Consider the following 67457-nt stretch of genomic DNA (forward strand, 5'->3'; position numbering starts at 1 on the left):
TGGATGGAGGGCAGCCACCTGTGGGAGAAGATGCAGTAACTATCTGGGCCCTTTCTAGGAAGTGATTGGCCAGTCAGGAGATGCTTAGATTTCCTCCCAGGTACTATTCCTTCATTGCATTTTCAAAGGAGCACAAAGTGGTCTTGGAGCCCCCTTGTGGCCGAGGTCTGGGTCTAACCGGTTTTGCTTCCCCCGCATCTCTGTAATAATGCAGAAGGCCCATCATAAATGTTGAATTCACTTGAATGACCCAGATATCTAAATTTCCCATAGATGGAGTTAACTGAATTAAAGACTTTTGTGTTCCCTTCTGCTCACTTTTTTTTTTTAAGTTAAAGAAGTTTTTATATATAGATGGTATTGTCCTTCCTTCTTGAATGGACATCAGGGATGCAAGTGAATTGGATTTAAGTGAAGGAGGGCTGTGCAAGGTCACCTGCTTCATTTTTCCCTCCAGGCCATTTAGGTCCAGTGGCCAGATATAGATCAGGACAATTGGAGATGGCCCTGGATTCAGAGTCAGACCTTGGCCTTTAAAATCTAGCATATATTGATGCTAATTAAATATATTTAACATAAATGTATTCTAATTAAATGTTAAAATAGGATTTGCCAATTTCTATTTTGAAAATTTCACAATGCGAACAAAGTAATACAAACATCTAGGTATCATTCTCCCCAATCTTAATTATTCTCAATCATTATTCAGTTCAATTCTGGCTTTCCTCCAATTTAAACTGAATATAAAACAATTTTAAACTTGAGTTCAAAGTCATTCCTAGGCACACATATAACTGGTTTTGCTTCCTTGGGGATTAAGGCATCAAAATGTATATTTGTATATAATACTTTGATATCAAACATCAAAACCAAAACATTGAATCAATACCTTGATATCCAAGTTAAGCATATGATCTTATTAGAATAAACTTTTCAAACCGACTCCTTCCTGTTTATTGAGAAAGTAGCTCTATTTGCCTTTTCTGTACCTATCTGGTTGTTGATGTTTTTATTGTTCAATCTGTAGTTTCTCTCTTCCTCCTGGTAGATTAGAGGAGAGAAAAAAATAATATAAAAAAAAAAAAACAACAACAACCAAGTGGTGTTTTTAAATGTCAGCTTCTTACATTGGGAAGGAGGTAAGACTTAGATGATGTCACCTCTCTGGTTCCTTCCAAATGCATAAGATTCTATTTCTAATTTTCTTATCAGTTTTTTTTCCAAAGTCACTCCAAGTTATCTATTTCCCATCAAATTTCTATTGCCACACCCCTTAATAATGACTATAGCTCTCCAGTAGTTCTCATGATCTTCCCCCTGATTAAGGTCACATTTCAAGTTGCTACAAAATTAAATTCAACAAACATTTGTTTGGCAGCCTCTATGTTAGACACCGGATAAGCTGTAAGATTTAGCTGAAGTGTGGCTTCTGCCTTCATGGAGCTTACCTTTTTACGGGGAGGGGGGGGGATTTGACATATAAATAACTATAATTTAAAATAGTGTGTAATCAAGTTCCTAACAATGGTATAAAAAACCCAGGTGTTATGTAAGATTTAAGGCCTTTACCAAATGAAAGAGAGAAGACTGAAGAGAGGCTCATTGGAAGAGGGGGCTTTTGGTTGAGATTTAAATGATGCCTAGGCAAAGAGATCTCAGAGGAGGGAAAGGGACCCACATGTGCAAAAATGTTTGTAGCAGTCCTTTTTATAGTGGCAAGAAACTGGAACAGTTCCTGAGTGAATGCTTGTCAGTTGGAGAATGGCTGATTAAGTTATGGCATATGAATATTATGAAATGTTATTGTTCTATAGGAAATGATCAGGAGGATGATTTCAGAGAGGCCTGGGTGAACTGATGCTGAGTGAAGTGAGCAGAACTAGGAGATCATTGTACATGGCAACATCAATATACAACAATCAATTCTGACAAACATGACTCTTTCCAACAATGAGATGACTGATGCCAGTTCCAATGATCTTGTGATGAAGAGAGCCATCTATACCCAAAGAGAGACTGTAGGAACTGAATGTGGATCACAACATAACATTCTCACTCTTTTTGATGCTGTTTACTTACATTTTGTTTTCTTATCTGAATAATTTCCTTATTTTCTTTCCTTTTTGATCTGATTTTTTTTTGCAACAAGAGAATTGTATAAATATGTTTACACATATTGGATTTAACATATATTTTAATATATATAACATATATTGGGGTCCTTGTCATCTAGGGAGGGAGTGGGGGGAGGGAAGGGAAAATCTGAAACACATGGCTATGCAAGGGTCAGTTGAAAAGTTATTCATGAATATGTTTTGAAAATAAAAAGAAAAAAATTTAAAAAAAGAAAATAAAAAAGCTTTTTTAAAAATGAAGGGTAAGAAACTCAAGAGAGAGAGAAGTTCAGGTCAGAGGACACTTCAAGAAGAGGGAAACAGGATGAGCAAAGAAGCAATGATGAATGATGGAAACAATATCTGTGCATCGGACATAAGCAACACAGTTTGGCTACAACAGAATTCATGGAGAAGAGTTGCATGAAATGTCAGCCTCAATGAGTGGGATGGCAGGAGATTGGAGAGGACTCTGCATGAAAAGGATTTTAAAATTTGCTCATTTGGGAATACTGAGTCATGGAAAAGTTTTGAGAAAGGGAGGATTATGATCAAGTCTTAATCTAAGGATGATTGATCTAGTAACTGTGAAAAATGAATCAAAAGGAGAGAGAATGGAGGCTAGAAGACTTCTAGGAGATGATTGCAATAATAGAATAATGAGGGTAGAAATGGGAAGCAGAGTAATGGGCTGAAGAAATGAATGTTATGAACAAGAGTTGGTCACTGACCAACTGATATTTGATATGGAACTTGAGTGCATCCCTCAGTTCTTCTTGGAGAAAGAGTGAGCTTTGACAAGTCCTACCAAGCTGGAACAATTTCAGGTATGTATGAGGCTCGTGACAGAAGAACAAGCCAAAGGTGAGGAACCTATTGTTAGAAGGCTGGCCGACAAACTTGCAATGATGACATCTTAAGGCATGTCTCTGAAGTAGTGAAGGTGAATACATGCCTAATGAATCAATAATAATGATAATTAGCTATATAAATTTTAATTATCATCATTATTATTGGTTCATTAATGTATAATGTTTAAAAGCACTTTAAAATATCTCATTTGTATCCTCACCCCAATCCTGGAATGTGGTTGCTATTATTATCCCCATTTTACAAATGAGCAATCTGAAGGTTTTTTATTATTATCGCTTTTTATATATAAAACATATGGATGGATAATTTTCTAACATTGACCCTTGCAAAAGCTTCTGTTTCAACTTTTCCCCTCCTTCCCCCCACCCCCTCCCCTAGATGTTAGGTAGTCCCATACATGTTGAATATGTTAAAGTATATGTTAAATACAATATATATATTTAACATATTTATACAGTTATTCTGTTGCACAGGAAAGATCAGATTTAGAAAGAAGGTAAAAATAACTTGAGAAGGAAAAAACAAAAATTGAGCAATCTAAAGTTGAGAGAAATTGAGGTTGCCTAAGGTCACATAGTAAGATTTGAACTCGTTTTTCCCATCTCTGTGAAATATTAAATAAGTTGTTAATGCTAATGGAGTCTCCTTGCAGCTGTAAAAAGTGAGATTCAGAAAAATTAAGTGGCTTGCCCAAGATCTCAGACTCAGAATGGGACAGTCCAGGCTCAAACTAAGTTCTTTTTACTCCAAGCCCAAAGCTTTTTCCATTACAGCCCTGTAATTCCATTGCTTGCACAAGAAGCTCTTTGTTAAGTCAACAGGACTGTTGCCAAGGTCTATCATGAACTGTGTAGGGGGTTGAGAAATTAGTACTTAGAGGGTGGAGAGCTTAAAATTGGTAGATTTTATTGCTTCAGCCTCAGGGTCTAGAACTTGGGAAAAGGAGGGGATATTATATATATATATACATATTTTAGCTCAATAGAAAGAAAAACCTTCATTATCATACTCATCCTGAAATGGAGGACTTTCTCCTTTCTATCATTGTAGGTCTTTGAGGAGAAGTTAGGTAATCACTCCTGGAGATGTTGTAAAAGTCTTGCCCAGATCTGGCATAGATTATTTGATTTCTGAGGTTCCTTCTAAATGATATTCAGAGACAATAGCTACTGTATAAGTCAAAGAATTGCTCAAATTGTTCATGATTATTCATATATTATTATTGCTGATGTAGGCACAATGTCTGGGTTCATTCTCTCAACACTATTCACATTAGCAGATCAGGTAAACCTGAGAAGTTGGGGCTTCTCTCTACATACCCTTTTGGTCCCTTATGAGAATGGACTCCAATTTAAAAGTGGTTCTGGGTGTAGTGTAGCTGGTGGATCAGGTCCTGCTCATTAGTTCTGCTTTCTTTCTGCCAGAGCCAAGCAGGTAGCTTGAGGGCTTGCAGCCTGCTTATTGGATTCCTTACGAGAGGTAGCTGCTATGGCTATGATCAGATTCTGTGATCAGACAATCTCCAGTTGCTAAACTTTTAATGGACATTACTTCAGGACAGAGGAAACAGAGGTGGCCCCATCCAGAGATCCACAGCACTTCTTGCCTGCTCCTGGAGGTGGGGATGAGAAAGAATGGGATAAACATTTATATAGCACCTACTATATTAAAAGGGAAGTGACCTGAGAACCAGCTGAGGCAGGGGAAGGGAATAAATGCTTATTGGCCTTCTATGTGTTAAGTATTTTATAGATATTATCTCATGTTATTCTTTCAATAATCCTTGGACACAAGCACTATTATCCCCATTTTAAAGTTGAGGAAACTAAGATAAACAGAAGTTAAATGATTTGCCCAGGGTCATACAGTAAGTGACTGAGGCCATAATTGAGCCCAGATCTTCCTGACTTCAGGGCAGAGCTCTTCTCATCAACTGTCTGCCTTAAGAAGAGAGATTGAGATCCTTTGCTTGAAACTTTTGGATGCATACTTGGTTCAGGCTCAGCAAGTTAAAAGAGGTTTTTTGTCACCTCCGTAGTAAGTCCAGGAAACAAGATATCTGTGCATGTGCTGAATTGGGGAGCATCCCCACTTCTCCATGCCAGCTATTTCCAGAAGCAGATTCGTCAAACCTAGTGAATTGGCAGCAGTCCAGTTATTAACTATATGCATTATTTTAAAGCTATGTTTACTTTACTATGCATCAATTCATGTAGATTTTTCCATACTTCCATACTTTCATAATGTATTCATCATACATTTCTTGCAGCATAGTAGTATTCCATTCTTTTTATATACCACAATTTGTTTAGTCATTCCCTAATTGGTGGGCATCAACTTTGTTTCCAATTCTTAGCTATCACAAAAAATGCTAATATAAATATTTTAGAATTTATGGGGACTTTTTTTCTTATCAATCTTTTCTTTGGGTTTCAAGCTTAATAATGAAACCTGTGGTACATAGACACTTATGGTACATAGAGTTCCAAGACATTCTAGTCACTTTACACAATTCCAAATTGCTTTCCAAAATGGTTATACCATATTACAGCTCTACCAGCAATGTAGAAATATACACATATATTTTATATACATATATTACACACACACACAAAATAAGTGGAGGATAAGAAAATCAGAAAGGTAGGTGGATAGAAGGGTTTTAAATACTAGATTACTTCATATTTGATCCTTACATGAGCCAGTGGAATGTATTGAGTGGGTGAATAGGTGTGTGTATGTGAGAGGCAGAAACAGAGAGAGAGAGAGAGAGAGAGAAAGAGAGAGAGAGAGAGAGAGGGAGAGGGAGAGGGAGAGGGAGAGGGAGAGGGAGAGGGAGAGGGAGAGGGAGAGGGAGAGAGAGAGAGAGGGAGAAGGAGAGGGAGAGGGAAAGGGAGAGGGAGAGGGAGAGGGAGAGGGAGAGGGAGAAATTGGTGATCAAGAGCACATGTAGAAGGGCTGACCTTGGCAAGGAGAAGGGTCCCCTTAGACAAAGAATCTCTCTAGAGGAGCTTTCAGATGTGATGTATGGAGGAAGAGGGAACTCATGGTAGAAGACCTCTATTTTCTCAATAAAATAAGATAGTTAAATCATCAGAGGGAAGCAAAGAAATTTAAAGAGATTTGAGTAAAGAAGATGAGGAATGACATAGAGATCCTAAAGAATAAAAGCTATGTTGTACACTTGGCAGAAAGTAGGTAATACATTTACATGGCTTTTCCCAGCTGGATTCAGCATCATGCAAGTGTGAGCAGAGGTAGTGAATGATGGCAGTAAATCAGGGGTGGTATTTGGAAAGGACTGAGCATAAGAAAGAAAGAAGGAAGCCAACGTTTAGTTAACTCATCTTGCTAGAGAGGTGGCTTCAAGTCAGGAAGAGTTATGTTCAGCTTTTGCCTATGATACATACTGATTTGATGGCACTGAGTGAAATAGTCTCTCAATGCTCTTGGTAACTCTATAGAACTTAAATTGCTAAACTGCCATGGTAGAGGGAGTTTCCTCATTGGCAATTATAACAATGAAATCATAGGGATAATAAAAGAAAGAAAGAAGGGAAAATGGGGAAAAATGAATTATAAGGATTAGGGGAGAAAGAGGTAAAAGCCTGCTAGCCCTAGGATAGGGAGGCACAGTTGACTTCGGTGTTCTCTGATATTGGAGGATGGCATCAATTTGTTCAGTCTTGAGATGCCAGTACAGAAAGGGTTGTGTTGGTGTTTGAGAATGAATCAGTAGACATATGGGATTGGAGTCTCCAGGGCTAGACTAGATTTATGTCAGTTCCTTATTGCAATCAGTCAATAATTTAATTAATCAACAAGCATTTATTAATTGCTTTCTATTTGCTTGATTTCCCTATTCTATAAAGGGAAAGAGCACATATACTTATAAATATACACATATATTTTACATACATATATTTTACACACACACAAAATAGCTAAAAGATAAATATAAGGTCATTTGAGAGTTGGAGGAAATAGGAGTAGGAGTTGGGGGAGGAAAGGTTTTATATAGGAAGTGATGTTTGAGCTGACCTTTGATGAAAAATAATTATTTTAAGAGATTGAGGTAAGAAGAGGTGAAAATGCATTCCAAGATAGAAAACAATCAGCTTTTGCAAAAACAATGGAAGCATGAAATAGGATATCATGCAGGCCAATTTGGCTGGACCATAGAGTCTATAAAGGGGAAATATGTATTTGGATTACAAAAGGCTTTAAATGTTGAATAGAGGAGTTTGTATGTGATTGTTGAGCTGATAGGAAACTATGCAAGTTGATTGATTAAGAAAGTGACATGATCAGGTCTATGTTTTAGAAAAATCACTCTGGCAGATGTGTAGAGTATAAGTTAGTTGGGGAGAGACTTGAGATGGAAAGAACAAGCTGAGGCTCTTTTAGTAGGCCAGGTAAGAGACTGATAAAGTTTGAACTAAGATGGCTATCATGAGAATATAGAGAAAAGTGAGAGGTCTTGTGGAGGTACAATTAGTTGAATGACTAGATCCAAAAGAGAATAATTCTGTGATGTCATCCTATAGTAGTAGTTCTTAATCTGGGATCTGTGAACTTAGTTTGATTTCAGTATAGTTGGTTTTCTTTGAAATTTTTTGATGTGTCTGCCAGAAAAGATGCATGTAATAGAAATAGACATAAGTCATCAAGAACTTTGTTAATATTGTAACAATATAATTTATGTATCACAAAGCACTTTGCATGTTATCTTAATGAATATTTTTATTGAACAAATACATTTGTATTTTATTTTATTCATTTAAATACATTATTCTGAGGAGTCCATAGACTTCGCCATACTGCAAAAGGGGTCCACAACAAAAGGTTAACAACTCCTGCCCTTGAAAGATGTTTGGAGTATCTCAGGGATCTTTCCTTGGGTCTGTGCTGTTTAAACTCTTTGTCAGTAATTTACATAAGAACTCACATGTCATATGTTCATTACCTTTTCAAATGACACATAAATGGGAGGGATCACTATAACATGTTGGTGACAGCATATTTCAAAAGTTCTCCCAGGCCATAATGATGGACCAACTCTAATAAGATGAAATTTAATAGGGATCACTGGGTTAAAGGAAACTTCAAATATGCAAGATGGGGAAAATATATCTGGAACAACAGTTACAGCCAAAAAGCTTTTGGGTTTTAGTGGGCTTCAAGGTCAGTTAACCCAAAGTATGATATGGCTGACCATCCCAAGGAGAGCAACCAGAATGGTTAAAGAACTGAAGACTGGCTCAAAAAAGGATTGTTTGTAAACACACAAAGGGATTCCAAAAGACTTGAGGGTGGGGTGGGGGACAGAGATGGATATGATAGTTGTCTCCATACATTTGAAGGGAGTTTAGACTTGTTCTTCTTAAGCTGGAAACAATGGGAGAAAATTGATGTAAGAAACAAGTTCCTAATAATTAGAGCTGTCCAAAATAGAATAAGTGGCTTCAGGAGACCATGAGCTCTCCGATATTGGAATTCTTTCAAGTAGATATCTAAGACATCATAGAGGGATTTTTGTTGAAGATTAAAAAAAAAAAAAATCAACCTAGAGCTGCCAGTCATTGACATATGGAATTCCCAGTGAAGAAATTCCCTCTATCAATACAGATCAACAATAACTCTGCAACTTTGTGGCTCAGCTAGTTTTTGTTGTTAAATATAAGGCAATATTACATAGTGGATTGAGTAAAATGCTTGGAGTTAGGAAAATCTGAATGAAAATCCTTCCTCTGACACTTATTAATTATATATTGATGTACAAATCACTTAATCTTTACAAATCACTTGTTTATTGAGGCATAGATAGATTTCACTTCCTAATCTTGAGCTGCCCCAGGCTAATGAGATTACAGATGTTTCTTGTACTTACAGATAAGTAGGACAGAACTTTGAAGTTGCATTATTCTTTCTTAGAAGCGCTCCAACTTGTCAGTGTCATTCTTGTGATTCTTAAGGCATAGCTAAATGGAATAATAACAAACCTTGGGTTGTAGCAACAAAAGCAACCAATATTGAAAACAGAAAGCTTCCTGCCTTGGGTTCCCCAGGTACTTGTCTCATTCCCTCTTCCCCTTTCACCCCATTCCTATGGCTCCCTTACTGGGAGAGTGATGTTTTACTGATCAGTTTCCTTAAAGCACTCTTCATGTCCCTATTTCTCAGGCTGTAGATGAAGGGATTCAGCATGGGTATGACCACTGCACACATCACAGCAGCTGCCTTGTCTTTCTCTGGAGAGGTGGGTCCTGAGGGCTGTAGGTACACAGCAAAAATGGTCCCATAAAAGAGTAAGACCACAGTGAGGTGAGAACCACAAGTGGAGAAAGCTTTCCGTTTCCCTTCAGCAGAGGGAACCCTCAGAACAGCACAGAAAATGCAGATATAGGAGAGAAGGATGCACACCAGGGGACTTATGCCCATGAAGATGCCAAAGACTAATACCATAAGCTCATTGATATGGGTGTCTGAACAGGAAAGCTTCAGCAGGGGCATGAGGTCACAGAAGAAGTGGGGGATTTTGTTATCTGCACAAAAGGTTAACTTTGCCATCAGAGAAGTGTGTACCACTGACTGGAGGTTGGTAATACCCCAGGGTCCTCCTACAAGCAGGACACAGAGCCGAGGGCTCATGATGGTCGCATAGCGCAGTGGGTGACAGATGGCCACAAAACGGTCATAGGCCATCACTGCAAGGAGAAAACTGTCCATGGTTCCAAACAAATGAAAAGAATACATTTGGATGAGACAGCCAGCATAGGGGATTGTCTTGCTGTGTGTCAGGATATTTATCAACATCTTAGGCATTGTGGTGGATACCTGACAGAGATCCACAAAGGACAGGTTGGAGAGGAAGAAGTACATGGGTGTGTGGAGGTGGGAGTCAGAATAAATAGCCAGAATGATGAGCAGGTTCCCAACTATGGTGACGATGTACATGCTCAGAAAGAGCCCAAAAAGGAGTAGTTGTTGGTCTGGTCTCTCTGAAAGTCCCAGAAGGAGGAATTCTGATACACTTGTGTGGTTGTCTTGTCCCATGTAGCTGATGTATCTACCAAAGATATATACAATGGAAATACATTCAGCAGCATTGCTAATAATAAAATAGTAGTGACTGCTCATTTCTGTTTTGCAAAACACTTTATATCACTGAATGCAACCATTTCAACACATTTATTAAGCACCTACTATTTATTCCATTGTATAATCCTTCCACAAAGATAAATATGACAATAGATGATACCATCAATGCGTGATCTAATCTAATAGATAAGAAATAAATACATACTATGCAAAGTAGTGTGAAAGTCCAGCAAGAAGAGCTTTCTGTTTCCTCAGTATGAAATAGCTTTCACACATTATAATGAGAACAAAATTGAGTTTCTGTTGAATTCCTGTCCAGAGAATTGGAAAAAGTTTTAATGATTTCATGCTTAGTTTTACAGATTCTTGTATGTTGTTGTAGATTTGGAAAAGGAAACTGGAATCTTGGAACACTCTCAGAATTAAGTAATTTAAGCCAGATTGACATTGAGCATGATAGATTAATTAAGCATGATTATTATCCATGACACAACTGACTTGACTTTTGCAGAGAAATTGATGAACAATGGTGACATTAAAACTGATCACTACTCTGTGTTGATTTTGAATGCAAAACAGCAAAAGATGCCAAAATTGGGAGATATACGTGTAAAATTTTTTCCATGTAGATAATTTGGAGGTGTATTCAACTGGACTAATATTGAACTAATATCACTATGTTTTATTTGTTTGTAAAATTATTTTATTAATACTATGTTTGTAAATTTCTAGCATTATAATTTTGAAAAGGATTATAAAACTGTGTGTGTGGTTAATGTTTTGGATTGATGCCTATTATATGATGCATATATAGCCTTAAGGTATTGAAGTCTTTGATGTGAGTACTGTGATTGCTTTATAAGAACTATAACATAATAGAAATATTAGTCTGGGGGATATGGTGTTCTTTCTGGCTAATGGGTATAAATAAATTTATGTGTATACTTTATCAAGAGTTAATTTGGTTTTGGTAAATAATACAAGTGACCTTGAGATATAGAAAAAAAGTAAAAGTAATTTTGAGTGTGAAATAAGAATTGCTTAATCATGATCCAAAACTAGTGGCTTCAATTTTTAATTCTCTAACAGCAGGGAGAGCAAATGTCACTTTATAGAAGATAAGGTATAGAAAAGACAATTGAAGTGACTAAAAATGTTGCTGAGTTTTAAGCCTAAAAAATGAAATAAAAATGAATGGACATTTGGAGGGCCTCTGAACATGATAATTAGAAAATTGTATTTGGCCTTAAAACTTAAAGGTCACATGTATCTATTTATTTATTTATTTATTTATTTTTTTACAAATTTATACATCTGGAGATTAACTTGTTTTTACAGATTACCCAAACTTATTTTAATCCTATTTCTTCCTTCCCACCAGAAGGGAATATAATGCTTTGGCAAATTTGTATGCAATTTATTAAAATTAAAATTAATTAAAGATTTTGTTTGATAGTATGAGAAGGCGATGCCAGTTGAAGAACTCAGTGAAATAGTGAAGTTCACAAGGCCCAAGAATATTTGTTAATATGGTAAATTAGCTTCCTACACTGTATTTAAATAATGAATTTGGGGATTTTCCTCATGGAGATGTGAATTTTATTGAGTAAGTCTTAATGCTTGTCATATGTTAGGCAAGAGTTATAAACAAATCCTAACATCTGTTGATATTAATGTTGATTTCAAGACAATTGTATCTTGCTTTAATTGTAAGCACTGGAACTTTTTGGGTGAGGTAGAATTTCTTGGGGCTGTCCATTGATTTATATATTGCCCATGATCTCACTTTAATAATGATAAAAGTATTTGTTGCCAAATCAAACCAGTTACCATGCAAAGAGAAAATGTCAGTGGTTACCAATCCAATGAATGCTAAATAAAATACCCATAAACCAGGACTAGGTGGATGAAGATTATGAAGAAGGTCAAGGTGACCTTCTTGCAAACACAATGACAGAGCCACCCAGATTCTTTTCCTATGTTAGGAATGGGAGGTTTCCTACCTGTCAGTCAATAAGATTGGCCATTGTAGCCCTTAAGCAGGATGAAATTAGGAGATGGAGAGGAATGGGGCCTGTGAATCCACTGGCATGCTGAACACTTTCTATAATGCAGGTTGTCGCCTTCTCTGTAACTTAGAGAATTGCGAAGAGATTAAGAGCCACACAGCCAGGAAGTATCAGAAGTAGACTTAAATTGAGGCTTTGGTAGAGAGATAGAAGGAAATAAGCATTTATATAGTATCTAATATGTGCTAGACACATTGTAACTAAGTTTGATAAACACTCTGTCATTTGATAATTATTTTCTGAGTCCCCTCTGCATAAATCAGTTGCTCTGAAAGGATGTCTTACTTTTACCTGGGATCAGAGTTAAGGGACTCTTGTTTCTATATAACTAAATGATGTTCATCTGTGGTTTTTAGACCAAGATATAATGGAACATTTTAATATACAACACTTATATTTTGCCTCTCTTAAAGATGATTGAGTTCAATGACATCATACATCCCTGATACTGTAAATGATAATATCACTGGGATAGAACTGCTTTCCTGTAAACATCTCAGATGTGGTCCTTGTCATCCCATTGTCACTTATCACTTGAAATGAGCACATTAAGGTGTGGAATAGCTGTCTCCACCTCCACCTCCACTTTTGTTTCTTCCCCTCCCTAAGGACAAACTGCCTCCTTTAAGTGACTTTTGATGTTGTAGCTCTTCTTTAAGGTCAGGCCTCAGAAACTGGGATGGAGACAATGGGCAAACCTTGGATCATGCAGAGTATCTTTCATACCTTGAGTCTGTATGGTATTGGGTTGTTTCCATATGCCTTGCTCTGTACAGACAGTATGGCTAATGGCACTCATATACAAAAAGCCCAAAGTTGGAGGATGACACAATGGTCCAAAGAGATGGGTCTGTTCCTTCTTTTTCCTCCTTTGTACAGAAAAGTATAGCAGTACTACCCAACCTGCTTGTCTCACAACACTGACCAGCAGGTAAGGACTTCCACAGCTTCACACCTCTTACCTTTGTAAGTTTGCAGATTAGTTTCTTTGGGTTGTCTAAGTGTTATTCCTGTAAGGGGGGGGGTCCTCATTATTCACATGTACCTTGAATAGGTGGGAACTACCCTTGTATTCACAAAGACTTCATTTCTGTTGCTTAAAAACCTGCTTAATTTTTCCAGATTTGGATTGCCATTTACACTAGATGATGATAGATACATATTTTACATTAGTGATACTAACTAGCATTTAAGTAGCACTTCAGAGTTTGCAAAATATTTGACAAACAATAACCCTGGAAAATACATGGTATAATTATTTCCAGTTTTCAGATGAAGAAATTGAGGCAGACAGAGATAGATTTCTTAGGATCAAACAAATAGTAAGTGGCTGAAGCAAGTTTTGAACTCGGGTCTTCCTGATTACAAGGCTAGTCTACCAGCTGATGGGGTGAATGGATCCCAGCAAAATACTATAATCTTGTATCTGACTGGGCCCCAGTGAGGGGCAAACTGACCCTGGAGCATTATCTTATATTGACATTATCATGAACAGATAGAGCTATCCTATTCATGATCCTGATGCTCATTGTTACCTTATACAATCTGGAGATTTAGCTATAGACATGAACGCCCAAGGCTATCTTATATAAACAGTATGACCAGGACCACCAGTTGATTAACTGATGCACACAATTAACACACATAGCATATTTTACTTTGTTTTCTTTCTCAATAAAAGGACCTATCTTGTCATATGTTAATTGTGAGTTCATTAGGAGCTTTGCCCACCTTATGATGAAAACTTTGTCTCTTAACCTGGAAATGGCCTGAGTCTGTGAATTTATTCTGGAGGATTCCCCACCTTCATCACTTTTACTTTTGTGGCCTGTTGGACCTTATTATAAGTACTACAACACCTAGACATATGGATGACATTTAATATACAACAGCTACCACCCAGAATTAACATAGAACACAAAAAAATTGTCATAAAAAACATGTGTAGCCAAAGTTGGAAGGAAACTGGTCCTAAGTGGTTTAATGTTCTTCTTATAGCTTTCAAACATAGTTGAATAAAAAGCATAGCTTAATAATGTATGTGACACACTCTATGAAGGTCAGCTAGGCTTCCAGTCTCTCCATATCAAATGGATCTTCAATAATAGATGAGATTTTTCTGTAATAAATGCTAATTAAATCTGGTAGGTGTCTTTACCAACAGTTATCAGAAGTCCTGCCCTGATTGCCTGATTCCCTCTGGCCTCAACCTCTGGCCAGGACAATGAGGAGCATCAGATATGGATCTATCACACTTTGGATCTGGACACTTCTACCTCCTTCCCTGCTGTGCAGGGAAGTTAAAGTTGTTAGTTAAAAGTTAAAGTTAAAGTTAAAAGAACTTCACAACAAAAGCATCAACTTGCTTGTCATCCCTTACACCCTGATTAAATTATATGTGTGTACAGGGAGGGAGAAGAGGAAACTTCCATGATCACTGACTGCACTATTGCTACTCTCCATAGTGTTCTTGGTGATCTCCAGACTAGACCCAGATGGATTTATGATCCTCCCTGGCTTTTAGGAACTCTATATTTTATTGTACAACATCAGACTCAGTCCCAGTTAATTTGTTTTCTTTTTATTCTGCTCTGCTTATTTCATTACCTGACGTGGTCATTTCTAAGGATGGTTGGGTAATATTTTCTTGAACTAGACCCAGTTGTATACCTCTATAATGAATTCCATCTCTTGTTGGGTGTGCTTGCATGCACCAGCCATGATGGCAAAGAGCCCCTATTGATTAAAATCCTGCTAGACAGCCAGTTCTTCCTGAGAACAACAACTCTTCTTATTTCATGAATGTGGGCTTTACATGTTTTGGTAACTCCTCGAGTCTTATAAGATTCACTTTTCCCCCACTTACCTGACATACTATATACTACAGTTGGATTTGTGGACTTTTTCTCCCAGATTCACTATGATACCCTGATTTTCTAACAAACACTTCTGTTGAAGAGAACTCATTAACATTCCATGGTATCTATTCTAGGGGATAATTTCACTTTCATTTCCAATTCCTCCTTGGCAATCTATGACATATTCATTCATCCCTTTTACATTGCTTTGCAGTATGATTTGGGAACAACACACAGACAGGTAATACTGCTGAGGGAGAAATCACATCTTAATTGCATACCAAGCTTCACCAACTTTTCTGTTTTCCTCTCCCACCATTCACTAAAAATGTTAGCTTAATGCTACTCTTACAATTCATTCCATTTGGCCAAAGAGCATCTTTTTTTGGACTGCACATGAAGAGCACATAAGTGTCTGTCCTGGGACTGCTTTGTTATCTGAGGAGACTTTTATCTCTCTTCACTTATCCCTTCATGAGACCTTTTGTTCTTTCCATATGACATCACACACAAAGTATTCTTAACCACTATTAGAATCACCTTCCCCTGGCTCTTTGAGTGCTGATAACACTCCTTGGGTTAGTGAACATGAAAGACAATCTCTCCAGTCTCCTGTGAAGTGCTAATAGCACTGTCAACCCTGCAAGGACCCCAGACTGAAACACTGTTTTAGCATCAATTTAGCGCCTTTTTTTTGCTTCACAAGTTGGAGTCTTTTTTTCTGATAAATACCTCCTGCTGTGTCTGGAATTATAGAAACTGCTTCTCCACATTATACAGGGCATTCTGCTCTTTTTCCACTGCTTGCCAACTGAAGACATGAGCTATTCCTTGGAATCTCTGACTTAAGCATCTTGTCTTAGGTCTTCACCCTCATCCAAGAATTACTTTCTGTTTATTATTTCTTTATTCTTTTTTTTTTTTTTTGTCTCAGTTATGGAGTTTCCACATGCATACCCATAGCTCTCTGCCATCTTGGTCTGACAACAACATTTAGTTTTTCTCCCTCACTTCTGCTTCAAGGAACCCCTGCTGTTTCTCCATTTATTTAAGTATTAGAGATGGGCATAATTTTATGAAACTGCTATAGTTTCTCTGGGGAGATATAAAGAAGAGTGCCTTGTTCCTTTTTTTTTTTTTTTTTTTTTTTTTTTTTTTTTTTTTTTTTTTTTAGCATGGATCAGCATTTATTTTAGGCAAAACAATCAATCATACAATTTGCAGGATCTGAGTTTACTCCAGCTCATCCCACAGAAAAACAGTTTGCCATGCTTGGTTTTCCAAGGTCAACCACAAAAGGAAACCAGTTGCCTTGCTCAATTTTCAAGGCTAACTAACTGGACACAAAACCAATTTGTTTTTCTTAGTGTATAAAAACCAACTGCAAGCTCAGTTCAGTGGAATTCCTCCATCTGATTTCTCCCATAATCATGTGTTTCTGAATAAAATTTCCTCTGACTTAAATCCTAAATTGTGACGAGGTTTTTGCCACAACAGCAGAAGATGACAAAATTTATGCAAATTATTCTAGGGAAACATGAGAAGGGAGAGATCAGGTTCAACTGGGCAGGGTCAGGAGTGGAGATTAGATTGGAAAATTGGGCATGACTTAATGAAGGAGATGTCACCCGAGAATTCATGGAGTCAGGTGACAGGATGGAACTAGAAAGTATCTAGTAGTACAATTTGATTGTCACATACGGTACAGTTCTGGACATTTTCTCTGGACATTTAACTCATGATTGAAATATTCTTTCTCCTCCACTCCAACAATTGACTTCTCCAGCTTCCTTTAAATCCCAGATAAAATTCTATCTTTTGTTGGTTACCTCCTCCAACCTCTCCTAATTCTTAATTTTGTATTCTCTGTTATTTATTCTCCAAAAATCCTATATATAGCTTGTTTTGCATATATCAGATTATTTATTGTCTCTCCAATTTGATGATAAACTTCTTGAGACAGGGACTGTCTTTTTTCTCTTTTGTATCCCTATCACTTAGCACAAGACCTGGTATATTGTAGGGGCTTAATAAATATATACTGATCGATTGTTTGACTGAATTAATTCCTGATTCCAAGCTCATTGCTCTATTCACTGCATCCAGCTGCCAAATAATTAGACTGATTCTGTTACAGACATCAGATGTCCTTTCAAAAGAAGGATGTAAAGGCAGATGTGCTCAACTCAAAAGCAATCTGGTTTCTAGTCTTTGTCCAATGGCTATGTAATCTTGAATGAGTTCTGTCACCTCTCTGGGGCTCTTATTCCTTATTCATAGAATGAGGCAGATGGTCTATAATGTCCCTTCCATATCTATGGTTCAAAAATTTAATGGTGTAATGTTTTAGCCCAGGGGTGGGGAACTATTTTCTGCCAGGGGTCATTTGGATGGACCATAAAAAATTATCAGCTTAAAGAATTCAAAGCAGTGGGAATTTGTTGTTGCCTGAGGTTGCCTTGGCAAGGCCAGACCAAATGATTTTGCAGGTTCCAGGCTGGTCATTCCCCACCCCTGTTTTAGTTTTTAGTTTTATCTGATGATGTTACTTCCTGTCCCAATATCCCATGACAAACTCTATATTGATGATAAAAATATGCCTATTGATTACAACCTACTGGAAATACCTTAATAGGAAAGAGCAGGATAACTGTTTGATACTGCTGAGTGTTTGACTATCTATCTATGTGTATATATATATATATATATATATATATATATATATATATATATATACACACACACACACACACACACACACAGACATACACACACACACACACACACACACACACACACACACACACATATACTATAGATAGATAAAATCCAATCCTCCAAAGAGATTGGGGATCTCTTTGATGTGGTCATTCCCTTCAAAAATGCTGGATGCAATCCATCCCTGCCTGCCTATCTGGACATTCACCATAGGAGATCCCTCAATGTGCTAAGGGCCTTCTTTGAGGTCTTTTTATATGCTGAGGATATTAATAGAACAAGTGAGCTGTCCACTGAATATCCTTTACTATCACTTTGTGACAATCCCATCTTTTTTTTTTTTTTATCCCCAATCAAACATTTCTTTGAAGACACCCTTTAATCATCTTTCCTCAGCAATCCTTTGTTTTTAAGGTGTCACAAATTGCTCTTAACCATCATGTGCCTCTTCAGCATTCTTTGGGTAATTCCCAACTTCAGTTTTTCAAAGCCTGGAGTATTTTATGACTCAAGATTCTATAACTTTACTGGAAAAATACCAGTATTGTTGCTCCCTAGCCTCCTTTTCAGTAATAGCTTGAGGTCATTGGCAGCTTCCTAAAAACCATCCAGACTGCTATTCTTTTCCTTTTCAATTCTTGGCCCACTTCATTATTCATTTGTAACATCTGTCCATCAGAGATGAGCTTAGTGGTATGCTGGTATATTTATCTACTGGCGCTCCAGAAAAGAAAGTATGCACAACACAGTTTTAAGTTTATGCTGCATTATTAACATTTTCTTTAAAACTTTCTTAAATCAAGATAACAAACAACAAAACTCATGCCAAATTCCAAGGTATAAATGCTCATGTTAAAAATTTTACAATAAGTTCTCTTGAGTTGGTTTGAGCTAGCTTTAGCATACCCCTGGTATAAGCTCTAGAAGTTGTCTGCCTAATTGAATATTATATCCTGGACAGTAGACATTCTTTATCCATTTATTTGTGTGTGTGTGTGTGTGTGAAAGGTGACACTCTTTGAAGTGATTTTATGGTCAAAATCTGGGTAGAAGACAAAAGCATCCTGCTGAAAGGGATCAGTCAAAGTAGAGTCAATGTTGAGCCACCAGAAATGAACAGGAAGATGGAAATAGGACTGAGATGAGATTTTGAGGACACACCAGGATCAGAAGGCACTGCAGATAAACAAACTCAGGACTGTCCATTAAAACATAATGGTGTGCTCCATTGTAGCATCCTTTTAATGGCAAGTTAGCATATAATAGCACGATCCTTTCTGTTCCTTAAGGGGAAAACCCATCAGAAGCTAGATCTGTTAGTGGAAATTCCATGTTAATAATTTCTTAAGAAAAAACAAGGAACAGGATGATGTAGCCTCAGTTGTTCAAGGAGGGTCAATATATATGGGTAAGCTGTAGCCAAACAATTCTCCTCTTTTCTGTAGACCTCAAGCTACCTCTCTGTTCTCTGTTGACCTCTTTTCTCTGAATCATGACCCCGACCTTGCCTCACATTTTTGCACATTGTATTTGGTGTCCTCCTTGACTCAATCTTTGTTCTTCCTGATCCACGGACGAGGACCAACTTCATGTTCTTTTACTTTGAACATGAGATGGCTTTATGGATTGCCCACATTCCTGGCAGCCCTATAACCACAACCACAACTGGGTTGGAGCTCAAGACCCTTGCAGATTTATGAGTTAACCTCTGCTTGCCCAAGTATTAGCTTCAAGGCAAGGCAGTGATTCTTATAGGGTGTGACAAACCCATAGAGATTTCTGGGTGTGACAAGTTCCAAAGTGATTGCAGGGTGTGACTAGCTCCAATGGTGGTAACAGGTTGTGACAGATATATAGGGTGTAACACAACAAATAAAAAATCTGCTTCATTTTTTGGTTTTCTTCTAAACAAGCAGACAGATATTAAATGACTACTGTGTGACCAGTACTGGTGGCAAATGCTGGGGGGATAGGTGGAAAGTTTAGATAAGGTAAAGCCCTAGGTAATAAGCTTATGAGATAGCTAACATAGATACAGTACATTATAATCTCCTAATTGAAAATCTGGATGTTCTTTTATCCTTTGACACCCATTCCTTCTGGAAATTCTCTTTTTGTGACACTAATGCCTCCTAGTTTTTCTCTTGCCTGGTTCACCATGTAAATCATGACTTTTAGCAGTGGTAGTCCCACAAAACAATGTCCTAGGCACTCTACGCTTGAGTTTTTACATTTTGTTTTTCTTGGCAACCTCACTAGTTCCCCTGGGTTTAATGATCATGTCTATGCTTATGGTTCTAGATCTATTTATTCCTGTCCTACTCCCTTCTCTGGATTTAATACTGTTGAGGGGTCAGACAGTTAGTGTGCTCAGAGGATCAAATGAGATTATATTTGTAAAGCACTTGGCAAAGTTCTTGGCACATTATGGGCTGTGTGTTAACACAACTATACATGTGCCCAAAGAGAAAAAGTATAAATTCTCTTCCTTCCATTTGTGATTTGGAAAATGGGTGTCAGTTGATGGGGGGTGATGAAGATTGAAAGGGTATATGCTCTCAAGACTGACTACAAAGGAGAATAGAAAACCAAGAAAAGAAAAGGGAAGAAGTAATAGAGAGATTCTTGGCTAGCCTAGCTACTTGAGGCAGATTATAAGGAGAAATTTTAAAACCAATCCATGGGCAACAAATGGGGAATGGAAGTAGAGCAGTAGTGAGACAAGGAGAAGTAAATTAATTAATTAAAACTTTTTTGTTGTTGTTGTTTTGGGGGGATAGGGAATTAAGCTTAAGTGACTTGCTCAGGGTTATACAAATGTCTTTGGCTAGATTAGAAGTAAGGTTCTTCTGACTCTAAGGCCAGTACTTTACTTACTACACCAGTACTTTATTCATACTGCACCTAGCTGACCCATATTTTTCATTCTCAGTTGTTTTGAAGGACTATTTTATTTGTTTTTTTTTTTTCCCCCTTAAGGAAGAGTTTTGATTTTGAAGTCTGGAGACTTAGATTCCAGTCTCAGCTTTATCATTCCTCATCAATACTTGTGTGACTTTGAACAAATGACTTCCTATGCCTGGGTTTCAGTTTCCCATTTGAAAATAGGGATAATACTTTCACTACTTCCCTTTTACAGAATTATTATGGGAGAAGTGCTTTGTAAACTTCAGATTACCATTAAGGTTTGCAAAACACTTTACAGATATTATCCCATTTTATAGATGAAAAAACTGAGTCACAGAAAAATTTACTGATTTGCCCAGATCACATAAAATTAAGGTTCTGAGGTCATATTTGAACCTGAGTCTTGTGAGTCCAGGCTTAATGAATCATTTCCTGCACCATCTAGGGGCACATGACATTAAAGTGGTGAAATATTCTCATTAACAGTGTACTTAGAGTAATTTATTAAGCATTTAAAATTATTAAGCAGATGTCAGTTGTAGGAAAAGATATGGCAAATTCCCAGGTCTTTTCTAGGTTTAGGTTGCTAGTTTAGACCTTTAGGGGATTTTATATTTTCTCCAAACCACTATTCCTGCTCTTTGGATAAGGACAATGGGGCTGGACTGTGGCTTTGGAGCTTCCTTGTGCTCAGAACCAATGCTTATTTCATCTTTACCTCCCCAGCATCTCTAAGAGGGTGTTGTATTCGAAAGGCCCATTAAAAATGGCCCTTCTGAATAATATAATAATGAACTTTCTCATAGATGAAATTAACTGAATTAAAGACCATCATGCTATCTAACATATCTTTTTTTTTTAAATAAAAGAGGAACTTTAAAACAACACAATAAAACAATTATTACTTTAAAATTTGCACAAAATAGAAATATCTAGTTATCTTTCTCCCTAATTTTAAAATTATTTTCAATTACTAGTTCTCCCTACCACTTCCCCCAGGCTAAAAATAGATCACAAGTTTTTATCTACTTTATTTCCCTTTGAAACTTTACAGTTGAAAACTTATTCAGCTTATAAACAAATCTAGCTCTGCTAGGGTGTCTTGACATGACACAGCACAAGTAAATACAAAACAATACATGACAAAGTTCATCAGAGATGTGCTGATCAAAGAGCTACGTGAAAGTCTAAGTCAACATCCAGGACCCATGAAGGCAGGGGAGGATCCCAGGAGGACATGACATTTGATTGAGATTTAAATGATGGGGAAAAATTCAAGAGAGAGGTTCAGGTCAGAGAACATTCCAGGCAGAGAGAAACAAGGTGAGCAAAGGAACAATGACAGGAAAACACAGCATGGTAATGGGGACCCAAATAACCCAGTTTGGCTGGAGTATAACATATAGGGAAAGGAGTAGTAGGAAATAGCCGACTCAGAGTGGGGTGGTGAGAGTTTGAGGAAGACCCTGAATGCAAGGAAGAGTATTGTAGACTTTCCTCAGTTGGAAATACTAGCCTCTGAAGGGTTTTGAGAAAGGGAGAGCCATGATCAGGACTACACCTAATGACCATTAGGTTGGTAGTTTGTGAAAGATGATCAGAGCAGGGAGAGGATGTAGGCAGAATGACCTATTAGGAGATGATTGTCATAATTTAAGTGGACTTTAGAGTCCTGGAGTGGAAATAGGCTTAATAAATAAATAAATAAAGAATAAATTATGTAGGTGGGGCCATAGGACTTGGTCCCTCTTGACAATTAATTTCTTTGTCTTATGGGTGTGTTTTATTTCATCATTCTAGCTAATATGAAATGCACAACTCTTCTATTACAGATAGGTGAATTCTGTCTTACCACACTAGAAGCTTCAAATATGAGGCAAGTGACCAAGAGGCTAATGGGTGAGAAGGCCCATTGCCAGAAGGCTGATTGCCCACTAGGTGATGATCTGGGAAGGGAGTGGTCTCACTTGTGAAATAATAATGATGATAATAATAATAATAACAAGAATTTATATAGTGCTTTAAAACTTGCAAAGCATCTACTTATGGCATCTCACTTTTATCCTTCTAACAAACCTGGGATATAGATGCTATAATTATCCCCATTTTACAGATGAAAAAACTGAGATTAAGAGAGGTTGAGTGGCTTGCCCAGTGGCAGCTAGCTAGTAAATGTTTGAGTAAATTGATGATAATGATGATTGATTCTTCTTGGAGCTATGAAAAGTGAGGCTCAGAAAGTTAAATGACTTGCCTGAGATCCCAGGTAATGTGACAGAGTCAAGCCTCAAACTAAGGTTTTTTGGACTATTAAAAAAAATTGGATTTTGAATCCAAAAAAACCTTAGTTTTTTTTCTCCTTCCTTCCTTCCTTCCTTCCTTCCTTCCTTCCTTCCTTCCTTCCTTCCTTCCTTCCTTCCTTCCTTCCTTCCTTCCTTCCTTCCTTCCTTCCTTCCTTCCTTCCTTCCTTCCTTCCTTCCTTCCTTCCTTCCTTCCTTTCTTCCATGGCTTCATTACTCACACAACAAGCACTTTGTTAAGACAACAGGATTGTGTGCCAAAGTTTATCACAAATTGTGTAGGGAGTTGAGAAATTGGTAGTTAGTGGTTAGAGATCCTTAAAGATGAATTAGGTTTGTTTTTATTCGTGTATGTGAGCTGTTATATTATAAGCAGGCATATTTCAGTTCCATAGAAGAAAAACTTGCCTAATTATTAGAGCCATTTCAAAGTCAGATGCTCTACCTCTCTCTGGAGGTAGTAAAGTTTCTATTACTTCAGTTTTTGAGCAGAAACTTGATAAACACTTGTGGAGGAGGATGTTGCAGAGAGGCTTATTACCCAGATATGTCTTGGATTATGTGATTTCTGAGGTTCCTTCTTCTAACTGAGATTCTATGATAAGAGAAAGCCACAAATTTCTACAAATAGGGAAATTCATAAAAATGACTATTAATGGCAACAGAGCAATTCCCAGTTTCTCTGACAGATTTTCCTCTCCTCTTCTCATCTGAAAATTCCCTCATAAATCTATCCCTCCTTCTTCCCTGTTATTGGGCAATGACCTGGGCTTTTTCATGGATGGCTCTTCCATCACTTTGACCAGGTTAAACTTCAAGAGGGACTGCTATGTATGGATGGGTTCTTCAGGCTCAGACTACAAACATGTTGGTCATTATGGCCACAGAGGATGTGGTTGATATATTGAGACCAGTCCTAGGTAGAATTGGGGTTTCTAAGTCAATAACAATAATAATGTATTTGAAGATGCTTTCAGTGAGACAACAGAACATGGAACTCATTACTCAATTATAAATGTTTTTTTTTAATCCACCTAGTCAATAATGCATACAGCATTAAATATAAATGAATCATTACAGGATAATAACTTGTCCTAGGATCATTTCTATCTGAATCTCATATAAAAAATGAAAAGATGAGGAAAGTGGTCAACCAGCTGGCGAAGTGAATAGAGCACTGGCCCTGGAATCTGGAGGATCTGAGTTCAAATATGACCTTAGATACTTGCTAGCTGTGTGAGCCTGGACAAGTCATGTAACCCTGATTGCCTCAAAAAATTAGAAGAACAAAACAAATAACAAGAATATTCCCAACTGACTTTTATATAAAGCTATAATATTTTCTCAGTGTTTTTCCCAATATCTAATTTGAGCTTCATAGCCCTGTGAAGTTGGTACCATAGGGAGTTATCATTACTAGTTTTTGGATGATCAAAGTGAACTCACAGACTTTAAGTGACTAACTAATCCCCCCCCCCCCCCCAGTCTCCTTACACCCTGGCATGGAACACTTTCTCTTCTCAGTCTTGATAAAAATCCCATTTTCTACAAGAAGTCTTTCCTGTCACCTCTTAATGCCAAGTGCTTTCCAACAATTGATTACCTCCTATTTATCTTTTCTATAACTTATTTGTATATGGCTACATGTCTTTTCCTTTAGACTGTGAGCTCCTTGAGATCAGGGACTGCCTTTTTTCTTTCTTTGGGTTTTCTAGTGCTTAGCACAGTGACTAGAATACATTAGGTGCTTAATAAATGCTTATTGAATGACTTGCCCAAAGGCACAGAAGTGGGATTTAAATCTAGGTCTTCCTAATTTCAAGTCTGTCACTATCTCCACTGTACTATGCTACTTACTTCCTGACTGGAGTCAATTGCAGATTTAGTAACAGGCTGATATATTGGACTAAACTCTAGCTTTTGTTCAGGTTTAGGCTCCAGTTCAAGATTATATTGATATTTGGAGCATTAGCTCTTGGCTGGATTCAAAACTACACAGACTTAGTGGGGAGGGACTGGACAGATCTGAATTAGAATGGTCTCAAGGTTACCCTGAACTGAGGGACTAAAATTGGATGGGTTTTGGGGGAGGAACACATTATTTCCCTTCTCCTAGAACCCTTACTGGGCTACTCACCTAGACAGGATCACTAAAAGGACAGACTTACCTGGCCACCATTCTTTCCTGGATGATGTGGAAGACAGAAACTCTGCCCCCTGCAAAAGGAAGGGAGCCTTAGGTATAAGTCCCCTAGTCTAGACTAATATCTCTGGTAGGCACAAATGAGTTCCCTTTTGATTTAGGACAGGTGAAATGAGGAGGTTGGAGCTGGATGGTCACAGAGGGAATAATTAATTTCTGAATCCTTGTGGGTTTAATCCCTATAGTTCCTTAGATTATGGATGTAGTGATGATTAAGTTTCTATAGTGATATCTTTAGGGATTTGCTTTCTTGGGGATTTCCCACTCTTTTTTTTTTTTTTTTGAGAGCCCTTAAACCTTTCTGTGTTGTATCTCTTCTTCCTTCCTCCTTTCTGCCCCTTGAGCCTAATGTATATTCAGAAGTGAGACAGTTGAATATTTAGGGTTATAAAATAGATTGTCTAGAAACCAGAGTTCTCTATATCTATGTGGAATAGAAAGAATTCTATACTAGAAAGCAGAAAGCTGGATTATAATCTATCTTCTGCTACTAATAAGCTGTGTGTGACCTTGCTTGGGTAACTCACTTCATTACTCCAAGTCTTAGTCTCACCCGTTCTAAAATGACGGGAGATCCCTTTAGGCTCTGGAATGTCGATGGACTTTTGTGTCTGTTTTGAAATTTTCAGTCTTCAGTTATCTGAAGGGCTCTCCTACTGAAGAGGGCTGAGATATGTGGAACTAGTAGCAATACAAAGAAGTTATGGATGAGGAGAAATTTCCCAAGTAAAAGACTTTTAGAAATGGAATAGGGGGCTGCTTCAGAAAGTAGTGGGTTCATCATTATTGGAACCTTACAAAAAAAGACTGGAGTCACTTTTTAGGGATATTTGGGAAAAGGCTCATGAAATGAGTAGAAGTTGACCTTTTAAATTCCCTTTGAGAGTACTTTCCAACTTGAGATCCCTATTATGATTCTATAAATGTATGGCATACTGGAGTCCAGCTGTCATCCAAGATCCAGACAAACTACCAGAAAAAGCTCTTCTTCTTTCATTCCCTGCTCATTCCTTTGCAATTTGGCCTCTTATCTCATCACTCAACTGAACCTCCCTTCTCCAAAGTTATCAATGATTTGTTTTCTTTTTTAAGGTAAAAATCACGAACATTTTTAGCTTACTTTAAAAAGTAAACTAAAGTAAACTTAACAAACACAAAATGAAATAAGCATTTCTAGGAGACAGGACCAAAATGACAGATTAAAGACAAGGACTTACTTGCCACACCACTCCAAATACCTTTAAATATTGACTCTAAACAAATTCTAGAACCCACAAAAAGATGGAGTGAAACAATTTTCCAGGCAAAGACAACTTAGAGAAGGTCACCATCAAAAATTTGTCACAACTGGGTGAGAGTGAATACAATCTATGACAGCACAGCCCTGGTCCCAGTGAACCAGGAGAGGATATGGGTAAAATAAAACATTACAGCACTGTTGGAGGAGTTGTATACTGATTCAGTCATTCTATAAAGCAATTTGGAGCTTAACCTTTGCTCTAGTAATGTGCAATATTTATCCCATTTTTCAAAAAGTAAATAATATGAAGTGGAAATTCATGATTTTTATGTTGAATCCTCCTTTATATTGTGCTGGACATATGATCTTTTTGCATTTAAGTTCAAAATTAATAAAAAAAAAGGCATTGATAATTTGTATCTGGATGGGGACCAAGATGGTGAAGGAGCAATAAGTAGAAATTGCAAAAAGACAAATCTAGATTCAATGACAGGAAACACTTCCTAGCAATGAGAGCTGTCTCAGGTGTAAGGGACCACCTTGGATGTCTCCAAACAGAGACTGTATGACCACTTATCTAGTGTGCTATAATAGGGGATTCCTTTTGTGTATACTAGGTTAAATAGCTGCCAAAGTCCTTTCTAACTCTCAATTTCTGTGTGATTCTATGTGTGTGTGTGTCTGTGGGTATATGTACCATGAACACCAATGTAGGCAGGAGAGGAGAGAATTAGCAGCTGTACTTGAAGTTGGCTCCAAAGAATATACTTCCTTCAGGATAATCTGACTATCTGAAATCTCATCACTATCCAGGCTGACTCAATTTTTGATCAACATGTTTTTATTCTTAACATCCTCAGTTTTTTCTCCCCAATGGTTGGAGGGCTGAAGAGTACAGCAATAAACTTCTGCCAAACTGTTCCTTTACACAGGGTTCAGAACTTTTGGATTACTTTCCATTTTCTATTATGACTTCTGCTTGATTTTGACCTCATGTAACATCATACTCAATGAAAGTGGGATGTATAAGATTGAAGGTCCAGAGCTGCTGGGAGCACAAAATGTCCACCATGGCAGCTATTATATAGCTGGCAGAAGGTGGAGTGTGTATGATCATGGACCATGGACAAGTACTAAAAAGGAAGTTTCTAAAAATTAACTAAAAAGTTCTGTTTATGATGAAAAAGGTAGAATTAGCACAAAACTACACATCCTGTTTGATGATCAGCTTTAGCAGCCAGTTCTAAATAGAGCTGGTTGCATTTTAAGTTTTATTCCTATCAGAGTTTTATAATAGGAAACAGTCCCAGGACGCAGAACTATAGTCTATTTAACTTTTCACTAGGTATGAAATGTGTTATGTAGTGTCCAAACTAGTTTTCTGGAAGATCTCAGTACCAGTCTGAGTCCTTGATCTTGGGAGAAGAGTGAAGGGGCAGGACTCACATGGATGGTCAAACATGGAGTCCATTTATTTCGAGTTCTCTCAGCCTTAAATACCCTAAATACAATTACATCACTGTAGCACACTGCACATGTGCCAACTATATTAGGCATGCGCCAACTATAGAATGCTGTGCACGAGGGGCCACATAAGCACCTTGCTATTATTTTGTAGATGCTTCTTAGCAAAAAAGTATCTCTGCTTCAAGTAGAACACAGGTTGTCACATCCCCTGACTTCTCAGGAAGGTTGAGATGTCCCCAAGGGGAGATGATAGCTGAACCAGACATTGTCAGCAGGTTCCTTCTGGGCTGAAGGGTCTTATACCTCAACCAGAATTTCCCCTCTATTTGTGGCTCTCTAAAGTCATAAAGGACAAGTCTGGGAGTGAACTCTCTGAGGAAAGATGAAGAATATCCTGGAGATGAGTAATAGATGGCAAGGTAGATCTAGACAGAGTAACAAAGTGAGGGAGGAAAGACTGCTGAGTCAGATGGTAACTGAAATGGCAATGAGGAATAAAGAATATATCTCCCACTCTTTTGTAACACTTAATAAGTGCTCATTGGATGGAATTGAATGGGAATTTACCACCTTACCACCAATATCATCTTGAGAGAATCTATGCTAATTAACTTTGTAAGGACCAAATTTGCCATGATTACCATAAACCCACCAGACTCTTGATGTCATGAAATCATACTATCTTAAAGCTAAAATCTCAAAGATTCTCATCCATATGAGCCAGAATCCCTTCTGTTATGCTTCCAACAAGTCACTGATGAAACACTCCTGTGATGGACACAGAGCTCATGTTATAACTTTCTTTCAAAGTAACCTGTTCCATCTTTGGAAGTTCTTCATGCTGAACTGAAACCTATCTCCTTGTAATGTCCATCAACTGGACTTAGTTAATTTAAAATGTCTAGTTCCTTTTACAAATCATGGTGGTCTTCGAAAGTAAAAAGAAAACTATGATCAAAATGTATAAGTGAAGGAGAAAATTGTCCATATATAATCACTGTGCTAGGTATCACCCAGAGTAACAAGTGCAATCTAAGGAAGTGGAAAGGGCCAGTAATTCATGGTTAACAGTATCTAAGAGAAAGGAAACAATTAAGACCTGGACCTCAGCTGTCCATATATAAATACTTAAAGAAAAAAAGCAAACAAGGTTAATTAAAGAACCAACATAATGTAATGGTTGACACTAGAGTCAGATGACCTGGATTCAAATACTACTTCTGTCACATGCTATTTGTGTGATCTTGAGTAAGTTAATTAATCTCTTTGAGCCTTAGTTTATTCATCTGTAAAATGAAGGAATTGGAATAGTTGGCTTTTCAACTCTAAATCTATGACCATATGATCTTAATGCAAGGATGTCAATGCAACTACTTTTACACAATCAACTCCTTTTAAATGAAGTATACCCATCTATAGTCATAGTCAGGTTGAGTCACATTCCAACAAGTTCAGAGATGCCTATAAGCCCAAGTTGACCTGCTTGTATCTGTAAATATCCCTGGGGTTCTATTTTAGATATATGTATCCTCTTTAGACAGATTTTTCCTTTTTTTCCCTTATCAGAATTATCTGTATTTATGTCATCAGAGTTTTATTCTTGAAAGTTTTTTTCCCTTCTGTCTTGATCCAATTGAATAGAATAAACTGAGTGAAGACCTCTCATGGGAATGTAACCCTGAACTATGCCTTAATTGTGACTTGAAACTTTACAATAACAAGTTGAGATATAGCTAGAAAGCTGCAAGTGTTTGATTGTCTTGGGTGAACATTTCCCCTCATGTTTCCCTCCACCTCTTTATTAGCATTTAAGTACTTCTTTTAACAGTGATGAAGCCTTTGGGAATTCAAGTAACAGAATTCTCTTATCCAAGAATATCTGTTTGTATAGCTGTTCTCTAGGGAAATTTAAGAGTTTGTTATTTACCAATATCTTTTTGTTTCTGGAATAGATTTCCATGATTAGGATGTAAGCCTGGACTCCCCTAGACAATGGGAGAAAAGATAGGGGTGGGAGGTGGGAGCTTCTGTGTTCAGAGTCTGTTTAATCTTGTGTTTTGCAGTTTGTGTTTTGCACTCCTCTACTCTCATTTTGTCTATTGGGAGTTGCCCTTTCTCATGAAATTAGTAATAAATCCCCACTCCCCCCTTTTTTGCTTTTTAATCTCAAGAGTATATGATTTTAATTTGGGTAAGGGTAACTGTCTTGCACACAACTTTCCCAAGCCTATCATAAACTCTAAGATGGTGTGATTATTTCTTGACAAAGTTGCCATTTTTTGCCATCTTTTCTATTTTAACCTTTACCTTAGTGGTCCGAATAAGATTCGGAGTCCTGATAACATAAATACAGCTGATTCTGCTGAGGAAAAAAGATTCAACTAAAGAGATTAATGTGGCTGTACCAATAATCCATGAGAGAGTCAGGGCTGAAACTATGATGATTAATTGATCAGTCAACATGGAGTCATAGCTCTCATGCAGTGCCCCAGGGACCTTTACAGAAGTGGTGATGAACATGGAAAGAGCAAGAAAGTTCATTCCTGAAGAAATAGGAGAAGAAGCAAGGAGTCAATTTATAGAACTATAGGACAAAATGATCCTGGAAAAGTGTGATGTTTGGCAAGGGATTCCTAGGGGGCTAGCTTAGTACTCAGTATTTATAGACTTCCATTGATGTGGGAAATGATTCCTTTCTCCCCATCCCATTCCTGGAATATCTCTTCTTCAAATATGAATTTAGCATAGTCAGAAAAGTTTTTCGGATATAGTTGATCCTCTTCTCTCACACAACTACCACTGTAGAAAGGATCTAATCACCTCTTGTGTGGATTTATTTCAATAATTTCTGGTTAGTCTTTTTGCCTCAAGTTTTTTTCCATAAATATTATTGTTCTGTAAGAAATGACCAATAGGAGGAATACAGAGAGGCTTGGAAAGACTTACATCAACTGATGCTGAGTGAAACAAGCAGAACTAGGAGATCATTATAAACTTCAACAATGATACTGTATGAGGATGTATTCTGATGGAAGTGGATATCTTCAACATAGAGAAGAGCTAATCCAATTCCAATTGATCAATGATGGACAGAATCAGCTACATCCAGAAAAGGAACACTGGGAATGAGTGTAAACTGTGAGCATTGTTTTTTTGTTTTGTTTTGTTTTGTTTTGTTTCTCTTCCCAGATTATTTTTACCTTTCAAATACAATCCTTCCTTTGCAACAACAACAACAACAAAATTCGGTTCTGCACATATATATTGTACCTAGGATATACTATAACATATTTAATATGTATGGGAATGCCTGCCACCTAGGGGAGAGGGTGGAGGGAAGGAGGGGAAAAACTCGGAACAGAAGGGAGTACAAGGGATAATGTTGTAAAAATTTTTTTTACCTATGCATATGTACTGTCAAAGAAAATGTTATGATTATAAAAATTAATAAAAAACAAAATTAAAAAAAAAAGTTTTTTTCCATAATCCTAGTTAATCTGCACTCAGTTGTCAAAGTGATTTTCCTAAAGCCTGACTATGTCACTCCTTTCCCTCCTCTCTCTATCCCCTATAGCCACTTAATGAATTCCAATAGTTGCTTATTATCTCCAGAATTATTATTGTTCATCCTTATTTCTTTAAGAGGATCAATGATATCACAAGGATGATGTCTTGATTTACTTGTGAATTGGGTTTAAGCGAGACAGAGCTGCACAAAATCAACAGCCTCACTTTCTCTTCCAGAGTCATCAGAGTCCAGTGGCAATATTTTAAAATTCTCTTTACAACCTCGTTCCTACATTTTTAGTATTCTTATACTTTACTCTTCTCCATATATTCTGTGATTTAATAACACTGGATGTCTTGCTTTGCCTCGCATATAGCAGTCTATTTCCTGCCACCATGTTTTTCACTGGCTCCTCCCCACTTTCCATGCCTGGAATATTTTCCTGATTTACCTTTAACTCTTAATTTCCCTGGCATCATTACAGAAATAGCTGAAATCCTTTCCATTTTCAGCAGGTTTTTCTTTGTTTTCCCCATATCCTCAATAACACCTCAACCCCAGAATCTTCTGTTTGAGATTATCTTCCATTTACACTGTATATAATCTGTATGCATTCTTTCAAAAGAGACCTGAGTTCAAATCTTCAATTTGACACTAGATGTGAGACTCCGGGCAAGTCATTTCAATTTCTCTAAACTTTAGTAGTTTCTTTAACTAGGGACAAGAGGAGATAGAAGTCTCTGGTCTGTCCTGTCCCATAGGTATCTGAGAGGTGTCCCTTGGAGGAGATGGCTATTTATATTACCTGCAGAGTGTTCTTGTAAGGAAGGTACTAAATAAATGTGAATGTTTTATTGTTGATTATAGATATTATATATTAATATAAGAAACATGATATAACATCATAAATATAGATTTTAAAAAGATTATTGATTATAGTTATAAGATAATAGAAGGATTCTTGCCTTTAAATCTAGATCCCAAGTCTAGAATACAAATACAACTATATATGCCCATTTTTCATGATATCAAATTGAATGAGCATTTTAATTTTGCACATTTCATTATCTACATAATGTCAGCATCTTGTTATTTAAAAACTTTGGATAACTGGATTTTGCCTTGGTATATAGATAATTTGCATAATAATACAGATACTTTTAATTAATAATTTAAATCCCTCAAGTGGTTTCACTAAGGTACACTAGAAATTTGGGATACCTGGGTTCTAATTTTAGAGCTATTATAGTATAACATTATAATTATAGTATAAAAGTATAATTATATAATTATAATTATATAACAGCATAATATTCCAGTACAGCAGTATAAATTTTAGTAACTCTATTCCCTTTTTCTTTCTTCTTCATTCCTCCTCCTACCTATAGGCTATCTAGACCTCAACCCACTGGGAGCAACAAGAAGGCTCACACTGTTCAGAGGAGATGGGATCAACCTTCTCTAATGCTTCCAGCAAAATGGAGGAACATTTGACTTTACCATTCATCGCCCTCAAAATGTGTCCTAATGTGTCTCTATCCTGCTTCTATTTCCTCCAGACCCCTGGCCCTTGCCATCTGCCTCAGAGCTGTGCCCTTAAGACTCTGGGGACTTCCTGTCTAATCCATAATCAAACTCTTTAAGTGTATTTCTCCCCTCTTCCTTCCTGTTTCTATTCCCCATGGAAGTGTGAGTTCCTTGAGAGTAGGGATTGTTGCCTTTTCTGCCTGTATACTCAGTATTTTGCACATAGTAAGTACATAGTATATACTTAATATTTGATACATAGTAAATTTTTAATAAAAGTTTTTTTTATTCATTCATTCTCTGAGCCTCAATTTCCTTACTTATAAAATGAAGGTATTTGGATAAGCTCATTTCTAAGGTCTTTTCTAGTTTTTAATGTTTATATATTTAATGTTTTATATATAATGTTTTATATTTATTGTTCTAAAGTCCTTTCTAGGTATGGTAGCTGACATTCTTTTTTTTTTCAGATCCTTTCAGTTCTGACCATTTCATTCTCTAAGGTCCATTCAGTTTGGGCATTCTGTATTTTATATTGCAAGGTCTTGTTGCATTCTGACATTCTGTGTTAGAAGGTCCCCTGAACTCTAAAACTGGGATTCCAGAATTCTTTGTGAACAACTCTTCTACCCAGGTGTTGAATCCCTTTTCAACCTTTTTTTTTTACCTTTTTAGTTCTGTTGGAATTGTTCTTGCCCTGAAGGCATGAGTATTTTTGTAAACTTAACATCTTCACTGAAGCCACAATGAGTCACTGCTTGTCCAGATCATTTTCACTTCCCTGGAGAAGACCCAAGTACTAGGAACATTTTGGGAAACATGGTGTGGGCAGCAGAATAAAGATTATATCTCTGCAAAGGAAACACTTCTAGATTCCTCATTTTTATTATCTGAAAAAAGAAAAAAAACTGTCTTCTAGCATTAGAAGCCACTGCATTTCTCTGCCAGGTATATGAGAGTGGGAAAGACTGCTGATGTGACTCTGGGTTGGGAATCTCTAGGAAATTCGTGCCTCTTTTTGTATCCTGAGTTTAGCACAGTGCTTGGTACATAGTAGGTGCTTATAATTTTTTTGGACTGGTCAATAATGAAAAATGGGGAAAAGCAGAAATGATATCCACATGGATTAGAATTAATTTCATACAAAAGTTTAACTAGGTAAAATCAGTTACCACTAAAAAAGGACAATAAAAACAGAATATTCATCTTAATGAGTAAACATGACATTTGTCAAAAGGAGGGAGATATTTTTAAAGGTCATACCATTTAGAGTATTAGTTCATTTGTAGACTCTTATGAAGAAAGAATAATAAATCAATACATATTTATTTAACATCTATTACAACATGTTAGACATGAGGGATAAAGACTAATCCTTTTTACATTAGTACAGGGAGCTCACAAGTGAAGACATGTCCCTTTCCAAAACAAGCCAATATCTTACCTGAGACTTAAATTTTAAGGAGCTTCCTATTCATTGAGAATAAGTGACTTGTCCAAGGTCATACAAATATATAGGCTAGAGGGAGATCTTTTTTTCCTATGAAAGTTAATTTTTTTTTCAATTTTTCAATTTTCAATGAAATTTTTCAATTTCAAATCAATCAAAATTCAAGTGCTTTAGACATTTTTATTTAAAGTTTTGAGTTCCAAATTCTCCCTTTCTTCCTCTCCTCTTTCCCTAAGATGATAAGCACTCAGATACAGATTATGCCTGTATAATTATATAAAACATTTCTATATTTGTCATTTTGTTCAAGAAAATTTGAATAAAAGAAAAAATGAAAGAAAGTAAGTGGAAAATAGCATGCTTCAGTCTGTATTCAAACAATATCAGTTCTTTCTCTATAGGGAGCTAGTTTGTTTTGTCACTAGAAGTTTTGGACTATCTTGGATCATTGTATTATTGAGAATAGCTAAGTCGTTCACAATTTTTCACTGAATTGCTGTTATTGTGAACAACATTCACCTGGTTCTATTCACTCCACTTTGCATCAGCTCATGTAAATCTTTCCAGTTTTTTCTGAAACCATCCTGCTTGTCATTTCTTATAATATTCCATTACAATAAAATACCACAGCTTGTTTTGTCATTTCTTAATTGATGTGTCCTTTCAATTTTAAATTCTTAGCTACTCCAAGAAGAGCTGCTTTAGATATTTTTGTATAAAAAAGTTCTTTTTCTTTTGAGGGAATTCTTGATGCCAGCTTTTCCTGGAATCAAGGCTGACTTTATCTACTAGACAAACTGTCTTTCTTTCAAAAAATGGAAAGGAAAAGAAAAGAAAGGGAAAAGTGCATATTATTATTCTTATTTATAAACAGGCTCCTATCCAAGTACTAACTGAGCCTGTAACTATTTAGCTTTGGAGATCTGATGAGTTTGGCTTGTCCAGGATGGTATGTAATGTTGTGTATATATAATCATAGTTACTGAGACCTTTGAGGCTGCAAGATTATTTGTGCCTAGGAAAGTTATTTGGGCTCTAATGGGTGTCTTCATTGAGTTCAGCATCAATATGGGGAGCCCCAGGGTATGCTGAACCACAAAGCTGCCTGAAAAGGAATGATCTGGATTACAAATCCAGGAATACAAGGACAAAGGATGAAACCATCTCTGTTCTCAAGGAACTTCCATTCTGTCTGTGAGATGACATAGGTACATATAAATAGATAGAGGCCAAATACCAAATAAATAGAAAATAATGAAACACAAGAAGATAGGAATGTAGGGTACTATATAATGTAGGGAATATCAGGAAGGCTTGATGTACAAAGTCGTGTTTCAGATGAGTCTTGAAGGAAATAAAGGATTTTACAACATGGAGGAGGGGGGAAAAGTTTATTCTAGGGATGAGATTCAGCCAGCATAAAGATAAGAATTATTGGGTGCAGAAAACAGCAAAAAGGTCTGAATTGTAGCATATTGGAAAGGTACTCATTTATAATGGAGCCAAAAAGATAAGTTGGGATCGAGTTATGAAGAGCTTTAAAGGCAAAACCAAGAAAGCATCTATTTATTTATATTTTGGAGAGGCAATTGAGGTTAAGTGACTTGTCCAGGGTCACACAACTGGTAAGTGTCAAGTCCGTCTGACTCCAGAACTGGTGCTCTATCCATTGTGCCATTTAGTTTCCCCTATCACTGCAATATTTTGTTTGAGTGGTAATGAGAGCATGAATTAAGACCGTGGCTATGTGAGTAGTGAGGAGTCAGATATGAGAAATGTATGATGTGGAAATGATGAAATTTGGCTGTTCTTTGGCTGCAGGGGATGAAGGAAAATAAAGATGAAATCAAGGACGTGGACTTTGGCAAGCAGAAGGATAGTGATAATGTCTGTAGTAAGAGGGAAGTTTTTGGGTGGGGATGAGGTAAAAAATAATGAGTTCAGTTTCAGGTCCAGCATACAGTCATTTAATGAAAAGATTTTGTAAATCATTATTGCTATAGAAATGGAGTTATCATCTTTATTATTATAATTAGGATGCACATAGAAACCATTCAAGACAGTATCTAATCAAGCATATAATGCTACACATAGGGGACAGATGTGTGTTAAGTCAGAAGAGGCATGATCATCATGGACTGGGATAATCTGAGAAGGCTTTGAAGAGGTGGGACTAGTGATTATTAGCCCAACTGTGTGATTAGAGAGGCCCACCAGAAGCAGATGTGTTTGCTGGTGATGGTGATTTTTGTTTTTTGTCCAGGATTTAACTTGCAGTTTGCATTGTGGTAGAGGGAAGATCCACATAGACAAAATTTACAAATGTCTTGAATTTTTGATGCGATCCCTTGGTCTTGCAGGCTATGCCAGTAGAGCAGGAATATGTTTTGAGTACTGGACCACTAGCTAAAAACATTCACCTATCACCAGAGAGTGGCTTTTAGGAGACAAGAAAGACTAAAGAGACTTTCTCTATTAAGGTGGGACATATTGGAAATATGGGTTAGTGTCAGTGAAATCAATGAGCTGTGAAAGGATCCTAGGAGTCTATGAAATAAAGATTCAAGGGCTCTAGCTGCCCCTAGATCTCAGGCCCTCTTCTACATGGGAAGTGATAGGTAACAAATGGATGGAGTGAAGCAAGCAAGAGGATTAGAACCTGGTCCCAAGTGCTTGGTGAGTCTAATGGAGTAGGAGGAAGGCTATCACTTGGGCATGGAAGGGGTGAAGGAGACAGGCATATTTCAACTTCTCTGGCCTTTTAAAGCTTCTAGACACAAGCTCTTGAATTCATGGGCTCAGGAAGTTGACTCCTCAATCCAAGAACCTTCCCACTATCTCAGATACAACAGCTTTCGGAGAGTGCTCTGGACCTCAGGGTTCACCTTCCTAGCCTTGCCTCCTTCTACCAGGTTAGCTGCAGCCATGCGCTGGGTCACCTGTGTGGACAGGAGTATTCAAAGTTAGTTTCCGGCTCCCCGGTTGGCCTTGTTGGGGAATGGGCATTTCCAAGGCTGTTGACAGGACCAACATACAAGAACGAACCTGGGAATAAGTCACAGGCACTCACAGTCTACATAAGCAGGGGTGAGGGTAACCTTCCTGGTGAGCAGAGTGTCCCCTTGCCCTTAAACCTCTCAGTGTGGTCATGGTTTGGGCCATGGTGAAAAGTTTTTGCTTTATAGGGGGGAAAATAGCAAAGGAGATGGGGAAGAGACTGGGTTTTGTGAAGGCAAAGATGCCTGAATTTGTGTCTGCTAAGGAAAGTCATTGGCTGAAAGATGGTGCCTTGTTTGTCTAGATTTTGAGGTAGAGAAAAAAGAGAGAGAAAGGAAGGAAGAAGAAGAGAGGAGGGAAGAAGAAAGAGAGAGGAAAAGAGAAAGTAAGAAAGAAAAAAGAGAAGGTATGGAAAAATAAGAGGAAAAGGAAGACAAAAGGAAGTTGAATTAGCCAATCAACAAGCATTCCCATTAACAAATTGTGTGCTAATTGTTGCTAGACAATTGTCAGTTGTCAGTCATCTGATTCTTTGTGATCTGATTTGTAATTTTTTTGACAGAGATACTGGAGCAGTTTGCCTTTTTCTTCTTCAGCTCATTTTACAGATGGGGAAATTGAGGTAAACAGGGTTAAGTGACTTTCCTGAGATCACACAGCTAGTTAGTGTCTGAAGTAGAATTTGAACACAGGACTTCCTGACTCCAAACCCAGCCTCCTGCCCACTATGCCACCTTGCTACCCTTCATGTACTTTAGTATATAGAATATAGTATAGTGTAGAGTTTATACTAAAGGCAAAAGGGAGCCAGTGAAACCTCCTTCCTGTACAGACGTATTGTATTTTACGCCTCAACATGTACTCTTGAATCCTGTGACAATGATCTCTGGGCTATTTTATGAGCCCTAAGGCACTGTATTTCAGCTCTGGGCATACTCTCTCTCTGTTACACTCCAACTACTGACCTCCCTGGATCTCTCCAAGTCCTGAGTAAAATACCACTTTCTACAGGAAGCCTTCCCAAACTCTTCTTAACCCCAGTGATTTCCCTTAAAAAAAAATTCAATTCCTATTTATTCTGTCTATAGTTTGCTTTGCATATTTTTGGCACATTTTCATCATTAGATTATTAGTTCCTCGAGGGCAGGAGCTGTCTTTTGCCTCTTTGTGAATCCCTAATGTTTAGCACAGTGCCAAACATATAGTAGGTGCTCAACAAATGTTCACTGAGTTGGGCTGAATTGAATTCTTGAGCAATGGACTGACATGGTTGGATGATTTAGCAATATCAGGCTGAAAGAGAGGATAGGGAAATTGCATCTGGAGAGGAGGAAGGTTGGGGAGGAGAGAGGTGAGGACTGAGGATAAGGATGAATTCTTACAAGGATGAGAGTAGAGTTGGGAGGGCTTTGGATTCATAGGATTTAGGACCTTAAAGACCATCAAATCCTGTATGGATTTTATTTTACAGATGAGTAAATTGAGGATCAAAGACTTGAACTGACATAGCTAGAAGTTACACAGTCGGAAGCTGAGGTCCAGAGCCAATATTCTTTCATGTTTCCTTTTTCTTCTTTCTTCCTTCCTCTTCCTCTGCCTAGCATCCCATCCCTTTTCATTCTCCCTAGCCTCAGAGGGACATGATTTCTAGTCTGAAAGCCTCAACCCTCAAAGGAAAAGTCCTGTAGGAAGGAGGACTTTGGGACTGACATGCTCTTCCTTTGTCTCTCACCTCAGTCAGGAGATCCAGGATGTGGCCTTTATTATTTGTGAACACATCCACCAGGGTCTGGATGAAAAAGGAACCGTCTTCCTCATGCCGGTAGGCAATGTATCCTGGGAAACCCAGGAAGATCATTAGTATTATATAGGGGCCAGTACAAGAGGGGATATTATATGAGGGAAGTATTGGGGCTTAAGGAGAAAACGTGAGGGAACCATGGAATCATTATTACTTTTTAAAAAATTTTATAATTATAACTTTTTTTTTTGACAGTACATATGCATGGGTAATTTTTTACAACATTATCCCTTGCACTCACTTCTGTTCCGATTTTTCCCTTCCTTCCCTCCACCCCTTCCCCTACCTATGGCAGACAGTCTTATACATGTTAAATATGTTATAGTATATCCTAGATATATGTATGCAGAACTGAAGTTCTTGTTGCACAGGAAGAATTGAATTCAGAAGGTAAAAATAACCTGGGAAGAAAAACAAAAATGCAAACAGTTTACACTCATTTCCCAGTGTTCCTTCCCAGCTGATTCTGTCCATCATTGATCAATTGGAACTGAATAGATCTTCTCTTTGTTAAAGATATCCACTTTCATCAGAATACATCCTTATACAGTATTGTTGTTGAAGTGTATAATGATAGACTGGTTCTGCTAATTTCACTCAGCATCAGTTCATGTAAGTCTCTCATGGAATCATTATTGATTTTGGTGGGAGTGTGGGAAGGAAGTCAAGGAGACCCAGGGAGTTATGAAGGAGGAATAGGGAAGCTTTATGTCTAGGAAAGGTGGGGAAGGGGCATCAGGGAGCAAAGGGGGAGTTCATACCCTCCACCGTCGCAAAGACATGCAGGATGTCTGTGTAGGTTGGGAGCTTGGGAGGTTCACTTGATAAGAAGACATTCCCTCCGGTCTCTGCTGGTCGAACCACCTCACCAGGATCTTTCTGTTCTGTGAAGTACAGATAGAAGCAGAATTTTCAGAAAGAGTCTCCATAGGGAAAGAGATAGAACAGCTTAGGCCTAACAGAGCTCAATTACCTGAGAACAGGAAAAGTAGGATGAAAACACAAATGCTGGGCTTTGGGCTGTGCTGAGGCATTTAGGTTGGACTGTGGTGTCCCTGGGTTCTAAGATTTGGATTTGAATTGGGTTCTGAGCTCAGAGATTTGTGAATTCTCTGAGTTCTAGGGCTGGGCTTTTCTCTATGGGGACTAGATCTTTTGGGATCTGGGCTGGACTTTGCTGGATTCTTCTATGCTGGGCCCTAAACTCTGGACTTTGGGCTTCAAGATGGGCTGCTCAGGTTAGAGAAGTCTTGCCTTCTCCTCCTCCTTTTCTTCTTTTTCTTCCCCCCTTTCTCTTCCCCCTCCCCATTTCTTCTTCCTCTTTCTTTTCTGCTTCCTCCCCTTCTTCCTCTTCTTCTTCCTCTTCTTTTTCTCCCTTTCCTCCACTTACCACCTCTGCAGGCTTGTACAATGAACACCTTGGGCTTGCCCCGAAGAGCCAGGGAATTCTTATTAGTGAGCATAGAAAAGAGTTCCTCCAACATAATGGTTTTGCCATCAACCCCTAGCAGGATGCCTTCCTCTCCATGTGCCATGAGTACCACAAAGCAGCAGCTCACTGGGTCTTCCATCTTGTCCATATCATCCCTGAACTTCTCCAGCTCCTCCCAGAAACCCTGTCAGGAGACATTCAAGTCCAGGAGCTTTGGCTAGAACAGATGAGAGACTTAAGGGATATGATGATTTAGAACCCACCCATGTAATGGTCTGAGGAAGGAAGAAGAGGAACCGAGGGCCTGCCCCCTGCTCCCTCTGAGCTGAACCCTTACATCACCAGAGCCTACCAGGAAAGGACAGGGAGGGGAACATTTGCCAGACCTTAGCTGTCAGGTTCCTCTTCACTGTGCTCTGAAAGCCCAGGGCCTTGTACATCTGCTCCAGTGCCTTGATATCAGTTTCTGATCCTGCTCGGTCCTTGGTGTTACACAGGGTCAGAGCCAGGAGGGCATGTGACATGTCGTAAGCATCCTAGACCCCAAAACAGGGCAAGGTTCAAGAACACAATGAATCTGGGGGCTTATTTTGATTCATCCCTTTCCCCATCCTCAGCAGGGTTTTTCCCATTTTCCCCTCTCCTCTCCTGATCCCCTCACCCTACCCACATCCACCTCATTTTAGAAGCTAAAATGTGTCTCTTGTAGCCTTTGTGAACTCACCAGATCTGTAGATTGCTCAGACTCCTCTGAACTCATGTTTCCTCTCACTCTTGTTCTAACACCCAGGGCCTTAAGTTGGATCCTGAGGGACGAGTTGGGGGTGGAATTGGTACAGAGGAATCAGGTGGAAGTGCTCCTGGGAACGACAAAGGAAAGGGGGGGACTGGAAATGTTTCCCATTGCACTCCTTTGGGAGGTAGAGTTGAAGTGACCCCAACTTGTTGTGATATCTCCTTCCCTCTTTTGAGTAGAGATCATATATATAGCATGATAGGAAGGGCACAAGGCTTAGAGACAAGAGACTAAGACATTAGAGGCCCATTTGTGACCTTCATTTCTCTGGGTTTCAATTTCCTTATCTGTAAAATGAGGGGAATAGATCATATCCTTTCCAACTTTATGCTGATTCTCTGATCTCTTCTTTCATATTACAGAAGAAAATGTTTGACAAGTGACAGATTTTTGTAGGGTCAAAGATTTGGAAGTGGACAGTTTAAGTCAAGATGCATTTATCAGGTGCTTTTTGATGCTAAGCACTGGGGATACAGAGAAAGGCAAAAACATGATTTCTTCCCTCAAGGACTTCCAAACTTAATGGGGGAAGTTACATTCAAACAGTTGTGTACATACAAGTGAGGAAAAGGAAGGCAATCTCAGAGGAAAAGCATTAGCTTTGAGGGGAGAGAAGGGACTGCCTAGAATTCCTTGAAAAAGGTATGATTTGAGTTGAATCTTGAAGAAAACCAGGAAGAGCAGAAGACTTTAGAGCTGATCTAATCTCTCTTCTTTTTGCTTTCCAGTCAGGGATGAAACTCAGGGAGTAGATAGAGTAATTTGCCTAAAGTTATCCAAATAGTGAGAAGCAGAACCTATCTCAAAATCCAGGCTCTTTCATATCTCCAGTTTTTATGCTCTTCCCAAGGTGTTTATCTTGATTCTAAAAAATTCATCAAAAGGGTAGCAGATAGGATGGGCAGAGCCTGAGATGCAAGGGGGAGATCCTATAGGGATGGAAGACTCCTAACAGAAATACTAGAATGTGTAAATGGTTCTGAGCAGGAAGAAAAGGGAGAGACATCTAAAAAGAGATGGAATTGAGATTTCTAAATGACACATTTAAGAAATAAAAACAAGGGCAGGCAAAAGGATGACTCAATCAATCAATCAATCCATTAGCAAGCACTTAATAAATGTTTACTATAGGCAGGTGCTGTACCAGGCAATGGGAATAAAAAGCCAAACTTTTAAAGACACATACATTCTTTTGTTTTTTTTAATAAAACTTTATATTTTCTAAACATATGAATAGATTTCCACATTCACCCTTGCAAACCTTGTGTTCCAAATTTTTTTCTCCCTCCTTTCCCCCATTCCCCTTCCAGACAGCAAGTAATCCAATATATATTAAACATGTGCAATTTTTCTATACATGTTTCTATAATTATCATGCTGCACAAGAAAAATCAGATCAAAAGGAAAAAAATGAGAAAGAAAAATTGCAAGCAAATTACAGCAAAAAAGCAGAAATACTATGTTGTGATCCACACTCAGTCCCCATAGTCCTTTCTCTGGGTGCAGATGGTTCTTTCCATCACCAGTCCATTGGAACTGAAGGCACATACATTCCAGGGAAAAGTGGGAAGGGAACCAATATGAACCTATAAAAATAAATACAAGATTTTTTTTTGATGGGAGAACAATTCTTAGCTGTGGGGAGAGCAAAGCGGAGATTAGCAAAGGCTGCACTTAAATGATGGTGCTTAGGATAAGTTTTGAAGGAAACAGGGATGGCCCTTACCAAAGTGACTTTCCTAAAGTGTATCCTTCCTCTTCTCAATTTCAGTGCCTATTGCTTCCAGGATCAAATGTAAAATACTTTTTAGAATAGAATGTATTTGTAAGAATAGAAAATACTTTAAAGGACTTCATCATCAGACCCTTTTCTAAATTTCCAGTTTTCTTACTTTTTGCTTCCTACTACAGTAGGTTACAGACCAGTAACAATGGTCTTATTGCTTTTCCTCAATCCTAACATCTCATCTCTGGACTATCTCTTTTGCTTCACCTCTACCTTCTTGATTTCTTGTTTTCCTTCAAGACTTTAGAGGTCTTACCCTGGCTCTGCCCCTTTACTGGGAATGTCTTCCCTCTGAGATGTCCTTTTCTTTATGTCTTTATATTTTATATGTATAGGTATCTCCCCCATTAGAATGAGAGCTCCTTGAGGGCAGGGACAATGTTTTTGCCTGTCTTTGTATATCCTGCATTTAACCAACATGCCTGGCACATAGAAAGTGTTTAACAAATGCTTGACCAGCTGACTGACCAGTGATGAAGTGAGAAGGCATTCAGGCATGGAGAAAGCTGGTAAGGAGACACGGGGGAAGCAGATGGAGGGTTACTGGTGCAAAGAACAGGAAGAAGATTAGTTTGACCCCTTTACAGAGCTTGTAGAGTGAAGGATATAAAATACAGCTGGTAAAAGATACAAAAGAATCACACAGTTCTGTGAATATGTTAGGAAGGCCAAAACCCCAAGTGAGCAGGGACTATGAATGCTGAGGGTAAGAAAAAACAGCTTTAAAAGCCATGTTGGGAACAAGAACAAGATGTGATGGTCAGTGAAGGATGGGAAGAGCGCCTTCAGAGTCATGTTCACTCACTTCTCCTACTTCCTTCAGGCTACCACACAGCCTTACCTTTCTCTGCCTCAGGGGATACACACTTTCATCAAATGCCCACCTATCATTCTGGCTCATGTTATCATTCTACTTTCAATCTATTGCCATTTCTTCCCCATTTGCATCTATATATTGAAATCTTAAGAGCCCTAGCTCATATACCACATGACCCAGGAAGCTTCCCAGACTGCTGGTTCAGACACATGTATTATCTGGACCATGTGAATTCCCAGAATACTCTCTTCATCCCCAGGACATGATGTCTCTCTCAGACAGTTTATATACTGTATATATATAGTGTATATATATTGTATTTATTTGTAGATTTATCTGAGGTCTCTGTGCAAAGGAGAAACTATGTATCTTATTCCTTTGAATCTCATATGGAATCCAGCACATGGACCTGCCAGGAGGAGACTATCATTGAGTACATAGCTCCTGAATGAATGATCAAATGAATGACTTGCTTTGACATGAATTTTCCTATCAGACAATGAAGTTGTTCCTACAGGGATGGGGGAAGAGAAAGAGAACGAACAGAGAAGAAATAGAGGAGGGGGAGAGGATAAAGAGAAGGAAAAGAGAAAGAGAGGAAGGGGAGAGAAGGAAAAGGGAGAGAGGATGTAGAGGAAAAAAAAGGGTTATAAGGGAGCGGAGAAGATGAAGTAAAGGAGAAGGGTAGGGAGGGAAAGTATGGAAAGGCGGAGTAAGAGAGGGAAAAGATGACAAAAAGAAGATGGTAAAAGAGGAGAGGATGAAGTAAGGAATAGATAGTAAAAGTGATAAAGAGAAGAAAAGAAATTGAAGTACGGGAGGGAGGCAGAGGGTAGAATAAATAGGACAAAACAGGAAGCAAAGGGAAGGAGATGAATGGGAGAGACATAGAAATAGGGATGAGAAGACAGAAGGATGAGAGGAAGAGGAAGCAGGGGGAAAGGAGAGAGAGAAGAGAAGTATAACCAAAATGGTGGAGAAAAGGCAACAGCATGCCTGAACTCTCCCCAAAATCTTTCTGAGCTCCTTTAAGCAATGCCATAAAACAATTTTTATGGTAGAAGACCCACAAAAAGGACAGGGAGAAATAAATTTTCAGCCAGACAGCTTAGAAGAGCATTAGGAAAGAATTCGAGTAGAGCACAGTCCAGCATGGGCTACACTAACACAGACCTCAGCAAACCAGGAGCAAGCCTGGGAGCTACTGAAAGTGGCAGTGGCTGCTTCTGGAACTCTTGGCCCACAGTGGTAAGGGGGCTGAACAACTGGCCAGGAGGAGATTATAGGAATCCCTTTGCGAACACTGAGACAGGATTCTGTTGCTTTGCCCATATTCAGTTCTGGATTGCAGTCCTGGCCGACAGTTCCAGGGAGAGGAGGAACACTAGTACACCAGAGCTATGGTCTCAGGCTATGGATGGGCTCAAGTAAAAGAGATAAAGGAAGAATGGGGAAGAGAATGAGAGGGTTACAAGAAAATCATGAAAAAAAGAGTCAACAATTTGGTAAAGGAGATACACATACACACAAATATTGAACAATACCTTTAAAAAAGAGTAGATCAAATAGTAAAAGGTGTACAAAAAACCAATGAGAAGAATAATGCACTGAAAAGCAAAATTGACCAAAAGGAAGAAAGAGGCACCATCACTGAAAAAAATCTTAAAAACTAGAATGAAAAAGGAGGTACAAAATATCACCAAAGAAAATAATTCCTTAAAAATTAGAATTGAGCAAATAGAAGCTAATAACATTATGAGAAATCAAGAAACAAAACAAAACCATCAAAGGGAATGTGGAATATCTCATTAGAAAAACAACTGATCTGGAATACAGAACTAGGAGAGATAATTTAAAAATTATTGGACTATCTGAAGAAAAATAAGAGAGATAGAAGAAGGAATATGGTCTGGGAGAGAAAAGGGAGAGAAGGAAAAATTGGTGAGAGGGCCTATCCCTGGGAGCCAAGGCTTGGGCAAGTCCCAGTGTGGAGGGTGGCACTTACCGACTCTGAGGGTAGTAGCCCCACAGCAGAAGAGTCAGGAGGATGATTAAGTCTTGGAAAAGGAGAAAGGAGTATTCAGTCCTTGTCCTGAATTTAGGTATTCAGTGTTGGGTCAGTCCAGGTCACAGGTGCTCTTTTCCTTTTCTGGGTTCCACCTTCTGCCACGGGAAATATGCCTTGTTTGAGAAGCAAAGAGCTCTGTCTATGTCAAACTGATAGTCACCTTGACTGTCAGTGATTTGAATGCTTTTCCTGACTTCCTTTTGTACTAATGGAGAGAAAAGGAAACTCCCTTCACCAAAACCTGGGTGAGGAAACTTGTTCAAATGCCAAGGACCTACTGCCTAAGGAGAGACTGGCAACACCAGGAACTGAGGCCAAGAATATTCAATATTGGCAGTTTACAACAACAGGCTCTTAAGAGCCTGCTTAGCCAGGTGCCTTTTATCAGTCTGATATTCAAAATTGAAATTTAGCATACATTCATTAAGTTTCTCTTGTATGTAGATTTTTAAATTTATTTTTTCTCAATAGTATTTTATTTTTCCAATTTCATGTAAAGATAGTTAACATTAATTTTTGTAAGAGATTGAGTTTAAATTTTTTTTCTCTCCCTTCCCCAAATCAGTAAGCCTTCTGATATTGTTTATAGATGAACAATCATTTTAAACATATTTTCATATTAGTCATGTTGTGAAAGAAAAATCAGAACAAAAGGGAAAATCATGAAAAAATAAAGGCAAGCAAGCAAACAAAAAGATGAAAATAGTATGCTTTGATTCACAGTCAGTCTCCATAATTCTCTCTGGATGCAGACTTTCAATTCCAAGTCTATTGGATCACTGTATTGCTGAGAAGAGATAAGTCTATTGTAGTTGATGTATGTAAAACTTTATCCACCATTTGCTCAGTTTCCTTATTCTCTCTTCATCTTTCTACCATCCCCTATCTTCATCACTCCTCTCAGACTCCTTCTTTTTAGCCTATCTGCTAATATTTCCCTCCCTCACATTCTGGTCTTGTGTATATTTATTCTTACCATCATATTTGCCCTCTCCAGCCTTGTCTTCCTCTTCTCATCAATCTTATTCAGAATCACAGATTTCATTTAACATCATTACCATAACTATCTCTGAACAAAAATCACCCCTTTTTGATCTTTTCTTCCCCAATTCTCTTTTTTCTCCCCCCATTTTTCCTTTCTATTACTTTATACTTTTCTAACAATACCGTCCCTACCCTCATTCTACTTAATGATATTCTTCCCAAACTTTAAGGTTTGGAGTACCCTTTTTAGTAAGGCCATTGATAAGCTAGCACACATCCAAAGAAGGGCAACCAAAATGATGAGATTATTTGATATGATAAAGGAATGGGGGGTACTGAGCCTGAAGAAATCAAAACTTTGGGGGGGAAGTGATAGTTACTCTCAACTATTTTAAGGGTTTAGATTATTCTACTCAGCCCAAGAGGTCAAAAGTAGGAGAAAAGAGGCAGATTTCAGTTCATCATAAGGAAAATATTTTAATTATTAGAGCTAAATAGAAGTGAGATGGCCTGATAAAGAATAGAAGCCAGCTTCCCATTCTCGAAAATCTTTAAGTAAAGGCTAAATGACTAGTTTTCAGGGATCTTTTAGAAAGGATGCCTCTGCTGGGTGGAAGATTGGCTACATAATCTGTGATGGTCCTTCCAATTCTGATGTTCTAATATTCCTTATGTAATGGTTGAGGTCCTGGGGACCCAAACTTTAAACTGATATAAGGCAGAGGATCCTTAAGCATATATAACTTGTTGACAGTGACAAACAGGTAGACCCATTGTTTCTTAGAGATTGAAATAGGGAGATGAGGAGTCAATATAAAAATAGGATTACCTTACAGGAATTGGGAAATGAACTGTATTGGGATGAATTCCAATCTTTCTAAGACGGTGAGAACTCTAAATCTTCTGAGTGTTTCTTAGATTCAGAGCTGTAAGGGATCTTAGAGAAAAATCTAGGTCAAACCTCTCCTTCCAATTTTATAGGTAACGAAATTGAGGTTAAGTCTTTCTGAGGTCACACATGTAGTAAGTGATTGAATTGGGACGTGACCCTAGGTTCTCTGGCTCCAAATCAAATATTCTTTTCTACTCTACCATTCAGGCTCCTCCTTAGTCTTCCTTTCTATAAGGAGGGGGGAAATACCATAAATCAATGAGCCTGAAGCAAAGAATACAGGTGAGAATATCTCCCAGTCAGTTTGGTTACATTCTAGAAAGAACATTCCATTTTCACTTGGGGCTATAGTACTGTGGGAGGACCACTACCTACATAGTCTGAGGTCCTCAGTTCAGATTTTGGCTCTATTATTTACAATCTCTGGGCCTCAGTTTCCTCATTTGTAAAATGAAGGGATTAAACTAAAATTCTGTCCAGCTCTAAATTGAAGATTCCCTTATTCACATCATTAATGACTAGGTTAAAAAATTTAGGTGTCCAGCCCCATTACTGACATGAGTTGAGTTGACTTCTTTTGGATTAAATTTAAGTGAACTATTTTTGATTGATTACTTCAGAATTTGCTTATTCCCTTCTTTCTGAGTGGTAATGTGGACAAAGAGCTGGCTTTGGAGCTAGGGGACCCTTACTCATCTCTCTATCACATATTACTGTGTGCAAAGCTATTCATTTTGTCATGCTCTAGACAACTTTCTAAGATTATAAATAATAGAGAAGGTATTGCTTCTATTGTTGTTCAGTTGTTTTTCAGTTATGTCTAACTCTGATGTTATTTAGAGTATTCTTGGCAAAGATACTGGAGTGATTTTCCATTTCCTTGTTCAAATCATTTTTTTTTGCTTCTCTCTTTATTAAAATAATAGCTTTGTATTTTCAAAATATATGCAAAGATAATTTTCAACAATCACCCTTGCAAAATCTTGTGTTCTATTTTTTCTCCCTCTTCCATAGATAGTAACCCAATACATGTAATTCTTCTACACATATTTCTACATTTATCATGCTGCACAAGAAAAATCAGATCAAAAAGGAAAAAATGAGAAAGAAAAAAATCAAGCAAATAACAACAAAAAAAGGTGAAAATACTATGTTGTGATGCACATTCAATCTCCATATTCTTCTTTCCAATGCAGATGACTCTCTTCATCACTAGTCTTTTGGATTGACCTGAATTACCTCATTGTTGAAAAAAGCCACATCCATCAGAGTGATGATTATCACATAATCTTCTTGTTGCTGTGTACAATGTTCTCTTGGTTCTACTTTACTTTACTTAGCACTAGTTCATATAAATCTCTCCAGGCCTTTCTGAGATCATCCTGCTGATCATTTCTTATAGAACAATAATATTCCATAACATTCATACACTATAACTTATTCAGCCATTTCCCAACTGATGGGCATTTACTCAGTTTCCAATTCCTTGCCACTACAAAAAAGGCTGCTACAAACATTTTTGTACACGTGAATTCTTCCTATTCCCTTCTGGGATACAGATTAAGTAGAGACCCTGCTGGATCAAAGGATATGGACAATTTGATAGCCCTTTGAGCATAGTTAAAGTTGCTCTCCAGAATGGTTGAATCAGTTCACAACTCCACCAACAATGTATTAGTGTCCCAGTTTCCCCACTTCCTCTTCAACATTTATCATTATCTTTTCCTTTTCAAGTCATTTTACAGGTGAGGAAATTGAGGCAAACAGGGTTTGGTGACTGGCCTAGGATCACATGCTGGTAAGTGTTTGAAGCCAGATTTGAACTCAGAAAGATGAGTCTTCCTGACTTATCTGTGCTTCCTACCTGGATGATAAAGGAAATTTCCTAAAGTATACCAATGGATTTAGATCTGCTTCTTATCCTATTCCTATCTCTAGCCCTTGTTTTTTAATGTATACTTCAAGATTCCATAGGTTCTCCCATATGGGTGCTCCATCTAGTCATGACCATGCCATGAAAAAAGCTGCTGGATTTGGAGTTAGAGGACCTGAATTTGCATCCAGACCCAGCTATTTGCTATCTTTGTGAGTCTGGATAAATTACCTAACTTTATGAGCCTCAATTTCCTAATTTGTAAGTAAGGCAGATGGACTTGATCATCTATGAGGTCCTTTCCAGTTCTAGGTCTATGATCTTATTATCCAGTCACTTAACCTCTGTGGGTCTCAATTTCTTCCCTTGTAAAATGAGATGGTTGACTTAGATGACCTCAGGGGTCCTTTCAGCTCTTAAAATCCTAAGGTCATATGCTTCTTAATATAGAGTCCTGGTGAGTTTATATGGCTAAAAACCTCTCTCATCATGTGATGGTTAGTTTTTTATGAACCTAGCCAGAGTGGTCCTTGCATGATAGGTATGCAATCCAGCATTGAATTTGAAGTCTTTCTAATTTAGTAGGACCAGTCAGAACTTGCATTTCTAAAAAAATGTATTCTTGTGGTCTGGGTTTGTGTAAATGGAAAATATGGGAAGGTGGGGAAAGGAAAAAATGAAGGCAATATGAAGATTAAAGTAACTAAAGAAGGTGGCAAAAGATGAGATGTTTCAGGAAATTAGGGATCAGGTGGGATTGAGCAATATGTGTGCTAAGGACAACAAAATCATGCTGCCTAATTGAAGTTGGCAAGTGGATATTGGGAAATGAGGTCAGGTAGGCAGGGTGGAGTAGTGCTATGAAGGGCTTGGGAAGTTAGGCATATATATTTTGATTTGTAGTATTGAGAGAAAAAACCCCAAGCATCAAAATGATGGATTTATTGTCAGGATACTTTGGATATGCTCTGTCATTGCCTGGCAAATCATTTCTCATCTCTGGGGCTCAGTTTTCCCATACACAAAATGAAGGGATTGGACTAGATCTCTAAGGTACTTTGCAATGTTGACCATTCATCCTACCTCTTTTTAAAAAAGAGATAATGATGGACTCCATAAGTTGGAGCAAAGTAGGGATAAGCCATTACTATGCTTTAGGAATGACTCTGGAGACTTTTCTAGTCCCTATAGTTTTCCCACTCCCATACTCTTTGAGAAAGAGAGGAAGAGTTGAGGGGGATTGGAAATGGGATTGAGGGAATTTTGCCACTATGCTAAGTCTGTCTCATGTAAGCATAGCTAAGAATACCACTAGCTCCAGATATTATCTGTTCTGGAGGAGACACAGAATCTCAGAGCTAGGAAGAACCCTCAATCAGGGAGTTAGGAAGTACTTTTGATCATGGAAGAGGATAAATGGGCATCCAAGTTCTGTTCAAAGATCTTTAGTACCTGGGAGCTCACTTTCCATTCTAACTCAGGCACTTTTCCATCCTTGCCTGGCCCCAAGGCTTTTCAGTACATTTTTGGTTCTCTTGATACAGCAAGTAAACTCTATTCAGATTAATGCTCTCCTCTGACTTCAGCTCTTAAAGTCTTTTGGTGCCTCTAGGGACCTTTGGAGCAGAGACCTCAGCCATTCTTCATAGAATTGTCTTCTTTCCCCTTTTTTTCCTGGGAACTTATCTCATCTTCTTTCCTTCTCTGGGCAACTCACTTAACTTTGTTTGCCTTAGTTTCCTCATATGTATAATGAGCTGGAGAAGAAAATGGCATTATTACTAATAATAATGAGTACCTAGTAAATGAATAACTTTTAAATGGAAAATTTGAAATAATAAGATGAAACAGTCCATAATCCCTAACTTTATGGAGTGTGCAATCTAGTAGGGATATGAGTCAAGTATACTGATGGCTATAAGATAGAATAAACTTACTCCACCCATCTTTCCTATTTCCCTTTGGAGTTGGGAGAGGTTACAGCAACAATCAAATTTGATTGTTTATTGGGGAGTGAAAGATGTGATTTAGATTTAGAACTGGAAGGAACCTTAGAGATCGTTGAACATAATTCATTTTACAAATGGGGAAACTGAGAATTGGAGGAATTAAGTGATACCAAGTTGCCAATTGTAGGCAGACAAGGTTGAAAGAGAGAAAGATGGAGAGAGACATAAAAAGTGGTATTGTAGCCACAAGTCCTTATCAGGGCAGACTACTAGGTTCATTCAGATTACTCCAGGAGTGGTGAGCTAGGTATGGCAAGATGAGGTCAGAAGCCCTGCCAGTGCTAGGTTTGGCTGAGATTGAAAAAATCACTGACCAAGGATATGAACAGACAATTCTTGGATAAAGAAATTGAAACTATTTCTAGTCATATGAAAAGATGCTCCAAATCATTATTAATCAGAGAAATGCAAATTAAGACAACTCTGAGATACTACTACACACCTGTCAGATTGGCTAAGATGACAGGAACAAATAATGATGAATGTTGGAGGGGATGTGGGAAAACAGGTACACTGATACATTGTTGGTGAAACTGTGAATATATCCAGCCATTCTGGAGAGCAGTTTGGAACTATGCTCAAAAAGTTATCAAACTGTGCATACCCTTTGACCTAGCAGTGTTGCTACTGGGTTTGTATCCCAAAGATCTCTTAAAGAAGAGAAAGGGACCCGTATGTGCAAGAATGTTTGTGGCAGCCTTCTTTGTGGTGGCCAGAAACTGGAAAATGAATGGATGCCCATCAATTGGAGAACGGCTGAATAAATTGTGGTATATGAATGTTATGGAATATTATTGTTCTATAAGAAATAACCAGGAGGATGATTTCAGAGAGGCCTGGAGAGACTTACATGAGCTGATGCTGAGTGAAATGAGCAGAACCAGGAGATCATTGTACACTTCAACAACAATACTGTATGATGATCAATTCTGATGGGCGTGGCCCTCTCCAACAATGAGATGAACCAAATCAATTCCAATAGAGCAGTAATGAACTGAACCAGCTACACCCAGCAAAAGAACTCTGGGAGATGACTATGAACCACTACATAGAATTCCCAATCCCTCTGTTTTTGTCCGCCTGCATTTTGGATTTCCTTCACAGGCTAAATGTACACTATTTCAAAGTCCGATTCTTTTTGTTCAGCAAAACAACTGTTTGGTCATGTATACATATATTGTATTTAATTTATACGCTAACATATTTAACATGTATTGGTCAATCTGCCATCTGGGGTGGGGGAGGAGGGGAAAAATTGGAAAAAAAAAGTTTTGGCAATTGCCAACGTTGTAAAATTACCCATGCAAATATCTGGTAAATAAAAACTATTATTATTAAAAAAAAGAAAAAGAAAAAGAAAAAATCACTGACCATGGGAACTTCTATTTTCTTCTACCACCTGGATCCCAACTATAACCTTCTTGCCATGATTTCTGAATCTAGAATTCTTTCAGTCTTATATCTTCTTTGGAAGACTGTTCCCATTAGATACACAAATAGAACACTGAGTAGGGACTTTGTTATATTATCTACACAGGTATATTGCCATGGAGAGCTAACCTACAAGAGATGGCATGGAAGATTAAGTGTTGGACTTGGTGTCAGAAAGATATCAGTTCAAAATCCAACCCCAGATATTTATAAAACTGTGAGATCTTGGGGGAAATCATTTAATCTCTGTTAACTTGAGTTTCTTCATCTATTTATTGATAGCACTTACTTAACAGAAATATTGTGAAGATAAAATGATGTAATATTTATAAAAGTGCTTTGTAAGACTTAAAATGTCATACAAATATTAAGTTATTATTATTGGTGATGATAATGATGGCAGTGATGATGATGGTGGTGGTGATGAAGATGATGATAATGACTTCTTGGTTTGGATAAGGCTATGTGTGATTTGGGACTGTTGGGGACCTTGAAGAGGGGTTTATTAAATATTGTTTATTGCTTTTATCTTTTCCATCCTAATGTTGCAAGCATTCCTGTTTTTAGTGGGAAGCTAGCTCCATTTTACCAAGATGATATAACTAGGATTTATGAAAATATATCCAGTCAAAGAAGAAATGAGGGTTGCCATTAGGTGGCAGCTCAGAACTGTTCTACTTGGGTAAATAATACATACCCACTAGATCAGGGGTGTCAAACATGAACTACTATATAACACTTTTAAATGAAGTATGAGCCAGATTAAAATGTAGTTCTTATCTTATTTTAATGTTAATATACTAATAAAAATATGTGTGTATTTATATACATATACATATATACACATACATACATGTGAGGTTTATATATGCATACATATATGTGAGATTTAGATAATATATCTATGCAAGATTTACATATGCACATGTGAGATTTATATAATACATATACATATATGTTAGATTTATATACATATACAAACATGTGAGATTTATATGCCTACATACATATATGTGACTTATATATACACACATACATATATATGTGAGATTGATATACACATATGTATGTGAGGTCTATATATACATACATGTGAGTTTTATGCACATACATGTATGGGGGTTATGTACATACATATATGTGAGTTTTCAGAAACACATACACACGTGTAAGATTTATATGCATACACACATGTGAAATCTACATACATGTGTGAAATTAATAAACATACATTAGATATGTATGTTACATATGCACCTACATATATGAGATTTATACATATACATGTGAGATTTATCTATACAATGTGATATATAGGTATATATGTATAGTATATATGTGTATGTTTACAAATACCACACACACACACACACATATATATATATATATTTCTATATATATATATAAATACATATATAGATAGATTTCTAAATCATTATGTGATCTGCAGGGATCCTTGCATCTGGATTACTGGTATCCATTTCTATTTGAACTACTAACTAGTTAAATATGCTCAAAGTTTGGAGGAAGTAGCATGGCACCATTTTAGATTCAGAGGATCTGAGTTTAAATCTTGCATTTGTAACTGCCTATATAATCTTGGAAAAGGCACTCAAGTGTTCTGGGTTTCAGTTTTCTCATTTATAAAATAAGGTGGGACAGATGGTCTTTAAGGCCCCATACAGCTCTAAAGTCTATAGTTCACTAACCCTAAACCTTTCTAAGATATTCTGCCTAGAGGGTGGATGCATATAATAATCATCAGAGTAAATGTAATACAAATTCAGTGCCAGATCCTTGTTTTCCTGAATAAGATTAGGCTTTAAGTTGAGATTAAAAATATTAGAAAAAAATGAAATGTTCATGAAGCGGGTACATAAAAAGGCCTGAAAAATTCAGAAAGAAAGGGATCAATTTCTTGTAAGATTAGATTCCTTGAGTTCCCTCCTAGCTCAAAATCCCATGACTTCCAGGGAAGACATCAAAGAAAAGGAGGAATTACCTGAACTAAGTCCTTGAGAAATGAAGGTCACCAAAAGAAGAAGATGAGTCCAAGAGAGACTTCATTACAAAATTTTATGTGTTAGAGATGGTGGCTATGGAGGCAGAATAAGAGCAGAAGAAGCCCCTTTGGCAGGAACATGGGGTTTATGAAAGGGAATTGTATGAAATAGTAGATGCTTAATATAAATGTTTATTGAATGAATGAATGGATGGTTGAGGCTTAAAAGGTAGATTGGAATAAATAGCAGAATGCCAAAGTTTGAATTTTTGCTCTGAGTAGCTACTGAAGATTTTTTGAATAGAAGAGGGATATCAGACACTGACATTAGGAAAATGACTCTTGGCAGTGAGTGAATTGTACTAATTGTTATATAAAAGAAGAAATGGAAAGGCTTTTGGATATTGGATGAGTATTTGGATATTAGATGAATCCTTTAAGGACTCATCTAATTTAGAAGTGGAAGGAAGGGCTGAGGCAAAAGGCAACTCTATCCAAGGCAGATAACCAAACAGAATTTATTCATAAAAAATTAACATACTTCCACCCTATCAAACTCATACCCTCCCAGGGATTTGGAGTCCCCACCTGTCATTTTAAAAATCTTTCCTTCCATCTCCCACTGCTCATTCCTCTATTCAAACCCCTCTAACCTCAACCTTTTTTCTGAAATGGTTCACTTCAAGACTATCCATTACTTCCACTGTGTTCCTTGGAATGCCTGTTTCATAAATAATAACTACTGGTATCTTACACCTTTGTTTTTCTTACTTCCTCATTTTCTTGCACTTACTGATTCTAAGGTCCTTTTACAAGATGCCTTCCCCATCTTCCTTAACCATAATATTTTTCCTCTGAAACTACTCCCAAGTTATTTCCTCCCCATCTTATATTTACACACAGGTGTTTACTTGTCCCTTTCTACCATAACAATCCTGGGAGGAAAGTGCTGTTATCATTCCTAATTTGCAGATGAGGAAACTAAAGAAAGAAAGAAAAATAAGAAGGAAGAAGAAGAAGAGTGGAGGAGGAGGAGGAAAAGAAGGAGGAAGAGGATAAGGAAAATAAGAAGAAGGAAAAAGGAAAAAGGAGAAAAAGGAAGAGGATGAAGAGAAGAAAAAAGAAAAAGAGGAAAAAAGAAGAGGAAGAAGAGGAGCACAAGTAACAGGAGTAGGAGGAAGAGAGAAAGGAAGGAAAGATTTCTCAATAACAGGGTTATTTTATACTTGATAAATGTTAATTGATTGATTGACTGACTCTAATTTCCTTATTTTACAGATAAGCAAACTGAAGTCCAGAGAAATTACACAGATAATAGCAAATGGTAGAGTAGCTATTCAAAATTAGATCCTCTGACTCCAAATCTGCTATTTTTACCACTACACCATAGAGGAAGTGTGAATTTGGAAAGAACAATTAAAATAAACCGATGAGGCTAAAGGGGATTTGAGTATAATCAATATAGCTGATATATAACAATAACTGAGCAATAGCTGAAGAAACTGGGAATGCTTAGCTAAAGAGAGAGAGAGAGAGAGAGAGAGAGAGAGAGAGAGAGAGAGAGAGAGAGAGAGAGAGAGAGAGAGAGAGAGAGAGAGAGAGAGAGAGAGAGAGAGAGAGAGAGAATGTTTATCAGCTTCAATATATGAGGAGCCATCATATAGAATCAAATTTGCTCCACTTAATCCTGAATGTAGAGTTAGGAGCAATATGTGGAAATTACCAACAGGTCAACAAGCTCACTATAAGGAAAAACTTTCCTACAGGTGAAGCTGTTCCAAAGTGGAATAGACTGCCTCAAGAAGTATTGAATTCCTCAAGCTGGGTGGCTGTTTGTAAGGGGGGTTTCAGAGGAATTTTCTTCTGGGGGATTGAAGGCTCTTTGAGGCTCCTTTCAGCTCTGCAATTCTATGATCTACAAATGGTGCCATGGCAATCATAGAAATGCAGTATGATTACTACCTTCTGGTCACTTAGGAAATGTAGTGACAGAAAGCTGTTGTGTCAATCAATGGGTAATATCCGGCAGCTTGAAATTTTAGAAGGGATGGCACATGGAAAAGAGTTCATGGGTGCGTTCTATGAGGTTAAAGAAGTAGGATTGGAGAATCAGGAAGAGGGAGTCATCTGAAAACTGGATGTGCCTGACAGGAATTGAGAGGGCAAGTTTCAATGAGGAATGGGTAGTTGTGTCTCTGCCATGGGCTCAATCAAGCTGTCAGACATGAACAGTGTTAAAAATTTTTCAGACCTTTTGAGGCTCCAAAGTGACAATGTGTTGGTTATTGGAGAAGCAGGATTATGACTAAAAAACACCAAAGAAAAGTGAGTAGAGATGGTAGTTGCACTTTTAGCTTTTTAACACAAAAATGATTTTGTGTTTTCACAATCAAACTCTTGAGGGAAGCCATCTATACAGTTGCATCCACTTCCTTTCTTCTCACTCTCTTCTTCAATTTCTATGCTCTTGCTTTTGTTCTCATCACTTAACTGAAACAGCTTTCTTAAAAATGATTACTTAGTTTTTCCTTACTAAATTTAATGACTTCTCTATCTTCATGCTTCTTGCCCTTTCTACAGTTTTTGGCACTGTTCGCTACTGTTTCCTCTTTTCTCTCTTTTTGTGACACTAGTTTATACAGGCACTCCCCTCACCCATTTCACTGCTCCTCCTTAATCTCCTGTGCTGTTATTCCATCCATGTAATTTCCCTCTACCTGTGTGTGTCCCCTTGAGGCTTTTCTTCTCTCTCTCTCTTTTTTCACTTGATAACCTATCAGCTCTCATGAGTCCAGTTAACATTTTTATGTAAATGGTTTTTCCATCTCTATATTCTGCCCTAGCCTCTTTCCTGAGTGCCAGTCTCATATTACCAACTGCTTATTTGTTTAAAATGAAAGCCTCAGAGGCATCTCAATCTCAGTCAGTCCAAAGTAGAACTCATTACATTTTCCCTGAAACCAATTTCTTTTGATTTTCTCTGTTACCATATAAGACGTTACAATCCAAGTCACCTGGGTTTGGAACCTCAGAGTGCTGCTTGACCCCTTACCTCCCATATCTAATCTGTTGTCAAATCTTTTCATTTTTATCTTCACAACATTTCTTACATTCTTACATTCACCTTCTTCTCTCTCCTCACAAGGCATCCTATTGTTAGATTCTTATCACCTGGCACCTGGAGTATAGTAATAGCCTCTTGGCTAACCTTCTAGTATCAACTCTCTCTCCTTCACTTCCATTTTCCATAGTTGCCCAAATGGTTTTCTACAAGTCTAGCCAATAAATTCTATTTAAACTCTAGTCAATAGTTAATAGTCAAATAGAGAATACATACATACATACATATATATATATATATATATGAAACAAGAAGGGTATAACCCTCCAAAACTCAATAAAATCTAGTTGTTCCCTATTATTTCTAGAATAATTTAACTCCTCTGCTTAGCATTTAAGGTTCTTCATAACCTAGTTGGTAACACATTACTCCTTTCCATATATTCTATGACCTAGCTAAAACAATATTGTTTGGTACTCTGTGAGTTCTCATATCCTGTCTGTTTTTCTTTACACTGTCTGTCCCTCATTCCCAGGATGCTTTCCCTCCTCACCTCCACCTCCTCACTTCCACTACTTGGAATACCTGGTGTTTTTTTCCCCCCAAAACTCAGATCAAGAGTTACCTTCTTCTAGAGGAAGCCATTTCCTGATCCTCTCAGCTTTTAGCACTTCTTGACTGATTGCCTTCTTCAGAGAATTTAACAAGTTAGTTTATTATACTGTATTCTCAATAGGAGTTGTGTTAGACAGCCATCCCTCTCTCTACTTGGCAATGCTTGCTGATTAATAAATTAGTAAAAAACTGGTTATGTACTTTGGGTGAATCACTTCATCTGAGACTCAGTTTCCTCACTTGTAAAATGAGGATACTGATTCTTGCCCTGCCTTGCCTCTCTTACAGGGCTCCTGGGCAAAGGATGTGAGTTGGGAAATCTTCAAAAGATGGGAGTCAATTAAAAAGATTAGCTCAATTTCCAAGGACAATCTGATTTTATCAGCAAGGATGGAGGAGTTGAGACAGCTGATGTGTATTCATACAAGGAGACAATGGAGACCAACCCCTCATTTTTTGTTTGCAGTCATCTTGTCAGGTTTCTTATGGAAAGAAGAATTTGACAAACTGCCAGTCAGAATCTATGGTAAGTGGAGGGATGGGCAAAGAGGGAAATTATCATTTGACAACCTGTTGAAAACCATCTACGTGACAGAAGGGAGATAGCCAGAGACGTGAAATGTTGATAGGTTGGAGGGAGCACAGATCCTGCACTATGAAGTTTCCACAACAAGTTGAGGACTCCCTCTGCTGGAAAGTTCATAGGGCCAAGATGGTACCTTCCATTATCATCTCCATACCAGCTTTCTCAGTAAACTGTCAGAGGATCACAGTGGTATTAATAATATATGCTAATAGCCCCACCTGAGCACAATGCCCTATTTTTTCACACTTGTTGCCACAGTAGTTTAGAGGCTCAAGTTTGGAAGGGATCTTGGTATTTGACCAAGAATCCCCTCCATAAAGTCTTTTCTTGTCTTGAAGACTTCCAATGATAGGAAGTTCATTGGTTTCACTTATATGGAATACTTTGTTAGTACTTCTATATATCAAGCAGAAACTTGCCACTTTATAGCTTCTATCCATTGCTTCTGGTTCACTTCTCTGAGGCCAAGTGGAACAAATCTTATTTGTTACATCACTACTCTTCACATACTGGAATACCATGTCCATGTTAAGACTAAAGAATCCCCTCCACTTTTGGCTCTGCTTCTGACTTTCTGAACATTGCCACCATGCTCCCTAAGTGAGGGTTATTTTCCTCCACATCTATTTTTAGCTTTATTTATTTATTTATTTAAAATCAAATATAAAATAAGAAAAAACAAAATAGAAAAAAAGACAAAAAAGGAAAATAATAAAACAAAATATTGTTATGTACCCAGCAGAACATCAGGGAGGATTCAAAATATGTTACAATAAATTTCCTTTTCAAAAAAGCCTATATAATAATAGAAGAGATTATATATTAATGACTGTCCATCCTTTCTTTGCTTCCTTGTAACTTATTCTTTTGTTCTCTGCTCTGCACTTTTTGCTTTATTTTTTCCCTTTCTTTCATCTTCACCCCTCATGCAGGCTACAGTTAAGTAGGGTATATTTATACACACATACATGCATATATACATACATAATACATGCATATATCTATACATACATAAACCTATAATATACACACATATGAATTTACACTAGACATGCATCTAAAACAGTATCAATATGGCTGACATATAATGTAGATTTCTCTTTTGATTGAATCTTTAAGTTTGACTTTGTCAAAGATCAATTATTATTAGCTATACCTATTTTTTCTAATTAATTTTATTCCTGAACCTTGTTATAGTATTTATGCATATTTCTTATTTCCTATTCCTGCTAATTTTGTTCCTTAACTTGCCTTGCTATTACTTAATCTGCCCCCCCCATCCATGAATCCCTCCCTTATCTTCTCCTCACATCCATTTCCTTCCTTTTTATCCAATTCCCAATAATCTACAGATCTTATCCCATTTCTGTTAATCTTAACACCCTTCTCTGTGCCCTACCTTCTACTAAGCCATCCTTTCCCTCCCTCTATATCCCTTTCCCATTAATCTCTATATCTTGTGCCACTGCCATAAATCTACATATGCTTATATATATACCACTTTATATATATGCTTCCTGCCTCAGTTTCCTTATCTATAAAATGGGCTTAATAATAACAGTCACTTCTCAGGGTTGTTGTGAGGATCAAATGAAATAACCATGCTCTATAAATGTCAGCTATTATTATCATTGTCTTCTTTGAAGAAAGAACTGTTTTTCTTATAGTTTTATTTATGCAACTATATATATAGTTATAGCACCACCACTTAGTACTTGGCATCTAGTATGTGCTTAATAAATGCATGTTGCCTTGCCTTTCAACTGATCCTCATATGATTTATTCTCTAGTCACCTCATTATTCTGGTGACCTTAATTCTCTTTTCCTAAATCCCTCAGGTGGATCTTATCCACTTTGTACCTTATATATAACATCTTATTCCCACTGCTATGGGGCCTTTATGTAATATTTTATGTAGGCAATACAAAGAGCAATGTCAAAATTGGCATGTTGGGCATGGTGGGCATGAGTAAGCAGTAGTATATTATCAGTGATGATTGGTGTGGAAAAAAAATGGCTTAAAAGATACCACCCAGGAGATATTAGATCAAAGAAGGAAGCAGCCCAGCCATGAGTCAAGAGTGATGAATAAAAGACAATCTAAGTGCTGTACTCTTTCTCAAGAGACATTAAAAAGCCCAGAGGAAAGCCTGTAGCACATTGCAAAATTCCTATGGAAGATACACACATTTAGGCTAAAAATCCTACAAATTATAAGCATCTAGGGATATTTTCTTAATATCATAAAATATCTATTTAAAGCCAAAGGCAAGCATCATATTCAATGGGGATACATTAGAAACTTTCCCAATAAATACAAAAGTAAAATAAGGGCTCCTATTTTTCTCAGTATTTTATACATACATATACATATACATATACATATATATATATATATATATAATATGGAAATAGTAATAGCATCAAAAAAGATAAGAGAAATATATTTAAAAATAAAGATATGTTAAAGAGGAGATGGAACTATCCTTATTTGATTATTATATTATGGTATACTTGGAAAATTCTAGGAAATCAGCAAAAGTACTAATCAAGACAATAACTTTAGCAAAGGGTAAAGGAAACAAAATAAACTATTAAAATTAATTGCATTCCTATCTAATTGACAACAAAATCTAAGAAACAATATAAAGAAAAATCCCATTCCAAATCATCACAGGATACCTGAAGATGGAGTTACCAAAGTACAAAAAGGCTTGTATAAATTCAATTGCAAAGTTTTCCTTTAAAAAAAAAAAGAACAAATTAAACAGAGGAATATCCAGTGCTCATGGGTAAGCCAGGCCAATATAATAAAATACTATCAAGTTAATTTTTCTTTTTCATGCCCTTCCAATAAAATTCTCTAGTCCCCTCATTATCTTGGTGATTTGGTGAGGGGATACTTTAGAGAACTTAATAAAATTATAGCAATTCATTTGGAAAAACAGAAGATCTAGAATATCAACTAAAATGTGAAAAGAGATAAGAAAGTATGTAAAAAAAAGGAAAGCTTTCCACATGTACAAAAAATTTTATAGCAGCTTTTTGTGGTGGAAAAACTGGAAACTGAGATGTCCATGAATTGAGAAATGGATGAAAAAAATTATAGTATATGATTGTGATAGAATACTATTGTGCTATAAGAAATAAAGAGTAGAAAGCTTTCAGGAAAACCTGGAAAGCATCACATGAACTGATGCAAAGTGAAGTGAGCAGTAACATTATATATAGTAATAACAATATTGTGTGATGATCAAATGTGAATGATGTAGCTATTCTCAGTAATACAAAGATCCAAGACAGTCTGAACAACTTTTGATGAAAATTGCTATCCATCTCCAAAAAAAGAATTGGTAGGATCCAAATTCAGATTGAAACTTTTTTTAAACATTATTTTTTTGATCTTTGTTTTTCTTTCATAACATAATATGGAAAAACGTTTTGCATGATTGTATATTTATAACCTTTATCAAACTGCTCATTTTCAATGAGAGGGAGAGAGGGTGGCAGAGAATTTGGAATTCAAAATTGCACAAAACAAAGGTTTTCATATGTAATTAAGAAAAAATAAAATATTAACAAAATTTAAAAAGTGAATATAACAAAAGTCCAGCACATTATATTATTTTGAAAGGACTTTGGGTGAAAAATTATTTTGATGAACATAAATATTCAAATTAAAAATAAAGGATATATATATGTATGTATGTATATATATAATATATATATGCATATATATATAATATATAAATGCCTATTTCTTTTTAAGGTCATAACCATCTCAAGAGTGGTAAGGTGGAGGGAAGAAACAAGAAATTTTTTTCTTTGCATATTTAAAAGGAATAGCAAGTTATATATGTGTATATATATATATATAAATGTGTGTATATGTATCTGCAGTTCCATGAATAATAATTTTTATACTGTTATGTAAATTTTTCTTTTATTCTATAAATTAAAAATAATTTTTATAAGTATTATATAACATGGTTCTCTAGGAGGGAAAGGATACTGGTGTAAACTATGATAATGTAACGAACAGAAAACATCAGCCATGCCCCTGTATTGTTCTATAAATTTTGCTGGAGCCCAGGAGGACAGTGGAAGGCTCAATCAATGAAGTCATTCACTGGAAGCCTTGTAACTGCGAGGTAAAAATAAATAGCAACTGGCATTTGCACAGCCCTTTTAGGTTTGCAAATTATGTTGGATCGATTGTATTTTGCACCATTAGAGGAAATGTTGAGTTTTGATGAGCTTATATGTCTCTTGAAGTATTGGCTAGTTTTGAAGCATTGTACACAGATAATTGTGTTTTTGTCAAATCCACTTCTTAGATTGTCAGTTTTCTGAGGACAGGAACCAGAACTTAACCCAATTTTTGTATTTTTATCAGTGCTCAGTTCCATGCTCTGCCCTTCCCCCCAACTCTTTCCTGAAATTGTTCATTTCTTAATCTTAAATTCCTAATTTTAGTCCCTTCTCATAATTTTTCTTCCAAGATTGGGAAGCTAAACCTTTCTTGTCTCAGGGCACACTTAGTGTCTATAATTTTTCCTAAACAACTCTGGTCAAAAAGAACCATTTAGTAGTTGCATTTAGATTGAAAAAAATTAAATATCCTGTGTGAGTTTATTGTGGTATCTTATGGTACACAGTTTGGGAACCAAGACTCTTGCCAGTTACCAAAATAAATTTCCTAAAGCACAGATCTATTTTGCCCTCACCCCATTCAAAAACTAAGACCTTCCTATGGCCGCTAGAATAAAATACAAACTCCTCATTTTGTCATTTAAGTTCCTGCTCCATATGGCCTCAAACTACCTTATTTGACATTTTGCTTCTTACACTATCAAACTGAATGAACTGTTCTTTGTATTCAGTATATCATTTCCATGTCTTCCCACAAAAACTTGCGTTTGGTTTACTGAGTATGTTATATTGACTGATAGAATGTTAAGATCCTTGAGGGCAGGAACTGTTTAATTTCTGTCTTTGCATCCCCATCACCTGTTGAGCTGTGACACACTCTCAACCCTTGGCTCTCTCCCTCCTCACCACCTGCATATAGACAAACTTCTGACTTCTCCTTTAACCAGCAAATTCCAACATCTATATCCTGCTTTCAGGACAATCTGACCCTCACAGAATTTCTCCACTCCTTTAGAATAGGCACCCCTTGAAATTGTTTTTGTTTAGATTAGATACACCTTGAAACTGCTGGATTTTGGCTTTTGTAATCTTCCTGCTTATGTAGTTAATGACCCTCTAGTTATAAATGTTTTAACCTTTATAAACCCTTATTTTCCCCTGTTCTGGGCTGCTTGATTTGGGTTTTGCTTTTCCCTTTGCAGCTACTGGCAAAATAAACTCCACTTAAAATTTCCCCGTCTTACTCTCTGTTTGTCTTGGCACAATACACCTAGCTTGTGTTCTCTTTCACACAGTAGGGACTGAATGTCATAACTGGCAGGGACCCTTGAGCATAGAATGGCATAGTCAGAAGGTACCTTGGAATAAAGAAGATCAGAACTGAAAGCAACTATGGGGAATGTAGAGATAAGGTGAAGAATTACAGGAATGTTTAAATTCTTTTTCTGTATTTTATTATTCATTATTTCTATGTCTGTGACTTGCATAAGTATGTTGTGTGTTAGCCAATATTTACTTAAACTTTAGATATATTTTCTTGACCTGGAATGATGACTTTATCATTATTCAATGCTATCAATATTTAGACTATTAGTTGAATGCTGTGAGCTTAGTAATCTAAATTTTGAAGGTCTGTTGGCACCCATGGGACTTCAATTATTTAGACATCTGCTTCTCAAAGCAAAGCAATGAATAATAGCTTTACTTCCTTCAGTGATCATTTTATCCTTCATAAAATGTGAGATTAAACAAAGAGAAATTCTATTCTAGATCTTATTCCCATTATAAAGGAAGGATTATTAGAATGGAGATGATACTTCCTTAGGGGAATGTGATTATTTTAAGGGGAGAGGCCACCTATTTCTCAATGCTCCCCCTCTTATGACAGAAATCTTCCATTCCAATCTCTCCAAATAGCAACAACCAATTAGATGCCTCCCCCTCCCCTTTTCAATGCTCTCTTACTTGTGATGTAATTTCTTGTATAAAAGCAATGTATCTTACTACTTTTTTAGCCCTCCTACTTTGAGCTTTTTCTTTCTTATCTCGAAACGGGATGGCTCATCCTCTGGAGGTTTTCAATAAATAACTTTTCTGCCTTCTACTGAGTGATCTCTGAGTAGTCATTTTGGATAAGGGTCTTCTACATCCCTCATAGATGGGGGCTTGTCCAGGATGGGATCTTTGGGGGAAATGGCTGTGTGCACCCTGAACAGGGACAGGTGCCCACAGAGTAGTTTTCTCCATGGTCTCTGGCTCTGGGTGAGCAGCCTCCCTCCCCTCTTAGACAATGACCTGAGGCCGGGATACTCAATGGAAAGCAGAATTGAAGATTGAAGGAAATAGAGTCCTGATGGCGGGCTGCAGTCGAAAAGAAACACGTGTTCCCGAGGTAAAGCTCTTGGGAAGTCTGGGGGTCTATTGGCTGGGTCAAGGGAGACTCTGAGGGATTAGCCCTCCTGAATTTAATTTTGGTGTGGACTGCTGTCAACCCCAATGATAAAATACTTTTTCTGAGGAGGCTCTCAGGTGGCTGGGAGGCGTGAGGGTAACAAAGGGCCTCCGCCAACACCTGGACTGGGTCCAGGGTGGCATAGAAGCGGCCCAACAATTTGTATCAGGACGTTAGGCAGGGAATTCAAGACTGGAATGAACTTCCCAAATATAAGAGGTAAAAAAAACTTGGAGGATGTATGGCCCAGGACTATTTGGGTTTATCAGACTTAAATCTGTATATAAAAGGTGAAAATAGAATATTGCGTTTGTCTATGTGTGTATGTCTGCTTTGCATTGCTTTTGTTCTGCATTAAAAGTTATCAAGCTCTTAAGAGATAAGAATTCGGCCTCTGTGTTACAGGATTAGAAAAATATCAGGCTGAATTGTGGGAATTGGAATTCATTCAGAGTAGTAATTCTTTCAGAGTGTCTCAATGTATTGGTAATTTGGGAACTAGTTTGGGGCTTCTCAAGAAAAGAAAACCTTTTTTTCTCTTTCTCTCCCTCTGCCTCTAGAAGCAGCTTTATAGGAAGGGGGAGAGAAGGGAAAAAAATAAAAACATAGATTGAAAGTTTGGAAAGTTTTGAGAAAATAGAAGAACAGTGGCTATCACTCCTATAAACAAGAAGCCTGTTATCAGAGCTCAGCCAGAGGAAAAAAATGTTCAAGGTAAAGCAAGAATTGGTGCTTAACTTTTTCTTGGCTTACTAAAGAAGTTTGAATGGAATATTTAGGTAGATTTTTAGGAAATTTCACAAATTAAAGTACTGGTTAATTTTAAAATAACTTAAGATTGGAAATAAGAAATTGTAGATATTTGGAAGGAGAAATAAAAATAGAGTAAGAGAGGCAAATAGCTGAACACGGCAGTTCTCTGACCTGTTGGATCTGTGGGAACACTAGGCATGTTTCTAAAAATTGTGCCAGGAGAAGAAAGAAAAATCATTATTAGCAAGTTTGCTTTCATGGAATTAAAGAACAGAAAGTTTTTTTTTTAATTTTTAAATTTTTTTTATTAAGCATTTTTTAAAATTAATTTTTATAATTATAACATTCTCTTTGGCAGTACATATGCATAGGTAATTTTTTTTTTTTACAACATTATCCCTTGTACTCCCTTCTGTTCCGAGTTTTTCCCCTCCTTCCTTTCACCCCCTCCTCTGGATGGTGGGCATTCCCATACATATTAAATATCTTATAGTATATCTTAAGTACAATATAAATGTGCAGAACCGAATTTTGTTGTTATTGTTGTTGCAAAGGAAGGATTGTATTCACAAGGTAAAAATAATCTGGGAAGAGAAACAAAGCAAAAACTAACA

The 67457-nt window shown here is 37.3% G+C and overlaps 2 protein-coding genes across 2 annotated transcripts; both read right to left on the bottom strand.

Moving 5' to 3' along the window:
• Positions 1 to 9104: 9104 nt before the first annotated feature.
• Positions 9105 to 10043, bottom strand: OR1I1 (olfactory receptor family 1 subfamily I member 1). The gene has a single exon (XM_074306721.1). The coding sequence runs from the start codon at positions 10041 to 10043 to the stop codon at positions 9105 to 9107; it is 939 nt and encodes a 312-aa protein (XP_074162822.1).
• Positions 10044 to 36291: 26248 nt separating this feature from the next.
• Positions 36292 to 46163, bottom strand: CASP14 (caspase 14). Its single transcript, XM_074284542.1, has 7 exons — positions 45970 to 46163; positions 41290 to 41425; positions 40952 to 41101; positions 40524 to 40749; positions 39895 to 40017; positions 39065 to 39168; positions 36292 to 37274 (listed from the first exon to the last, which is right to left on the bottom strand). Exons 2-7 carry the CDS (start codon positions 41323 to 41325, stop codon positions 37170 to 37172), a joined length of 744 nt encoding a protein of 247 aa, XP_074140643.1. The 5' UTR covers positions 41326 to 41425; positions 45970 to 46163; the 3' UTR covers positions 36292 to 37169.
• Positions 46164 to 67457: the final 21294 nt, after the last annotated feature.

This window comes from Sminthopsis crassicaudata, chromosome 1 (assembly GCF_048593235.1).
Source record: "Sminthopsis crassicaudata isolate SCR6 chromosome 1, ASM4859323v1, whole genome shotgun sequence".
NCBI classification, from domain to species: Eukaryota; Metazoa; Chordata; class Mammalia; order Dasyuromorphia; family Dasyuridae; genus Sminthopsis; species Sminthopsis crassicaudata.

Coding starts and splice junctions, on each gene's coding strand:
- OR1I1 (XM_074306721.1), bottom strand. CDS start 10,043: ATGGGACAAGACAACCACACAAGTGTATCAGAATTCCTCCTTCTGGGA.
- CASP14 (XM_074284542.1), bottom strand. CDS start 41,325: ATGAGTTCAGAGGAGTCTGAGCAATCTACAGATCTG. Junction 40,750..40,951: donor AGAGGAACCTGACAGCTAAG/GTCTGGCAAATG, acceptor GTCTCCTGACAG/GGTTTCTGGGAGGAGCTGGA. Junction 39,169..39,894: donor TGTCTTTGCGACGGTGGAGG/GTATGAACTCCC, acceptor TGGGTTTCCCAG/GATACATTGCCTACCGGCAT.